This window comes from Balaenoptera acutorostrata, chromosome 7 (genome assembly GCF_949987535.1).
Source record: "Balaenoptera acutorostrata chromosome 7, mBalAcu1.1, whole genome shotgun sequence".
In the NCBI taxonomy this organism is placed as follows: domain Eukaryota; kingdom Metazoa; phylum Chordata; class Mammalia; order Artiodactyla; family Balaenopteridae; genus Balaenoptera; species Balaenoptera acutorostrata.
The window spans coordinates 18,686,128-18,754,912 of NC_080070.1; the positions used below are offsets into that span (position 1 = coordinate 18,686,128).

The window sequence follows — 68,785 nt, forward strand, 5'->3', positions numbered from 1 at the left end:
ACTGGGACCATATTATACATATTGTTCTGAAACTTGCCTTTTTTCTCAGAACAGTGTGCCTTGGTTTTCTTGCGGTGTTAATAAATCTTATTAATGAAAGCAGGCTTTTTGGGGAGTTAGAGCTCTCTGATAACACAACACCTGGTTGTGTGACTTCACACAAGTCACTTTGCCTCTTAGGACTACAGTTTCCCCCATTTGTAAAACGAGGGCAGGCAGATCACAGAGGATTCCGCGAGGTAATGCCAACGAGCAGGGCACCTCAGCCCCTCGCCCGCCTCGTGACTATCTGGGATAATCTCCAAGGTCCAGCCCTACTTGACTTGGACGGCAGCCGCCACTTTCAATAACTCAGATGACAAAGCCGCTGCCAGCGCTGCCAGAAAACCCGGGCGGGCAGTGCTTCTTTCATTCGCTCTTGGACCTGGGTGATGGTATCGCGGGGCGGGGCCGGGGCGGGGCCACAGACGCGCGGCGAGCGGTGCGTGCGGGCTGGTAGGCCGGCCGCGGCGTGACGTGATCGGCGACCTCGCCCGGCCCCGCCCCGCGCGGCCTCGGCCCCGCCCCTCCGTCCCTGGTCCGCCGCGGCCCCTCACGGCGCTGGCGCAGAGATGGCGGAGGCAGTGGAGCGCACAGACGAGCTGGTTCGCGAGTACCTGCTCTTCCGCGGCTTCACGCACACGCTGCGGCAGCTGGACGCCGAGATCAAGGCGGACAAGGAGAAGGGGTTCCGGGTGAGGGGCCGGCGGGCGCGGCGCGGGCAGAGGCGGCCCCGAGGGAGCCCGGAGCTGGCTCTCCCCCAGCACTGCCCTCCGGGGCGGGAGCGGCGCTGTCACCGCGCCAGGGGGACCGTCGACATCAGCGCGTCCGGCATTCGCTTGACAGATGCGGAACTGAGGCCCTGAGAGAGGACGTGACTTGCCTGAAGTTGCCCAGCGAGTTAGGAGCATCGCCGAGGCTGGAGCCCAGGTGCCCTGACTCCTGGTCCGGGGCTCCCTTCTCCACCCCAGCCTCTCAGCAGGTGCTGGCCAGTCATTGGTCAGGATGGCGATGAGGTTTTAGGAGCTAACGTGGGGTAGATGGTTGGGTTTTTGGCAGCAGAAGTATTCTGAAGTTGGCTTCCAATGGCCTTGGGAACAAAGGGGTCTGCAGCCCAACATGTTAGCTGGGTTCAAGTATCTGTTTGTTTGAAACGGCTTTATCAGTGACTCATTGGCAGTTTTGCTTCACAATTGAGGAAGACCTGGTTGTGCATTTGAAAACATACTTCCCCTGCTCAGACATGATTTTCTGTTGAGAAGTTCTTGGAATTTATATGTGTGTGATTTGTGTGTATGTTTGCTGGTTTCAGTTGGTGTTGGCAGGTGAATTGAGAGAGGCAGTGAGCTAGCAGCAAGAACACTGGAGGGGAGTTAGGAGACCTGGGTTCTTGTCTTGCCGAAGTTAGTGGCTACTTGGTGGTGGCAAAAGCAAATCATTTCAGCTGTCCGAGCCTCAGTGTTCCTGATCTATAAAATGGGTGTATTGGAATGGTATCAATATTCAAAAGCTTTTCCATCTTGTGTACTCACTCTGGTATGATTGCTCCTCACAAGGAGGTGACTCCTTTGGCTGACTCTCTGAGCAGCTGCCAGGACTTTGGGAGTGCTTTGAGGACTTGAAGGAGACAGTACATCTCACCATGAGCCTTGGAATCCTGGAATGGAGGAGTTAGGAGGAGGGGCATGGAGACTGTCTCACTCTTGTCTTTTTTGCTTTTTGAAATCTTAGGTAACTGAGACCAGAGAGTTGAAGTGACATTGCTAAGGTGGCTGAGTAAGTCAGAGGCAGATCCAGGCCCTGGACTTAGATCTCCTTCTTCCTGGGCCAGGGTGCTTTTACACCTGCAATTTCCATGCTTGGTAGAGGGTCAAAACACGTATCTAACATCAGGAAAAAAACCTAAAAGCTATTACGTTACTGTGTTTTGAAAGTTTTATAGATTGCTAACTTAAAGAAAAAAATTTTTTTAACATCCAGAAGCCACAGCAAGAGGAAAAAGCTGTATTAACTCTGTGGAATGATGAGAGAATTCCCTTCCGTCCTTCAATGCCTTCTCCATCGCATCCTTCTCTCACCAGGTGGACAAGATTGTGGACCAGCTGCAGCAGTTAATGCAGGTGTATGACTTGGCTGCCCTTCGGGATTATTGGAACTACCTGGAGCGTCGGCTCTTCAGCCGCTTGGAGGATATGTATAGACCCACCATCAACAAGCTGAAAACCAGCCTGTTCCGCTTTTATCTCGTCTACACAATCCAGGTGCTTTGGGTTTAGGGATTTCTTGGTGGAGAGAGTTCTTTGATCCAGAAATAGATTTTCTTTTAACGCCTAGGGACAGCTCTCTCTGTTACTCCTGGGAAAGGGTGAAACAGTCACAGTGCAAATTATTTTTGACTGTGTTCCTACTTTTTTTCTCCTTCTCATCTGTAGATGATTGGACTTGTCTTCCTCATTCCTATTTCCCCTCTTGTTTCAAACACGTAAGCCTGGGTGGTGTTTTGAAGAATATAAGTAGCTGGGTTAAAGTTTGAGTAATAAAGATTATGGCTCACCTGGGGGAGTAAATCACTTAGATTATTTGAAAATCAACTAGGAATTAATTTTTAGGATGGTATTTATCATCAGGACTTTATTTTATTTTACTTATTAATTTTTTGAAGATTTTTTTGATGTGGACCATTTTTAAAGTCTTTATTGAGTTTGTTACAATCTTGCTTCTGTTTTATGTTTTGGTTTTTTGGCCCCAAGGCATGTGGGATCTTTGCTCCCCGACCAGGGATGGAACCCACACCCCCTGCGTTCGAAGGTGAAGTCTTAACCACTGGACGGCCAGGGAGGTCCCTCAGGACTTTAGTTTAAACCAGCTTCTTTGAAGTTACAAGGAACTTGAGAAAAGTGTGATGATTTTTTTGATTTTATAGAGTTTATAGATCATGTTTGGCCATTTACCCAGCAGGCCGATATTCAGAGGCTCTCTGCTGTGCGGTGGTGAAGATTCTTACCTCTGGACTTCTGTCTCTTCCCCCTCCTTGCTACCTCCTCTGTGTCTTGGCAGACAAACAGAAATGACAAGGCTCAGGAGTTCTTTGCAAAGCAGGCTACGGAGCTCCAGAACCAGGCCGAGTGGAAGGATTGGTTTGTCCTGCCCTTCCTGCCATCCCCAGACACCAACCCCATCTTTGCTGCCTACTTTTCTCGCCAGTGGGCCGACACCTTCATCGTGTCCCTGCACAACTTCCTGAGCGTCCTGTTTCAGTGCATGCATATCCTCTCAGCTGCCCGGGGCTGGGGGCCCAGGCTGAGGCAGCCCGACAGCGTGATCAGTGGCCGCTGCTCTTAATGCAGTCATTTCTTCTACAAAATGCCCAAGGATCACTGTCATGTGTCACGTGAGGAGGCTGGACAGATTGTGGTTATTTTGATCGGTAGGCCGGAGATCATAGGCCGGGAATTGTAATCCTTAGTTCTGCCGCTCTGCTGCTGAATAGTGGACATGTGTGGGTGGGGACTGTACTAGCAGTGGGGGGATAGGAGCCCTCAAATAGGGACTCTCTCAGCAAACGCAGGGGTCAGTGCAGAGCTGCTTTGCAGCGAAACCGGCCAACCTCGAGAGCACCCTTTGTGCATGCCCTGTGCCCCCCAGGATTCACTTGCCTTTGTTGGGATTAGGTAGCAGGTGAGAACACTTCTAGGGCTGGAACTTCCTCCCTGTGTTAGTGCCTGGGTCACTGTCTTTATAATGACCTCAGGGTCCCTTGACTTGTCAGAGGACAGAGCAGCTTGAAGAATATAGGTGTGGATATTTAAGAGAGAGGATGTAAATAATTTACAGCCTACCGTGTTTACCATTTTGTCGTGGAAAGCCCAGGACACCCTCCTCGCTCACTCTTGCTCTCTAGCAGGAATCCCGCGGGAGGAGAAGGGAGTCTGGTTTGAATGGGGCTGTCTGGTGAGTTACTGATAAACTGGACGTGTGGAGGCCCATCCACCATCTCCTTTTGGCTCTGGGAGGAACGTCTTCTGGTGGGGGTAGGAAGGGAGTGTTTCCTTTTGTGCTGTGGTGAGTGTGAATTACGCCCGTGCCAGCTTGGCCTTTTCTCTGCTGCTGCTCTTCATCCCGAGGGCTTTCAGACAAACCTAACAGGGGGCCCAGCCCAGAGGCAGTTACGGCTTGACCCCGGGGGCCCTCTAGGGACGTTTGCTTCCCGGGTACTGAGGCCCTGCCTGCTTTGTGCTCCTCTGGACTGAAGCTGTTTGTGGTCTGGAAAGACTGACACCGTGACCTAGAATGTGGGTGCTCCTAGGGTGGCAATCTGCAGAAAGCTTGCTTCTCAGTCTGAACCTTTGCCAGGGAGAGGCTCAAGCTGCGGAGGGGAAAGGCGAGTGGCCAGCCCTTCTGCCCAGCTGGTGGAGCAGCTGGTGGTGTGCCCGCAGAGCCACTGGCCGCTGGGCTGGCTTTTTGCTCCATGTCACTAAAGCTTAGGCTGGCTGTGAAGCCCTCAGGATACTAGCCCTTTACTGCTGGCATTTGGGAGAAAGCGTCAGGTTTGGATTTATGTCCTCTCTGTGGGCTAGCCAGGCAGGTTGTCATGTGTCTGTGAGTCTCTCTGAAGGAAGTCAGGCCAGGCCCGGTGTCAAGGGAGAGACTATTCATAAAGCTGTGAGGAGCCCAGAGCACAGAGTCTTTACTCTGTGTCATGTTCAAGGGTGTTGGTGTGGTGTCAAGAGTTTGGGAAGGGCTTTTAATCGTTTTGCAGGCAGGCCTTATTCTTTCTTTTTTTTGTATTGAATTGTTTTATCTTATTGCAGAGTTTGTGACAGAATATATTTTTTGATTTGAATTTTATTTTTATTATTCTTATTTTTTGACTAATTTTATTTTAGAATATATATTTTGATTGGCTATTTTTCCCAGCTTTGTTGGAGTATAATTGACAATTAAGAATTGTATATATTTAAGGTATAAAACTTGATGATTCGGTGTACGTACACATCGTGACATAGTCACCACAGTCAAGTTGATTAAGAGGCAGGCTTATTCTTTAACTTGGTGCACCGGTTCCTGTGATCCTGAACTTCGATGCAGAGTGCCAGCGGACCAACCAGGTTCAGGAAGAAAATGAAGTTCTGCGCCAGAAGGTTTGTTGCGAACAGTGCTTGCTCCTTGGGAAGTACTTCTGCTTTTCATGTGTAAAATTAGGTAGTAGCCATGGAGGGCTGATTTCAGTAGAGGAAAGCACTGATCTCAGGTGAAAGTGAGTCACCAGAAAGGCAGTGTTGGGGATTTGGGGGCCACGTGACAAGTCTTTGAAAACCAGAGGTGAGGCTCATGTTGTAAGTCACGTAGCGCAAACAACACAGTAACAGGAGTAAACTTTTAAGAGGAAAAAGACTCTATGCATTGACGTCACCTTACATCTAACCTGCTTTCATACGTCTGCTTCCCACCCCTAGTGCGTTTCCACCTGTCCCCACATCTGTATTGTTTACAGCCCAGATATGATTTAATTGTTCTCAGCTAAGGGAAACTAGGTTTCTCTAGTTTGGTAAAATGATAGCTCCGGGGGACCCACATTTGCCTTTACAATTTGCCTGAGGAGCATTTCTCTAACCTTGAGATTGACACATCTTCAGAAAAGGGAGGATTTTTTAGAAAAAGGAAGGTTATAAGCTGTTTAGATTTGGGGGTTTAAGATTCTTGGGTTTGGGGGTGTGTGTATAATTTTCTTCAGGCAAAAGGTCAAAAATGCTGAGCTTCATTTAAAATTTTTTTTTTTCCATTTGAATTCCAAAGTCTGATTTTTGTAGATTCCAAAGAGCAAAGCAGGATTGGGTGGAACTGTTTTTCTCACTGAATTCAGGAAGAAGCGAGTCAAATGATGAAAAGAAAAAAAAAAAGTGGGTTTTGTATATCTAACGGTTTTTAATTTTCTCACCTCCCTGTAGTCAAGTAACAGCAGCCTCACCCATTTTTCCAGTCTGCAGAGAGTGAGACAGGCACTCCGAGGCTGAGGGCCAGTGGCCTTTGAGCCAGTGTGGCTGGGTTTCGGATGTGACGGGAGGTCTAACCTTCCCCAGGGGAGGGAAGGCCGGGTGAGATCCCCATCTTACTCACCCCCACCTCTACGCAGCTGTTTGCACTGCAAGCTGAAATCCACCGACTGAAGAAAGAGGAGCAACAGCCAGAAGAGGAAGAGGCCTTAGTCCAGCACAGATTGCCTTCTTATGTCTCCAACATGGACCGCCTGGGGGACTCGGAACTGTGAGTGTGTGCCGCGCCCCCTCCGCGCCTCTGTCCCCTGTGCTCTCCCCTCCTCCCGGCGACGACGTGCAATTGCCAGGAGCCTCCCGGGTGCTCACTGTTCTTGTCTGAGCTTTCTGAGTAAGGGCCCCTGGTCCTCTAGTTGTCCCCTACCTCCCAGCCTCTAGGCCTGCTCTTCCAGCGGCCTGCACATCCAGATGTGTGCAGCCTGGGTTAATAATCACAGCTGCTTTCGTGAAGCCCTGGGAAGTTTCTGTGCCCTGAAAGGAGCGCCTCTTGGATGACATGATAGCCAACCACAGGTTGGATGCATTTCTCCGTAGAAGCATGCTCTTGTCTCAGGGTTTGGAAAGGTAGGCAGGTTGGAAGAGAGGTATTTGTGCAACCTTAAAAAAACAGCTAGTTACAGCCGAAAACCCAGGCGATGAGAATCATAGCAGTTGAAGAGACGTAGGTGCCACAGGTCACAGAATTAGCGATTGGTGAGTCAGGATGCAAACCCAGGCAGTCAGATTCCAAACCTGCATGTGGCCAAGTACTGCAGCAGATGAAACTGCTCTAGTTTCTGAGCTAGCGCCCTCCGATGGAAATAAAGTGCAAGCCAAAAATCGAACTTAAAAATTTTTAGTAGCTATGTTAAAAAAAGGAAAAAAAAGCTAATTTTAATGATACATTTCATTTAGCCCAACTTTCCCAAAATGTCGTTTGAACATGTAATGAATATAAACAAAGTATTCATGAGATATTGAACACTCTTTTTCATGCTCAGTCTTGAATCCCAGTGTGGATTTTACGCCTCCAGCACATCTCCATTTGGACTAAAGACGTTTCAGGTGCTCAGTGCCACATGTGACCAGTGGCTATTAGACAGCGCTGCTCTGAGCATTACCACGGCCCTCAAAGAAGAGCCGCAGCCTTCAGCCTTCACCGCTGTGCCAGTTAGGCTGCTGGCTCCCTTCGTACAACAATAGCACCAAGCATCATGCCGCCTTAAGGCCCAGGCGTGCGAACCTGGCCAAGGCCCTGGTCACTGGCAGCATCCATAGCCTGGGAGGTCGGTGCCCCGGGTTCCGCCAGGTTCCCCCTCCAGCGCCGCGACCTTGTGCTGTGTCTGCTTCTCCAGAGCCATGGTGTGCAGCCAGAGGAACGCTTCCCTCTCCCAGTCGCCTCGCGTGGGCTTCCTGTCCTCGCTGCTGCCTCAGAGTAAGAAGAGCCCCTCAAGGTTGTTGCCTGCCCAGGCCCCGCCTCAGGCCCAGAGCTCGGCCAGGAAGGAGTCCTCTGGCGGCCAGGTTAGTGCAAGTCCTGCCTTTCTAACTCTCGCCAGGAGGCCTCCGACATCCCACTCGTCAGGTGGGGACTTGTCCACCCTCCCTTAGGACCTGCAGGTGGAGGGTGGATGGTGACAAGAGGAAGTATGCCCTGAAGGGCCCCTTCCCATTTCTCATAAATGTCCTCTAGCTCATGAGTGCTTATGACTGCGCTTTGCCTACTCAAGTGTGAATTCAAGCAATTCTGGGCTTTTAGATTTTTGGTGATATAAAGTAGCTTGTCGATGAAGACTAAATTAAAGTTACTTCTAAATCCAGTGTAGTATTTCTTTTACAAGTTCCTGATTCTGCAAAGGAGTTTTGCTATTTTTCACTTTTATAGAAGCTTGCAAGAGAATTTCTTTTATGCCAGCATATGTCCAAAATTGAGTAGTTTTCCGAGCAGAGATGGTCAGAATTCATTGCTTTCAGAAATGCTGGCCAGAGTGAAACTTTAACAGGCCCATAGTTATGCCTTATTGCTCGGGTAGGGACTGTTTCCCTTTTAATATATTTTTATTAGTCGCAGATACAGTAAGTTGTCATCACCTCTGCCTTCCTCTCCTGCCACCGTCGGCTTGAGGACAGTTGCAAGTGAGGCAGCAGCGTGGGGCTGCTTGGGGAGAAAGGGGTCCGCCCCAAGGCTGCCATTGGGACGTCGGGGCTTTTAGCACAGCACTTGGGTTCTGTACTGTTGTTGAAGTGCAGACATTGAGCAGGACATCAGGGAAGAAAGAGCGTGGGCTTTGGAGTCAGGCAACTGTACCTTGTTTATCATCCTTGCGCAGATTGCTTAAACTCATCCCACTTCACTTGGGATGATGAAAACAGCGTTCACTCCCTAGCGGCAGAGTTATTTGAGCTGATATGAGAGCCCTTGGTATATGCAGTGCCTGGCAGTTTATAAGCACGCAATACATTTTAGTTGTAGTTGTTGTAGCTGGGAAGTCAGTTCTGAGACCTAAAGTGGCAGCAATGCAAAATAACTGCAACCTTAGCCTCTAGTGGGTTCGGGGTCTCAAAAACCAGTCATGGTTATTCTACGACTGTTTTTTTTGAAGTTCAAAACCTTAGAATTAGAACTGCCGTTTTGTAGAATGTGGCTGAGTAAGTTTTACGGTTTGCTTTGCAAATCTCTTTCACTGTGCAAGATTTTATAAGTGTAGTAGATGACGTATGGAATGCTACGTCCCTTAAAATGTGCATGAAATGATGAAATTCAGTTTCATTAACTTAAAAGAAAATACGGAGACGGGGTCTTTGGGCTTACGCCTGTGGCTTTATGTTTACGTGTTCAGGCACTAAGGTGTCCTATGGTGAGGGTGAAATGGGATTGGAAATTTTTTGTTTGGTTCTTGTTCAGGAGACAAAGGCAAGAATGTGTAATTTGCAGAAAACATGCCTTCCTTTACCTCTGAAATATATTCAAACAAAGCTTGGGTCACCGTGTGGCAGGTTAACAGAGCAGAGGCAGGCTTCTTTCCATTTCCTGAATGGAGATGATAAATGTCTGCAATCTGAAAAATCCAGTGGTTGGGTCACTCGTTTTTTTTACTGATATATTTGACTCAGCAGTGATGTTTCAGTTCTAAAGATAACTAGTATACTTGAGGTTCAAGAAAAATCACAGAATTTTAGAGTTGGAGAAAGCTTAAAGGTCATGTGGCCCACGCTCCTATTGAGAGAGGGCACGTCCTGTGACTGATTGCCTCCTGTGCTGGGGAGGTCACTGCTTGTACGTGTGGGATGTTTGCCTGTTTGAAAGTTGTTAGTTGAAACCTCTATGATTTTTACTCACTGATCTTAGCTTTGCCTTCGAGCTATTAGAATAAGGCTTCTGGTTAGGACAACCCTTCCTGTCTTTTCCAGGCTAAGTACTATGTTCATTCCTTCCTTTCTGCCCAACTGTTTACTCATGTGGCATGATTTCTAGACCCCTCACCATTCTGGCTCTCTTCTTCTAGGGGGGACATTCTAATTTTTAAATTCCTCTATACAATCGATGGCCAAATTTGAGTTTACAGTTCAAGATGCTCTCTTACCAATAGCAAATGCAGTTAGCTGTATGATCACTTCCTGTGATTTTAATGCTATACTGCTTTTAACGCAATAGAAAATGACATTGGTTTTTTAATCAGCCACGTGGCTTCGTTAGTGCATATTAAGCTCGTAGTCTTTTCCTCACTACTACCATGCCAGAGCGCCTTCTTTCTTTTTTACTCTTAATAAGCAAACAAAACAACGTGAGTTGTGTTATTAAATTAGCAATACTGGGACTTCTCTGGTGGTGCAGTGGTTGAGAATCCGCCTGCCAATGCAGGGGACACGGGTTCGAGCCCTGGTCCGGGAAGATCCCACATGCCACGGAGCAGCTACACCCGTACACCACAACTACTGAGCCTGCGCTCTAGAGCCCGCGAGCCACAGCTACTGAGCCTGCATGCCACAACTGCTGAAGCCTGCACTCTGCAACAAGAGAAGCCACTGCAATGAGAAGCACATGCACCGTGACAAACAGTAGCCCCCGCCCGCCGCAGCTAGAGAAAGCCCGTGCGCAGCAACGAAGACCCAACACAGCCAAAAATAAATAAATAAAAAATAAATTTTTAAAAAAAATTAGCAATACATAAAATGATAGGCTTTCCTATTTTAAATATTATTTATACATAGCATTGTAAGTTTCAATCACATCAGCATTTTACCCACTTGTGATCGGTCACTGTAACTGTTGTTGTTATCACTGAAAAGTTCATAAAATTATAGATGTAGAGTCTATGGCGATACACTCTCTGTGCTTTCAATATGAATCCGGAGGCAAAATTTTAGAAACACATGGAAGTAGATGTAAAACCACAATTCCTAAGCTCTTCTGGGATCTCTGTGACAGAAGCCCCTGTGGGCACCTCTCAGCAGGCTCCCCCACTGCAGTTTTACCCCATCCTCCCCTCCAGTTATAATTCCACTCCTTCCATAACTACTCAGTCAGTTTGGGACTGTGAGGGGGAATTATGGTTATTATAGAGATAACGGCTGATTGGCTGTAATGCAAAGAAAGCAAAGCGACCACAGACTTCTGTGTTTGTAACTCTTATTAGTATCAAACTACCTTATAGCTCCCGTGACATCAGCAGTAAGAATGCTGCCCTTGGGGCTGTTTCCATGGATCTTAGCAGGATGGGGAAAAGGGAGCCCTCTTCCCCGTCTTTCATTCTGCAATTTCTGTGTTACTAGGGCTTGTCTTCTGGGTGTCTTTATTTTGCTTCAGGTGAGCCTAAATTACTGGAACTTGTTCTCTGTTCCATTTGGATGACTGCCTGGTAAGCTGTATTCAGGCCACCGAAAATGAATTTAGATCCTTCCCTAGAGTGAGAAGCAAGGAGGTCAAATGATAAAACATAGGTGAAGATACCTCTCCTGAACTGTAGGAGACAGGTAGATTACGGTAGAATATGACAATATAATTTGGACTGTTGGAATGTTATCTGAATCCAGTAGTTAAGATTTTTATGAGGTTTGCTCTTAAAATAAAACTTTCAATTACCGGTTGTATCACAGTGAACATTTACTTAAGTTATATGCATTTGTAGCTAGACACAAGTTTACCTTAACTTACTTATTTAGGTGTTCGGTGGATGGCTGCATTCATCAGCTTTTAGCATGCTAGTGTTTTTTTTTGATGTTTGCCCTTCTTTCGTAAATAACTTAGATATAGTTTAAGGAGAAGCTCTCTCTAGCAGGATCTGATAGGTCACACTTAGGTCTATAGCTCTTTTGGTGTAAACTACCCTATCATTATAAAGACAGTTCTTCTTAATTTATTGCAGTGCCTTATGTTAATGCCTGTGTGAATTTTCATTTCAGAGTACTGTCCAGCCCCCAACCTAATGATAAACTGGACAACTTCCTTGCCGTCTTGACTTGACAGGGAAACATTGCTTTTGTTCCTCTTAATGTTGTAATGTATTTGCTGGGGAAGGGTTACAAGTGGCTTTTGTGTCAGCTAGAGGAATTTGAAGTCTATCCTGAGCCTCTCTATTCCATCAGTTTGGGCCAATTGAATTGAGCACTTTTAAAACCACGTGTTGGAAAAGGAAAAAACACCACTTATCAGGTGTAGCAGGTGAGTAAGGAAAGACAGGTGTGCCACCAAGTGCCTGTCCCTGCTCTGCAGCCTTCCCAACCTTTGGTTCCAAGGTGGGATACCCCTGTGGTCTGTGTACTTTCTTTGGGAATGCATGCAGTATTAAATGGGTTCTTTTCCTTCTCAAATATCCAGTTTAAAGATCTCTTGGTCAGGCTGATAAATCTGTCAAACCTGAATCATAGTTGTGCCAGGCTGTTCGAGACTTCCTTGCTTGCCAGGATCCCACTATTTTGGAAAACAGCCATCAACCCTGGAAGCTGATCTTCCTCTTCCTCTCAGCACTATTTTTATAGCTGGCTGTGGAGTTCCCATAGCTGCCTTTGAAGTCCAGAAAACATGGCCTCTGCTGTCAGTTCTTCTTTTGTCTTGTCTATCGAAATGTTAGAGCTTTTGGAGACGTGTTTTGGAATTCTTCATTTCTAATTTTATTTGAGTCCTCTTTTTTTCTCAGTAAATCAAGCTAAAGTTTTGTCTATTTTGTTTAACTTTCAGAAAACCAGCCCTTAGTTTCATTGATCATTTCTATTGACTTTTTAGTCTATTTCATTGTTTTCCACTCTGATCTTTGTTATTTCCTTCCTTCTACTAACTTTGGGCTTCATGTATTCTTCTTTTTCTAGTTCCTTGAGATGTAAAGTTAGGGTGTTTACTTGAGGTCTTTCTTCTTAATGTAGGTGTTATTACAGACTTCCCTTTTAGAAGTGCTTTTGCATAAGTTTTGGTATATTGTGTTTACATTTTTACTTGTCTCAAGATATTTTTTGATTTCTCTTTTGATTTCTTCTTTGACCAATTGATTGTTCAGGAGCATGTTGTTCAGGCTCCACATATTTAAGAATTTTTTAGTTTTCTTCTTGTAATTGATTTCTAGTTTCATCCATTGTGATGCTTGCTATGATTTCAGTGCCCTTAAATTTATTAAGACTTGTTTTGTGGCCTAACATATGATCTATCCTGGAGAATGTTCCATGTGTGCTTGAGGATGGAATGTTCTGTAAATGTCTCTTAAGTCCATCTGGTCTAAAGTGCAGTTTTAAGTCCAGTGTGTCCCTAGTGATTTTCTGTCTGGATGATCTATCCACTGGTGAAAGTAGGGTATTGAAGTTCTCTACTACTATTTTCTACTGCCTATTTCTCCCTTCAGGTCAGTTAATATTTGCTTTATATATTGAGGTGCTCTGATGTCAGGTACATAAATATTTACAAATGTTATATCCTTTTGTTGGAGTGACCCCTTTATCATTATATAATGGCCTTCTTCGTCTCTTATTACAGTCTTTGGCTTAAAGTCTATTTGGTCTGATATAAGTATAGCCTCCCCCGTGGCATTCTTTAGTCTGAGCAGTTTGCCCTCTGGATCAGTAGATACAGGGAGGAATTAATAGATTTGTGTAATGAAGGTTGGCATCCTTGGATCTCCTCCTAGGGAGTGAACCACCCCCCACCCCACTGCCCACCCCGGGACTGTGTGAGGGACCATGGTTACCTCAGGACCACCTCTTACTTTTGGGAAGGTAACAGGAGTCATCTTCCACTTTCTAAAACTGTGGGACCTATTCAGTGTTCCATGGACCACGGGATACTTCTCAAGAACGGCTGGAACCACTGAGAGAAGGGCCTTATCTTGGTTGTTATTTTGCTCCAGGATTATGACATTTCTTCTTATCTTTTCTATTCAGTGTCACTTTCTTCCATGTGCTCCCATCATGGTTTTTCTTTCTTCAGGTTTCTCAGAGTTTGGGGCCGCTGTCAGATCTGGATGTAAATTCCGGTTCTGTCCAGTTCTCCCTGTGTAAAACGAGTAACTTAACCTCTCTAAACATCTGCTCCCCATGTTAAAATAATGCCTCATCTTTAAGGGAATGTTTGTAAGGTTCTTCGCATGGCACCTTACATATGGTAGATGCTCAATGAGTGATATGTATTGATGGTATTATTGTTGTTGGTTTTCTTCTTAGGTTATTTTTTAAAAATCTTAACTAAGAACTTTACTTTTCCCAAAATAAGTCAGAATTCAGAGAATGAAATACTCTTCCTAGAGAAAACATCTGTTACAAGCACAAGTAGATACCAATGGAGGTCGCCTCAGTCAGAAAACCAAAAATAACCAGTCCTGTGTAGGTCAGCCCCAGTTAGGCTCCAGGTAAACTAATAGCCTTTAAAATTTCCTTTCTTAACTGTTCACATGACTCCGGGGTCCCAAGGAACATATGTTAATCATTTTAAGTTGTTTAGTGTTAACATAAAAAAATAACCAGTAGAAGAACTAGAAGCCCACAAATAGGCTTTGGTTGAGTTTATTCTCTTTACTTAGGACTTGTGTACAAATGATTTGTGAGGAGGTTGGTCTCAAACCAGAGCAGCTGTTTGCATCCTATCCCTCTGCTAAGAGTGTAAAAAAAAAAAAAAAAAAGGTGTGTGTTGGGGGGGGGTAGGAGTGTGACCATCACAATTTGTGGGAATAAGGGTGGAAAAAATGAAACCAGACAGATAATTTGGAAAGGTGATGAGGTGGCAGCTCCTTTTTAAAAAGCTCTAGATTAGGAATCTTCAGTCTCTATAGGAGTGGGAATTACTGAGTTCATTTGCTGTAACCTTGGTTGACTTTATCTCTCTTGCTATGAAAAGGAGCCAGAAGATGCCAATTTCTCTCTTGTCCAATTTATCTTGCTCAAAAGGCCTTGAGTTTCCAACAATTTCTGTTAAGACTTTCTGGTTGCCTAGTAATCATTTCCAAATACCTCAATATTTGTTATCATTGGCTGGTTTAGTCATGCACTTGGCCCAAAACAAGAGGGTACTGTGTTCCTTTTTCCCTCCAGAGGGGTGATTTTATTTTGCATAATTTTTTTGCTGTATTGCCCAAACATATAATTGCTTGTAAATCTTCGTAACACCCAGCGTAGGGCCTGATCTGCCTCATAATTGTCACTTAGTAAGTGCTAAGCTAAATAAAGGTAACTGTTCCACTTAGATCAAGGAGATATATATGTATTACCTTCAGGTGATAGGTGTGGCAGGTGGAGGAGTGCTGGGGACCTGTCCTCTCAGGATGGGGGAGTGGGGAACAGAAAGGAGGAGGTCCGGCCTGCTTATGTTTTGCCCTTGACTTTGCTCATGGGCTGACATAGTAACATTTTAACTACCTCTCAGCATGGCCGGGGAGGAACCTTACCCAGGAGTAAGGGTAGAGTCCACTCCTTGGCTCCTGCTCCCCTCCTGGCCCAGGTGTCATGGCCTGGGCCCAGGTAGGAAGAGACTATTCACAGCCTGGTGTCTCGTCCTCCAGAGCACCAAGGGTAGGGAACCAGCATGCGCACCCAAGGATGGGAAGAGCCTCTTCAGCGGGCTGGCCACTGGGGAGTCCAGCTGGTCACAGCACCGCCAGCGGCGCCTGCAGGACCATGGCAAGGAACGGAAGGAGCTCTTCTCCATGACTTTGCAGGTATGGCTTGGCCTTGGCGTCTCACGAACGCCTGCAGGGACACCACGCAGCTACATGATGGAGAGCCATGGAAAATGGGGGGGCAGTGTAGGACCTGCTCTTAACTCTCTTGATTTCTTCTGCTGTGTAGAGTGTGGTTTTGCCTATCTGGGTTTAATTGCTCGCACTTTGGTTGTTTTGTTCCAAAACCACCTGGCTCTCCAGTGATCCCTCTTCCTGATGTAGTTTCCCTAAACAGGGGCCATAAAATGCAGGCCTCTGAAAATGTTCCCAGAAGATGAGCTCTGTGCACAATTGGTTTGGGACCCCTTGCATGCTCTGTCCTTCCCTTAGGTTAACTGTGCATGTTAGCATGTCACGGGCACTCAGAGTCGGTGGGAGAGAGACCTGTTTCCCTTGGTTTAACCCAGCATCTCCCAGACTTGCTCAATCACAGGATCACTTTCTCCTGCACTCCCTGCTGGAGCCGCTGCCCCGAGAGCCACGTGTCCACACAGCGTCGTGCTGCGGCCCAGGGCCCTTGCCATGTGAGCTCAGGGACTCCTCTCACTAGTGAATATGGGTTGGGGTCTGCTCTTCCTGGTGGTATAAGCTGCTTCTGTTTTGGTCAAATACTCTGGATTGAAGGCAAAAGGGATTTACTGCCTAAGTCACCTTGTTGACCATGTATCTCCTAACTGAGGCTACTTGCCTGTTTTAAAGGCATTTTTTGGCGTTAGCAGCCCTGTGCTGGTTCTGGTTCGATAGCGTAGACCCTTACGGCTCGGATCTCAAATCCTTCTGTGCTGTAGGATTAGAGGTGCACCTGAGCTCAGCCACTCCCGTAAGGTACCTCTCTGAGCTCGGAGGTCTCTGTTTCTCTGTTTATTCTCTTCTCTTCTTTTCTGTTCTATTCCATTCCATTCCATTCTATTTTTGCTGTAGAACTGCTCTTTCTGGGACCCCAAGGAGTGCTTAGAGGAGCCTCAGGAACCACGCGGGTGGTAGAGAGTGCCCTGGCTGGTGCCCCCTGGCCTGGGTTATGTCTGGGTGAGCAGATAGTAACCGTGATGGCCAACACTTGCAGCAGAGATGGGCGGCTGCCGCCCTCCCGGGTGGCAGGGTGTGTGGGGTGCCACGTGGTGCCCCGCCTTGCTCTGGCTCTGCTGCTGTGCTCGGGGCTGTCTCTGTGCCTGGCCCGTCGCCCCAGTCTCTCAGTACCCCTCTCCCAGGAGGAGGTGCTGGTCGGCACGGCAGCGCACTGGCGAGGGGCCACGCTTGCCTCTGACTGACCCAGCTCCACATCTGCATCCTACCCCGGGCCAGCTCTCGATCTTAGGCAAGTTATTTAACTTCTGCTTTCAGTCTTACTTTCCAGAGCTGTGAAGTGGGGTTAATAATAGGATCAGAAATGGTTGGGGGGGGGAGCATTAAATGAGACAATCAACCATATTCACGTAGTGCCTGGAATGCAGTAGGCAGTCACTCACTAACTGATTCTTGTTATCATTGGCCTGGTCTGTCAAGGTGGTGCGTGCCCCGAGTCTCGTCAGCTGTGGCCGGGAGCCTGTGGCCCACACTCCCTCCACAGGGCCTGTGAGAGCAGCAGGGCCTCTAGGAAGGGGCCGCCAGCAGAGCAGGCTCTTGTAGTTCAGAGCTCTTTCTTCTAGACCCCGAGACCACCAGGATCCTCCCCCGAGGGCTGTGGCCTGGCGTCCCAGACATCTCGCAGTGTGTCCCCAGACGTGGGGAATGGCTGGGCCCAGTGCAGACCCCTCACAGCTGACTTGTGCCCCCTTTGCTTGGTGCAGTGTGCAGAGAAGAAGCCTGAAGCTGGTGGCCCGGAGGCAGAGCCCTGCCCAGAGCTCCACGTGGAGGTGCTGGAGACACTGACACGGGCTCCCACTGCAGGCGCTGAGGGTGGGGGGGTCCGCCCCGAGCAGCCGTTCATCGTGCTGGGGCAGGAGGAGTACGGAGAGCACCACTCCTCCATCATGCACTGCAGGTGGGTGTCGGGCCAGCCGGCCGGGGCCAGGGCCCTCTGGAGGAAAGGCTGATGGCCCGGGGTTTGGGCTCCCCGGGAAGCCTCGGTTTTCAGCCTGTGCGTGTGAAGGTGTGGCAAGCAGGATGATGAGACGTAACAGAGACGCAGAGGGTGGGATGGCCCCGAGGGACCGTGGTCACCCCTGAACTGTCAGAGGAGGGCTGGACAGCTGCCGTTGGGGTCCTGCCGAGAGCTGCCGTTGGCCGGGTCAGCCTCTCCACTCCTGATCCTGGGGTGTAACGCCCAGAGGGTAGGTGATCCCTTGCTCTGATGGACGTGATGGGCTCCGGAGCCATGACGCAGGAGGCTCTCAGTCTCTAGAGACCAGGAGTGCCGAGGGCGGGGCTGTGTGCACCTTGCCCACAGGGCTCAGCACATAATATTGAATAAATGCTTTGTAAGTCGTTCTCAGACAGACGAATGAATGAATATTTCTAGAAGTAGCTCACGCCCGTCCTTGGAGTGTGGGCATTTGACTCTCAGCAGGAGAGTCAGGAAAGCAATCCTCTGGGTGCGCTGAAGAGGACGGCGGACCAAGGCAAGGATGCTAACATCATCCTTCTTTCTCTCATCTTAGAGTGGACTGCTCGGGGAGGAGGGTCGCCAGCTTAGACGTAGATGGGGTCATCAAAGTGTGGTCCTTCAACCCCATCATGCAGACCAAGGCATCCTCCATTTCCAAGTCGCCGCTGCTCTCTTTAGAGTGGGCCACCAAGCGGGACAGGCTGGTGAGTGGTCTTGCTTGTTGCTGGACCTGTGGTCTAAGGGAAGAACCCTCCAGGGCGCTCCCCAGGGGCTCCAGCACCGCAGGCCTGGTTGGGGCCTCCAAGACGAGCCCCTCCCTTCTCTCTCTCACTGGGAAGTCAGGGACCACACATCCAGGACTGTCCCAGCAGGCTCCTATCTGGAGGTTACTGGATTAACAGGAATTGGAATTAGGCTGCAGTGGGACCCTGTCCGATGGCAGAGGCCTTCTTCCTGTGTGCGGTGGTCTGGCTTGCTTTTCGTCTTCCAGCAGAGAGACCGGCTCACTCCCTGTTCTCCCCACCAGCTCCTGCCGTCCCTGCACATTTCTGACAACCCACCAGGAGCCTTCTCTGCTGCTCCTCCTCCTGCTGGGACCCCTCCCCGCGCCAGGCCGGAGGGGGTGTGTCCTATTCTGGGGTTCCCACAGTGGTGTTAGCACAGTGTGCTTTTTCCCTCTGGACTTTAATATTTGACATAGAATTTGTAGTTAAGGAGATAAAGTTGATTTATAGTGGTTTTTTTTTTTTTTTCACCGTATTCCATTTTGGAGGGGATCATACCCAGCAGCCCAAGGAGAAGACCTTGTTTTCTTTTTTTTTTTTTTTTAAATATGGATCAGTGTGTCTTTTTTTTTTTTTTTTTTTTTGGCTGTGTTGGGTCTTCGTTTCTGTGTGAGGGCTTTCCCCAGTTGCGGCGAGCGGGGGCCACTCTTCATCACGGTGCGCGGGCCTCTCACTATCGCGGCCTCTGCTGTTGCGGAGCACAGGCTCCAGACGCGCAGGCTCAGTAGCCATGGCTCAGGGGCCCAGTCGCTCCGCGGCATGTGGGATCTTCCCAGACCAGGGCTCGAACCCGCGTCCCCTGCATTGGCAGGCAGATTCTCAACCACTGCGCCACCAGGGAAGCCCCCAGACCTTGTTTTTTAATAATTTTTGACAACTGCAGGAATTATCCTTAGGGCACTAGGATCTCGGGGCTTACCCTGTACCAGTGTCAGTTTGCTAGGTGAATGCTGAGGCCATATTCTAGGGAATATTCCTGGGGGACACCCTCAGATCTGCTTCTGGTGCTTTCCTCTGGCGGTCCTCGTTATTGTCTTTGAAGTTTTCACCAAGTAAATCACAAGGATAGCCTCCTCTGTTTTTTCTGGAGGCCTTTATAGTCCCAGAGCCAGAGCTGTCCCCAGGACACACAAATGGGGCTGTCACCCAGCCCAGTGACCAGCTGGGGCCACTGCCCAGGGAGGTGGTGGTGGATCAGGGACCACAGGGCAGGACTGGGGCAGCTGGGATTTAAACTGGAAGACACGGAGGGTGGGCAGAGGGTCTCATTTCCAGCTCTACCTGAGGAGCAATAGAGCTTCTATTCCACAGATTCCTTTTGTGGTTTTGCTTCTGTTCAAGGTCACCTGTGACGTCTTTAAGTTTTAAATGAGGTCCTTTGTAGCCGGATTTCCCCTGAACTAGCTGGAGAAGTGGAGGCAGGCCTCACCCCGCAGCCTGGCCCACCGCACAGGGGTGGGCCTGGCCCCCCAGTGGGCCTCCCTGAGCGGGCCTGACCCAGAGCTGTCCTTCGCTTCTCCCGCCCCTTCTCCTTCCAGCTCCTGCTGGGCAGCGGTGTGGGGACGGTGCGCCTCTATGACACGGAAGCCAAGAAGAACCTCTGTGAAATCAGCATCAACGATGATATGCCCAGGTGCGCTGGAGGCCGCTCCCTCAGCTGCTGTGCTCGGCGGGCCTACCTTGGCCTTGGCCGAGCCTCCGAGCCCCGATCCCCCTCCCTCTGTGGACGGGCGGAGCCCTGACCCGGCCCCACGTGTGTTGCAGGATCCTGTCTCTCGCGTGTAGCCCCAGCGGGGCCTCTTTCATCTGTTCAGCTGCAGCTCCGAGCCTTGCTGCCCAGGTGGACCTGTCCGCACCAGACATCGGCAGCAAGGGCACGAACCAGGTTCCTGGCAAGCTGCTGCTGTGGGACACGAAAACCATGAAGCAGCAGGTGCGGGCCTGCCCCGTGGTCTCCCTGGGGCTGGTCACACTCTCGGGCAGGCACACAGCCTGTGCCGCCCCCTGTTTCTGAGGTCTCTTCACTCTTTGCTTTGGGCTCGTCAACATTTTGGTCTGTGAGGAGGTTTCAACATTTAAGTGTTGAAAAGTAGTAATACTCCAGTGGGGCAGATTGCCAGCAACCGAAGTCGTTCAGCATCATGCCGCAAATTGAGGGTTCACACACAGCCTCTGATCGGGCCCTTTTGGCTTATTTAAAATTTTTTAATTTAATTTTTTTTAATATTTAAAGTTTTTTTTCTTTTCTTTTATTGGAGCAGTTGTAGGCTCACAGTAGAATTGAGAGGAAGTTTCAGAGATTCCCCGTATACCCCCTGCCCACACACACAGCCTCTCCTGCTGTCAGCATCCCCCACCAGAGGGGCTCATTTGTTACAGCTGATGCGCCTACACTGACCATCATAATCTCCCAAAGTCCATGGTTATATCGGGGTTCAGTCTTAGTGTGGTGCGTTCTAAGGGTTGGGACAGATGTGTAGTGACACGTACAGTGCCATAGAGGGTATTTGCCCTAAAATTGCCCCGTGCTCCTTGTAGTCTTCTCCCCTGCCCCCAACCCCTGGCAACCGTGGATCTTTTTTTTTTTTTTAATATTTATTTAATTTAATTAATTAAGTTTTTTATGGCTGTGTTGGGTCTTCGTTTCTGTGTGAGGGCTTTCTCTCTAGTTGCGGCAAGCGGGGGCCACTCTTCATCGCGGTGCGCGGGCCTCTCACTGTCGCGGCCTCTCTTGTTGCGGAGCACAGGCTCCAGACGCACAGGCTCAGCAATTGTGGCTCACGGGCCTAGTTTCTCCGCGGCCTGTGGGATCTTCCCAGACCAGGGCTCGAACCCGTGTCTCCTGCATTGGCAGGCAGACTCTCAACCACTGCGCCACCAGGGAAGCCCGCAACCGTGGATCTTTACACCGTCTCCATAGTTTTGCTTTTTCCAGAATATCATATGGTTGGAATCAGACAGCATTTTCAGATTGGCCTCTTTCACTTAGTAGTATGCATTCAAGTGGTTTATTTTTCAGGAGGCAACTGGAGTCCCCTTCTGACTCCCTCTTAACTTACAATTGCATAACAATTGCAGCAGCAGCTAGAAGCAGTGGGGACACATGTGTATTCTTAAGAAATGACCGTCTTGAGAAAGCTTGCCCACAGGGCCTGTGGCTCACCTTCCCCAGGAGCGGAGGATGCCTTCCCAGGCAGAACAGTAGCAGATGCTCACAGCTATGACCCTGAATCCTGAGAGCTTCAGTGCTGTTTACACTCACCTGTTTAAAAGGCAGTGGTGTTTCTTGAGAGAATCAGTTTCGGTCAGGCCCTTACGTGCAGCAGCTTGTTTCCTGCTGGTACCGGACACTTGAAGTGTCCCTGTCTTGTTGGTGGCTGTGTCCCGAGTGTTCCGTTTGTGCCTTTCTGCGCCTTCCTGTTCCCAGTTGGAAGCCTCGCAGGTCTCTCCAGCCAGTCAGGGCCACCCTGCCACGTCAGTTCTTGCTCTCTAGCTCCCTCGTCCTGGCAAATGCGTCCCACTGAGAAACCAGGTGCCTTTCTGGAGCCAGCCTTCTCCCTCACCCTGAAGTCAGTCCAGGAGCAGACATTGTCAGTTCCACCTCCAAAACCTGTTTCCAGTCTGAACACTTCTGTCCATTTCCGGGGACATGCCCGCTAGCGCCCCTCAGCTGGACAGCTGCTGGACAGCTCCCACCACGGCGCCCGCCTGCCCGCCGGGCACACTGCGCCTGGGGGATGGGCAGACACGGGGCACGTCCTGCTCCTTCCCGCTCCTCCAGGTTTCCCATCCACACTCCCCGCAGCCCTGCCCGGCCTGGCCCTCCCTGCTGCTCCAGCCTCCTGGTGCCGCCTGTCCTCCTCGTCCTGCAGCCACGCGCCCTTCCTGCATGCTGTCCCCTCTTGAGAGCGCTCCTACCCCACTCCATCCGGCTGACATCTGTCCTCCAGCATCTCGTAGGTGCGCCCCTTTATACCCACCCAGTCTGATTAGGTTCTTTTTAATCTGGTTAGTTTGTGCTAAGAACTTGTCGTGATTTGTAATTTTATGTTCACTTGTTATTTTTCAATGTTTCGTTAAATATTGAATACATAGAAGAGAATATTGAAATCATAGGTGTACGGAATAATGAGAAGAACAGTAAAATGAACACTTACCTACCACCACGGTTTAAAAGTGGGACATTACCGACACTTTTTATGCCCTGGTGTGCCCTTCCTCAGTCTTGGTCTCCTTCCCCCTTTCAAACAGAAGCTGTTTAGAAATTTGGTTTATTACCGTCTTACATTTTAAAATTTAGTGTGTCCTTTTTCTAGCTCCAGTTCTCCCTGGATCCGGAGCCCATTGCCGTCAACTGCACAGCCTTCAATCACAACGGGAACCTGCTGGTCACGGGGGCAGCTGATGGTGTCCTCCGGCTGTTCGGTAGGCAGGCGTGCTCACGGCCATCCTGGTCCCCTCCTCAGATGCCCCGGGGAAGAGAGCTGGGTTTTTGCCAGCTGGACTAGAGGCTATTGCAAAACCCCAGTTCAGGATGCTTGTAATAGCACTTAACTCTGGCCAGAGTCTGCTGTTTTCAGGACCCCCTAATTACCTTGCACGTGGTCCGTGTCCGTGGACACGGGGCGGGTGAAGCTTAGCAGTCCTCCAGTCCTGAGCTGTTGGATCTGAGTCCTCATGGCCCGAGTGAGATCCAAGAGGATACGAGAGGGTCGTGCCGTCCTGTCCTCTTGGTGTGACCACTTCATTGTCCCCGTGAGAGCAGTAGAACGGTGTGCGTCAGAGTCATTGGCATGCTGTTTAAAGCTCTTCACGCCAGGCCTGTTCCAGGAGACCAGAGTCAGAGGGTCTGGGAAGGCCCTGGGGACTGTATCTTTAACCGATCTCCAGGGCTCCCTGGTGGGAAGTTACAGCACCCTCCCAGGAAGGACTTCTGTGTCCTCCTAGACTTACGGGCTCCCCAGATGAGCTCAGGCTCCACCCAGGGATTCCCGAACCTGACTTTTGACCCAGTGAAAGAAGCTTCCGTTTAAGATTGGTTAGCAGAAGACAAGGCGCAGTGGAGGAGAGAACTGGTAAAATGAAGCACTCAGTGCCCACTCTTCACCAGGGGTCAGCTCTGTGACTCCTGTCGGGTCTGGGAGGCCCTCTGCCACCCACGGGGCAGAGGGAGGGTGAGAGGTACCTCCTGCTGTGGGCAGATGTCTCCCCAGGGCCTGGGCGGGAATCCTAGTGGCGTCTCATTGCCTCAGACATGCAGCAGCACGAGTGCGCCATGAGCTGGAAGGCCCACTGCGGGGAGGTCTACTCTGTAGAGTTCAGCTACGATGAGAACACCGTGTACAGCATTGGCGAGGACGGGAAGGTAGGTGGGAACGGGATTTGGGTCAGGAAGCTCCCTTCCTCTGGCTTAGGCGTCTGAGATTCTAGAGAGCACCAGAATAGCATGACGGGCTGCGTTCCAGTCCTGAGCGTACTTTTTACTAGCTCTGTGACCTTGGGCCTCTGCCTCAGTTTTGTCATCTGTAGAACAAAGATGAAAATAGTAACCAGTCTCACAGGGTCTTTGTGAGGTTTAAATGAGTTCAGTGGGAGTTGACTGTTCTTATGAAAGGGGAAGACCTACATCCTTCCTCCTGGTTGTAGCAAAAAGGACTCATCTCACTGACCCACCTGACTCAGTGGGGTCCCAGGGGTGCCAGGATGTACTTCAGTGAGCTTGGTCATTGGGTGCTCACAGCATGGATATGTAGAGCTTGCTGGGGCTGGGGGCTGCAGACAGTTTCACCCAAACAGAGTCAAGAAATGTAAAAAGGAAGCTGGGGAAAAAAGTAAAAATAAGTGCGCCCTTTAGATTCTCTCTGGAAGGATTCATTAGGATCCTTGGAAAGGGAGCTGGGGCAGGCAGAGCTGGGAGAAAGACCAGCTTTTCATGTGTACCCTCCTGTACCTTTTGGATTGTATACTATCCACCTGTATTATCCAACGAAGGCAGTAATTACCAAATGACTTCTTCATTTGAAAACTATGAGAAGGGATTTTTAAATCAAAGCTCTACTTCCTATTTATTTGAGTAGGATTCTCAGTTAAGCGGTGGTCACACCCAGGTAGCCTGTCCCTGGGGTGGGCTAAAGGGCTGTTTGCGCTACAAAGCGTGAAGCTCAGCTTATACCTCATTGCTCGTGTTGCATTGATTGCACTGCTGAGAAACTGGAAGTGTATTCGGAACTTGTCCTATTTTTAAGAAAAATCTAGTTGGGTTCTAACCCTGACAGTAATATTAATAATGAAAACAACAACAACAGTAATAATAACAATCACTGGAGCATTGCCCTTGCTTGAGAGATGGGAATCCAGGCGAAGGCTGTTGCCTGCCTTTTCCCTTTCCTGGAGTCAGGCCAGAGAGAAAGTTCAGGCTTTGACGTGAAGTGGCTGACTCTTTCTAGATTTTCTTCCCTTAAGAAAATGCTTAAGTTGTGTTGGGAAGAGTCGGGACTGGGTGGTCATCTCACTACCTTTCCTGGGGCCTGTGGACCCACCTCATCTTTCCCGGGGCCTGTCCTCTCTCCTTTCCCCGGACCGAGGCTCTGTTGCCGGCCCGCTGAGAGTGCCGTGCTTGTGCTTTGCCGTTGCAGTTCATCCAGTGGAACATCCACAAGAGCGGCCTGAAGGTGTCCGAGTATGGCCTCCCCGCTGACGCCACGGGCCCCTTCGTGCTGTCGGGTTACAGCGGCTACAAGCAGGTCCAGGTCCCCCGGGGCCGGCTCTTTGCTTTTGACTCGGAGGGGAATTACATGCTGACGTGCTCTGCCACAGGGGGCGTCATCTACAAGGTACCTGGCGGCTGGTGGTAGGGAGGTTCCTCCTCGGAGGTCTGGGCCCAGTTGAGTTCGAGCCTCTGTCCCTGTCTCTGTCCCAATCTCTGTCCCTCCCCGATGGCCGTGGAGAAGCCTTTGACCCAGGATGGACAGCGCCTGGGCCTCCCGGCTGCAGGCCGGCTCGAGGGAGCAGGCGGGAGTGGGCACGAGTGTGGCGTGTCCGTCCTCTCTGCTCCCCCGTCACTGTCCTTGGACGAGACTCTGTCCCTTTTCTGCCTCCCTCCTTGGGAATAATACCAACTATAGAAAACCTCAAGAGCTAGGGAGAAGGGCTGTAGGTTGGTTGGGGGGGACATACCCCAAACAGGAGGGTGCCTAGGTGGTCTCTTCCAGGTACTCTAATCTGGTGTAGGTTTATTGTTTATGGGAGGTCCTGTGGGTCAAGGACGTTACAATCCATGGCTGGGACAGAAATCCAGGGGTGTGATTTGTCATGTGGGATGTAAGTTGTCCACTCAGTTTATCTGCTTATTTTAATTCTCATGTCACAGCCTCTCTGGTTCATGTACTTTTTTTTGGATATATGATTGAATGAAATTATAAATCTCTCCTATTTTACTAGTGCTACCAAATGGACTAGGGATGAGGATTTGTGTCGTGGCCTAAGCACATGGTCTGGTTCCGCGTTGCCACGTGGGTTCAGTCCTGAGCCTCAGTGTTAGCTCTCTGCCTGGCGGTGTTTCGTCTGCAGGTAGAGTGATGGAGTGGCATGCTCTTTCTCAGGGGCTCCCCGAGCTCGCCTCGCGTGGCTCACAGCCAGCGGGCAGCCGGTGCTCTGGACAGCAGCTGCCTGCGGGCGTGTCCTAGGCCCCGGGCAGTGTGCACAGGAGACGGAGAGTGTGGCCCCGCTCTCCTGGGGCTCACGCTCAAGTTAGAACGAGACGCGAGCCCCAACAGTGACGACAGTACAGAGCTGAGGGCCCCCTGGGGAGGAAGCCGGCTGGGGGCCGAGTCCTCGGGGAGGACTGGGCAGGGGGGCTGTCTGTGGATTTGAGGCCTTTGGAGGAGGAGGAGGAGGAGTTGGGAGGATGTGGAGGAAGGCGGGCTTTGGGGCTCCATGGGGCAGAGGGGAGCAAGGGCACACGGTGGGGTGAGGGGGAAGGGGGCTGCTGAAGTGGGAAGTAAGGAGGCTTCTGGACTGTTGACCTTGAATGTGGCACCGGGAAGCCTGGGTTTACTGTCACCCAGGCTCCCCTTTTCCGCAGATGGTGATGATTTGGGTGGCTCTTGCCCTCTCCTTAAAAATTAGTTCCACACTTTATTTTTACTTATTTATTTAAATATATACATTTAAAAATCTTTTAAAAGTTTTATTGAGGTACAGTTGACAAAAATTGTATATATTGAAGGTGTACGGTGTGACGGTTTCATATAGAGCTCCATAATTTCTTGTAATTGCTGTCGGGAGATATTGTAAAAAGTTTTCTGTTTACAAGCCTAATTTTATTTTATTATTTAGATTTAGTTGAGTTTCAGGTGGGCTCTCCTTTGCTCTCTGTATGATTGTGTGTTGTGTGTGTATGTGTGTATATTATTTTATTTTTGATCGTGCAGGCTTTATCATTTGTCCTGATCAGTTCATATGGTTTGCAGTCAGACTTTCTCTATAACCAATTAATGGGTGTAAAGATTTTCCTCTGTCATTTAAAAAATGTCAAAAACGGGGTCTAATTACTAAAGGAATATAATGACCTTCAGGTCCCATTTTTACAATCTATAAACAATTCATGATTTTTAAAGATGTTTTCTCCGTGAAGGCTGAATACTTCCTCTCTCTTGCTCATGGATGTTGCATGTAGCTGGATAGATAGTCTGCTCCTGGTTTCCCTTCCTTACTACCTTCTGACCCCTCACACCTGTGCACATGAGTCCCGCGCGGCAGGTGCTGGCGGCACAGAGGAGAGCCGTGTTTGTGCCCTGACCCAGGGCCTCCAGTGCCAGCACTGCTCTCTGGGTGTGTGCCGGCCGCACGGCAGGGAATCACCAAGACCCCGCCCTCCTGCCCTCCTGCCCTCCTGCCGCTGGTGTTCCCTGGGGGAAGCAAATGTAAAACAGAGAGGCAGAGACATGATATGAGGCTGGGAGCGGTAGATGGTGCTGGAAGAGAACACCGGGCATGAGCAGGAGACATGGCTCACAGCAGGTTAAAGGTGGCAGGGAACATTGTGTCTTTCAGGGCATATTAGGGACTTATTTTCCACTTCAACTGAAGGAGTAACTGTAGTTGGGAAAGTGAAGATATTTCCTGGTCCAAGCAACGAACCTGAGACTTTCTGGAAAGGGGGACCTGTGTGCCTGGGCATGTCCTCAGCTTGGGGTGGCAGCCCCCAGGCTCGAGGCGGCTTGGCCACCGAAAGTGGATAAAGTGGATGTGTTTGTGAGCAGTGCCTGATGATGCAACCTCGTCTCTCCTGTCCCCTTGCAGCTGGGCGGGGAGGAGAAGGTTCTGGAGAGCTGTCTGAGCCTGGGCGGCCACCGCGCCCCTGTGGTCACTGTGGACTGGAGCACAGCCGTGGACTGCGGGACCTGCCTCACTGCCTCCATGGACGGCAAGATCAAGCTGACCACCCTCCTGGCCCATAAAGTCTGATGGGGCCCGCCCCAAGGGCCACCCACGGAAGCAGTATTATCCTGGGAGGCAGGCAGAGACGGCTCAGGAAGACAGGACGCTCCCCTTCCGGCTCCCTGCCAGGGTGGGGAGTCTTCAGGGAGAGACTGCCCAGGGGGCTCGGGCACTGTCCAGCCGCCTAGAACCGTGGCACGTGTTCCCCAGACATCGGCACGCTGGCCTCTGCCAGGAGCAGGCTCCAGATGGTGGGAGGAAAGCTCAGGAAGCAGGAGAAACATTGTGATGGCTGCTCTGTTGGCCTAGAAGAGATTGAAAGTATTTTGTATATATTTGCTCAGTTTTCTTTTTTATAAAAAGAATGCTCTTGTGGTCACCTGGTGTCTCTTTCTGGAACGTATGCGTGCAGCAGAGCATCTCCCTTCACCCTTTGCCCTGGCGATGGTCATTGTGAGCTTCGGCCCCGCGCCCCAGCTCTTACCTCACCAGCCATGGGGCTGACCTTTATTGGAGGTTTGCTTGTTGCTCTGCCGCGGAAGTAGGACGTCCTGTCTCTACTGCTGCGTCGGCTAACCAAGGTTTGTGCCGTTCCCGTTTCTTTGGGCTCATGTCAAGGAGGCCATGGTGTCTTCTTTTCTCTGAGAGTTGGCAGCTTTTGTTAGGACAAGTGCAGGGTCTGAGGCATCTGCCCCTCTCCATCTGGGTGGCTGTGGTTTCCCAGGACCTGTCATTGTGGTTCCTCCCATTCTTTCAACTTCACTTCCCTAAGTTTGAACAAAGCCGGCCACCAGCGCCCTCTGCTGGTGAGTGGCCAGAGGACAGGAGCAAGTCGGCCAGGTGCCGGCCTGGAACCTAGGGTTCACGCCATCTGCGTCTGTCCACAGCCTGGCCCTTTGCTCCCTGGCTGGGGTGGGACCTTGAAGAGGCAGATGCCCTCACAGGGTGGAGAGGAACAAGAAAATGACTCCGTTCTCCCGCTTGCATTTCCACCTGAGGCGGTGGGATTTCAGGCCTGGACCTCGGGCTCTGACACTTGACAGGGGCAGTTTGTCACCAAGCTGCTCAGAATAGTTGTTGCAGAGGCTCCAGCCCAGATCCGGGGTGCAGGTCTGGTGTGGGAGTGCTCCCAGTTACCTACTTTTGGAAAATCATGAAGAGATTGGTACTAAAGCTTTGGCTCTGATCTGCTGGGAGTTGGGAGGAAAGCAGGGAGGTGTTTATTTGGCTCAATTATGAGATAACACCAGAGACTTAGTGATAAGTAGTTACTTACACACTGTTACCCATTTCCACCTGGTAATCCTCCTTCAAATGAACAAACTCAAGACTTTTCCATTTATAATTTTTCCCATCTTCTGCACTGAAGCAGCAACCTTATTAATCTCTCCCAGTGATTCTGTAGGACATTTAAAAAGTGGTCATGTGTTTCATTTGAGTGAGAGAATTCATTGTTTAGCTTTTCCTCTCTCCATCTCGAAGTTTCTGTCTTATTGCCCACCCTCTCCTCTCAATACGGTCTCCACAGTTTGCTGAAATGTCTTTAAGGTTTGTAGAAAACACTTGAAGAGCTGTCTCTTCTCTCATTTCCTTCATGCTCTGGGTTGGATACCTGTCTCCCTCTTGTTTTGAGCTTGGCTCATAGCTGATGTGACTGAGGCTCCACCGGGAGGGATTGAGGTCGGGCTTCCACATCACTTTGAAGCTGCCTAAAAACACAAAACCAAAACACCATTAACCTCTGACCTTCTGAAATTAGCAAGTAGGATACGTGCAGCAGGCCACCCTGTCCCCTCCTGGCCTCTCTCTCTCTGACCTCCACCCCATCCTGAGTGCTTGTCAGCATGCATTCATCCTGGTGTTCCTGTCCCACCTCCTCGCCCCTCCAAGATGAGCTCTCATCCTCCAAGAACGCACGTCAAAACTTAAATTCAGGGACTCCCCTGGTGGCACAGTGGTTAAGAATCTGCCTGCTAATGCCGGGGACACCGGTTCGAGCCCTTGTCTCAACCTCTAGGAAGATCCCACATGCCGCGGAGCAACTAAGCCCGTGTGCCACAACTACTGAGCCTGCAAGCCACAACTACCAAAGCCCGCGCACCTACAGCCAGTGCTCCGCAACAGGAGAAGCCACCGCAATGAGAAGCCTGCGCATTGCATCAAAGAGTAGCCCCGGCTTGCCGCAACTAGAGAAAGCCCGTGCACAACAATGAAGATCCAACACAGCCAAAAAAAAAAAAAAAAAAATTCACCTCTCCTTCACAATACCTGCTTGACATCTACCCGAGAATGCTAGCAAGACTCCTCCACTAGCTTGGGCAAGGGCAACTAGATGAAAACCATCAAGCCAGTCCAGCCTCAGGCCCCCAAGCCCGCACGCCTTGCGCAGGGGTAGCCCTGGCTCTGGGCTGGGCTGCACGAGAACAGTGAGGTGCATTTCCCTCGTCCTTGGGACCTGTCTGCGCTTGCCTGCTTCTGCTCCAAGACCTCAGACTCGCTGAACTCAGCATTCAAAATGCTTCAGGAGCTGATTCCCACCCATTCAAATCCCACAGCTGGGGTTTCTCATCCCTATTTGGCCTTTCACACAGCAAGTTTTTTATGCAGATGGGTTTCCTGCTCCTCAGACCCCATTTTTCGGCTGGCTATAGGAGAAGGTTTTTGAGAAAAAGGTGGAGGGAGTGGTTCTCATAATGGCAAGTGTTCTCTGTTCCTTTATTAAAACAAAATGATGCTTCTCCACCCATTAGACTTGGGTTTGTCCTGGCTCACAGACTGTGGGAGCAGAGGACCCTAGAGGTCAGTGATTTTGGAACCTTTAGGGAATCAGAGGAGAAGCAAGTCCTGCCTGGAAGGGTTGGCCTCCTGAAGAGGCTGGCGGCAGAGCCCAGGTTCAACCCGCAGCTAAATTACCCCAATGCACAGCAGGTTGGTTTTGTGACTTGAAATCATTGATTTACTCCTTGAGCCTTGATTGATTGAAACTTTCCTGGACCAGCCTACTTTCCTAGGATTGAGGATTAGTATGGGGTGAAAGTGCTTCAGAGAAACCAAAGGCACACACAGTTGGAAGTGAGAACTCCTGGCTCTGGATTCTCCAAACTCTGGATCACACTCCCCTATCCTGCACCTGTAGCGTATGGAGAGTAATTATTCTATTATTAGCTGATTTGTTGTAAGTCACATTTCAAATGGCTGTCTTGATAATTTTGCATTTTGGGGGGTAGATGGTTGGTTCTGATCATCCTTTTGCCTCAAAATGTGGTAGAAGTTTCACCTTCTGCACTTGTGCTTGTGTTTTTAGTGATGTGTGCCACCTGGGTTGTTTTTTGGTGTTTTTTTTTTTTTTGTCTGTCTTTTAAGCTACTTCAAGTTGTGTGATTTTAAGTTAAACTAAATGCGAACTCCACATGTAAACTGCAGTGCTCAGCATCAGGCTGAAAGCAAAGCAGTGAGGACATCTGGGCAGCCTTGTGGAGCAGCCCTGTTTACAGAGGGAACACTTCTGGCCAATTTGAAATGTAAACAGAATCTTTAATTTCCCTTCCTGCACCCCGGGGGGCTCACCTTGCACCCCCCTTGCCTGGGAGTGCATGCCTCCAGCAGGGAGCACTCCGCCTCTGCCCTTCCCCAGCAGAGCTTTCAAAAATGCAGATCCCCCTCCTCCCCTCCCCCTAATTTCTGGTGGCGGGGGAGGGCTGGGAATTGACACTTTAACAGAGTCCAACCAGCAAGCCTCAAATGGAGCCACGTTTGGGGACTGTTAAAGAAAAATATTGTTAAAAATTATTTATGACACTTGTTAAAGACAAGTAAGGCAAACTTTATTCGAGGGGGCTACTCAGTAGGGTTTTGCAGTGGGGGCGAAGTTGGGCTCAACTCCCAATACAAGGAAAAGTGGCAGGGTGGGGGGGTCGGTGGATGGATGATTATTAACAGGAAACATCAGGGGTAAGAGGGGATTCTGGCTAAATTGACCTAACAGGATTCTTGCTGAGGGCGGCTGGGTGATTAGACACCACCTGGAAGATGGTGGCGGGTGAGGATCAGAGGCGGGGGATGGGTGGACTTTGGTTAAATCAACTTAGCAGTATCCTTGCTAAAAATGGACAATTTGGAGATGCACACGGAAGTCCAAAAGGCAGGGCCTAGCTGAGAGGAGTTCAGAGGAACCCGACCTGGATGTGGTCGAGGAGAGACTGTCAGGACCCGGGACAGCGGGGCCGGCGTCTCCCATCAGCTGGGGAGTCAGGGCTCCACCGCCGAGGGCGCAGACAACGCGATCTGCCGGCAGGGGGCGCGCCTGGGCCTCCGCGCCCGCGGGCGGCCGGAAGCCGGAAGTGCGGGGACGCGGCCGAGCCGGGGGTGGGCCACGGTGCGCGCGGGGTCGGGGCCCGGCCGGCCGGGCTCCGAGATCCCTACAACCGCCCAGAATCAGACTCCCGGACCCGCCCCGGAAGCCAAGAAGGGGGCGCGGGCCCGGAGGCAGGAAGCCCTGCTGGAGGAGCGCCGGGGACGCGGGCGGCGCTGTTGCCGGTGAGGCCCCGCGTGGTTGTCGCGCGTGCCCCCTCGCCCTCCTCCTGCATGTCGGCACCGGTCTGGTCGCGCCAGGACGGCGCGGGGACCCCGAGGGCTGCGGCGGCTGAGAATCGGGAGCTCTGGGCTGGGCACGCGCCCGCGGGGCCGCGCCGGGGCGTCCCAGGCCCTCACCCACCCCCAGCCGGCGGAGTCTGGAGGACCCGCGTGCGTGTCCCGGCCGGCCATTTCAAACTTTTTTGTGACTTTGTGCATACTGCTCAGTCTCAGTTCCTCATCTGTAAAATAGGCTTCAGAATATCTACCTCATGGTCAAATCAATGTATGCACCGACCGCCGCGCTGTGTTTGTGCCGGGCGGTTAGCGGTGCTCGTTAGGTGTGGGAATGAGTATTAGCTCCGCTTGAATTTAGGCAGAAGGCGCCCGCAGCTGCCTTCAGGGTTAACTGCTAAGTGGAGGGTGGAGCCCTGCACCCTTTGAGTCACAGGGTCGGGGCTGAGCTTTAGGAGGAGGGGCTGAGGTGGAATCCAGTGCGGGTGGGGAGAGGCCCAGTAAGATGAGACACTCCCCCCAGCCCGGCGCCCCAGCTTCTGGATTCCTGACCCTACTGCTGGCTGAAATCTGACGGGTCAGAAGTATCTTTGGTGTAAGGGAGTGGGTGTTGGCCAGTGAAACCTCACTGTGAATCAAAATGGCCTTGGAGTTTCTTATAACCGCTCCCAGAAGAGGGAGTGAGAAGTCTGTGGTTGGGAGAAACAGGGGAGAGATCTTTGAGAGGTGTCCTAAGGGTAGGATAGTCAGGGCACCCCGGGGACCGTGAGCATCTGGGGTGGAGAGGAGCAGGGGCACCTCCCTCCCTCTTTCCTCCTGGGAGGGTGTTCATCCCACTCCTCCCGGGTTGAACGGCTCAGTGCAGAGGCTCCTGGAGGCGTTGGGCCTGGCTGCCGGTGGGGACCCCGGGCCCTGCGTGGAGGGCTGCTTCTCCCTGAGCCCCTCGCCTGCCCCTTCGTGCCCCGTGAACGGCACATCTGCGTCTCCTGGGCCCTGCCCTGACCAGTAATTTCAGCGGATGCCTGGGAGTATTCTCGCTTATTAGAATTCACTGGTCTTTATTCTTCTTTGTAGGAATTAAAGCTGGACTCCCATTCAGGACAGACAGACCTGTAATTCCTGGTGTGATGAGAGAGTGGGATTTGCCGTCCTGAAGTCATTAAGCTTGGGCCCTGGTTCCTCTTTATGAGAGACTAGGGAGATGGAAGACTTAAAATCTGAGCATAAAAAAAGGGTGCTTCCCGCATGGATGACAGCCCAGGTGGCTGAAAAGAGGACGGTGCAGGTGAGGACCCCCAGCAAGAGGAGAACAGCCACGGCGCCAGTGGCTGCAGCAAGGTGGGCAGCTTCTGGTCCTCCTGGGGGATTAGGACACGGGGAGGGATTTGGGGCATCACAGTTGGGGGTCCAGTCTTCCCGTGTTGGCAGAACAGTGAGGTGGGGTGTTTCAGTCCACAGACCTCTCATCAGCTCTCGGGGGGTGCACAGGAAGTGAGCTGTGCCCTCCCAGACTGGCACCGGCTTCTGCCTCTGTTGGTGCATCTCCACCGCCAGACCCTCACTTGTCAGCTCCCGGATAGCGGCTCCCCGTCTCGGGTCACACACACCAGCCAAGCTCTCAGACGCCAGTTGTCCAAATCGCCAGTCTCTTCTCTTGCCACAGAAATTGTGATCATCCACTGGGCAAGATGAGTGACGAGGTGGTCCGGTCTCCCTGCGGGTAGATCTTCAGGGACAGACGGACAAGCTGCAGGTTGCTGTGCCGGCCTGAGATCAGAGGCCGTGGGGTGGGTTAGGTGAATGGTGGTAGTGGAGGGGGTTTCTGGGCCGCCAGGGAGGGGCTGCCCCTGCCCTCTCCCCTCGTGGTCCCAGGCGCTCACTGTCTCTCTCTGCTCTTCCCTTTCTAAGTTTTCTTCGTTGACCAGCCTTGATTTCTGGTCTTTGCAGCCCTCCTTTACTGTGTTCGTGCACTGCGGTAGGCGGGGGGTGGGTTGAGTCTTGGCTTGTTCGATCTGCTCGCATCCACCGTGTGTGTGAGTTTGACTCTCAGAAGCCGGCCGTCGTGCCCTATTTCCAGATCCTCAGGGGAGCTGGTGGAGGGTGGGAAGCCCCACACTGTTGCCCCCAGAACCCCCTGTGCCAGTCACTGGTTACAAGGCTGCAGAAGCCATGTTGGTGCCCTGGGGAAGCTGCTGCTCTCACCCCTGCTGGGCAGGCCCTGAGACGCAGCTCTTGCTCTCATTCTCTCCTCCTGGTGATTTCGTGCCGTCTCTAGCTTTGTGCTTTTCTTTCAGACTTCCTGCCATGAGGACTGTGTACTGCATGAATGAAGCTGAAATCGTAGATGTTGCTCTGGGGATCCTGATTGAGGTAAAGTCAGCTGTGTCTTTTCTTATGACCAGAAACTCTTGGTGGGCAGAAACTAGACCAGGGCCTGGTTCGTGCTAATAAAAGAGGCGCCCTGCCTGCTGGGGTGGCCAGGAGCCCGCTCAGCCGCAGCCCGCTCCCTGGTAGGTGGGCACCCGCTGGGGGCTGGAGACCTGGGAGGGCGCAGCTGTGCAAGGGAGGGCAGCCCGCTCTGTTTGGGTGCCTCTGTGCTGGTGGCGTGTGGAGGGGACAGAAGTCGTTAACTGCTCACGTTCTCTGGAGGGTCTCAGTCGGGCGAGGTGACTTCTGAGCACCGTATGGAGCACCACGCCGCCGAGTGTCTTGGCTTCCGGAAGCGAGTAATAACTGTCCCACTTTAGAGCTGTGTAGTACTTGGTAGTTGCTCAGGGACTTTTGTATATTCCTATCGCGCTTATTCCTTGCAATAACCTGCTGATAGATACTATTATTAGTTACAATAAGTGATTTGGTGCCAATAAGGGAGAGGCTAAGGCCCACACTCGGGGTTCGTATCCTGTGCTCCTTCCGTTCTGTCACCCTGCCTTTCCACGTACATTTATCCTAGTTTTCTTTCCTGTGGCGCTGTTCCTCAGGCCCCTGCCGCCGCTCTCCCAAGCTGGTCTCTACTTCTGCACCATCTGAGAAGGGGTGGCGGGGAGGTGGGGAGTCGGGTGAAGGGAGGGAGGGGCCACCTGTGATTTGCGGGCAGGGCCTGACTCGTCACGTGCTGGCTTCACAGTTGCTTCTGGGCCTGTTCTGCGTCACTGACGGATAAACCAGCGAAGTAAAACCCCGTCTGTTTTGCCTGCCATTGCTTCTACTCAGCAGGGCCAAAAACAGGAAAAGCCGTCGGAACAGCTGCCTGTGGCAGGCGCTGATAAGCCAGAGCACTCCCCAGCCGGCTCAGCGCCGCCGTCCCCGAGTCCCCCCGGGAGCAGCAGTGAGGACGAGGCCTGTGGGGCAGACGGCCCTCCTGCGGGGCCTGCGGGTTCTGACTCGGCCTGCAGCCAAGGCCGCGAGGAAGACCAGGATGCCCTAAAATACGTCAGAGAGATATTTTTCAGCTAAGGGACAAACTTCCAGGACTTTCTGCCCAGAGTGGCTGGAGGAAGCTGGGTTTCCCTCTTGGCCTGGGCGCTGCCCTCAGACTGTCACGGCTTCTGCTCCCAGCTTCACGCCGCTCTGGGCTGCGCAGATTCACCTTGGGAGGTGAGGAATCAGGATGAGCTCCCGTTAGAAATCCTCCCTGCACTGTGCTCTCTCCTTGCTCGGAGGGCCTGGGATCCCCACCGTCTGTTGTGTTCAGTTACCTGGTTCCAGGGAGGTGAGGTTGTGGTGGTCAACTTACTGGAACCAAAGAGTCAACTTAATAATTTTTAAAGAAAAACAAGTTTGGCTGCTAAGTACACTGGAATTCCTACTGTTTGGCCTCCCTAAGGAGGAAGCCTATTTTAAAAATAGCTTCCATCGCGAGGCAGTCAGTCAGTCTGTGAGCCCTTGCTCGTCCAGCCCTGAACCAGACACCCTGCCACAGTGCTGGGCTCTGTCTAGGAGCCGGAGGCTCAGCGTACAGATTGGGAAGCCTCCTGACCAATCAGGCCTCCTCCCCGCGAGCTGCCACCTTTCTTCCACTTGGTGGCCTCGGCCTTGGTCCCTGGACAGTCGGAAAGCAAGAGTGGGACAGGAACCCAAAGGAGACACCAAGGACAAGACATCACACTAGAGTCCGTGTTTCTGCTTCTGTATTCAGTGTGGCTTTTGACAGGCATAGGATGAGGCAATCACGTGCTGTACAGGTTTTCAATATACAGGTGCTGAAAAATACACACGGTTCCCCAGTGCGTGAGTTGTGCTTGTATCCTTTCTGGGCCCGGGGTGAGAGGTGAGGGGATGCGGCATTCATGTGGATGTGGAACCGGTCAGTCCTGTGCACCTTCCTCTCCTGACCAGGGACCCAGCGTCTTCGGCTCCTGGACTCCCAGGTCACGTGCTGGGAGTGATCTGCCCGCTGACCCCCTGCTTTGTCGGGCTTCAGGTCCGGGAGCCTTTTCAGGGGAACCTTCAAAGCCACCAGGGCTGCTCTTCATGCCCATGTGTTCTGTCTTCGGTGAATCCCTCAGGTTATTCCTGGGCCTTTGGGAGCATTGTCAGAGGTGAGGGGCTCGTCGCATTCTCCCCGCCTTGGGTGGAGGTGGGGAGCTGGCCAGGCAGGGCCCCCAGGGCCCCTGAGGTGTTTCTTCATAGACCCTCACTGGGTTCCAGTCTGGCATTTGGCAACTTGTCCTGGAAATCTGGCCCCATGACAGGAAGCCTTATTTCCCCATTGTTCTGAGGATAAAGTAAGAATGGCTTGCTCAGATCAGTTAATTAAAGCAGGAATTCTTGTGACAATGAGCTGTGTGGTTTTAGGGTGTCTTTGGGAACCTTACAAGTCCCAAAGGACACACAACCCTACACTAAGAAGCTGAGGGAGCCCTGGCCGCCCTTGCTGCCTCTTGTCCTTGACGTCGGGTGCCCTACCCCCTCCGCGGTGGGTCCTGTCTGCTAGAGCTTGAGATCAGCATTAGCTATGAAACAGGATGGCTGAGAAGACACAGCAGCCCGTGAATTCTCTGGCACCTTCTCTGAGCATAGTTCAAACAGAACCCTTGCAGTCACGTAAGCCTTTAGACAGAGCTAGCAGCTCTCAAGTTCTTGTCCTTTGCCCTCTGAGGGAACACGACTGTGGCCATAAGCAAGAGGATGAGTAAGGCCTGGGCAGCACCCAGAGCTAGAAACCCAGGCCCCAGGAGGGAGGGCCGGAGCCACTTCCATGTGTAGGTGAGGAAGAGGCCCAGGCCGCTGGCCAGCAGCATGGAGGACGTGGCCAGGAAGCCCACGGCCAGCTGCCACTCTCCCTCGTTACTGTTGCACCAGGCCAGGAGGAGAGGCAGGGGGACGAAGAGGGTGAGGACCAGGGCCCCGTACACGCCAAGCCTGGCCAGGGCCAGGCCAACTCGAGGCACCCCCAGGGCCTCCAGCTCAGGGAACTGGTGACACTGTAGGGCCCCAGTGCCCTCGTTCCAGAGACAGAAGTTGTAGAAGCCAATTCTGAGGTTGGGCAAGTCGATGAGGTTGCCGGCCTTCCAGAGGAGAGCAAAGAACAGCAGGAAGATCGCTGTGACTGTGAGCGTCATGATTCCCAGGAACCGCAGCTGGTTCCTCCGCCTTGACCTTAGGACGGGCATCTTCTCCTGCGCTTTGCAGGGCGCCTCCCTGGGTACCTGCAGGAAGTCACGCCGTGAGTGTCCAGTTCTCCCTGTCTCCCTCCCAGGTTCTTCTCAAGCTCATGCTCTCCCTTCTGGAATTACATAAAAACCTGTGGCAAACTCCCTTCAAGACAGCCAAACCAGAACGAAGAGATCTGGGGTAACCTCCAGGCAGGGTCCACGGGCTCAGTCCTCAGCTGCCTCTCTGGGCTGAGATCAGGAGGAAGGGCCCTCCTGGCAGCTTTGAGGGCGGGAAAGATCGTAACTGAATGCCCTTTGGCCTGAGACTTTGCCGAATCTGATTTTTCCTTAGGATTAATATCTAAAACTGCAATCACTGGGTCAAGGGTAGCAATATTTTTTAGTGATTTTACTGCATTTTGCCAAATTGATCTACAGGAAACTTGCCTTCTCTAGTCCCTCCATAGTATATAGTATCGATATATATAGGATGTACCTTCCTCATCTTTTTGGAAAAATCTTTTCACTAAGTTTTTAATCAGAAGGACTTCTCCAAATTGGCCTCTCAAACAGTAGTCTGCATACTGTGCCTTTATATTTGTAAATTTGCCAATATGGAACAAAAGAGCCATTTGCATCCTGAAGTGCCTAGGAGCACAGGGCCAGAGCGCAGAGTGGTGTCCTGCAGTGCACCCGGCCAGGGCTGCCCGTGGTGTGGGCAGTGCAGGGAGTGGTGGCCAGTGGCGGCCTTGGAGAGGGGCCCAGAGGCAGCCCTGGAGATCAGTTTCTGGAGGGACCCCTTGAGAGGCGCAGCCCCTCACCTTTCCCAGAGCTGGCTGGAGGGTCTGCCTGACCACTCCCACACTTGTCCTGCGCGTGGAAAAACAAAGCGTGGTGGGAGGGGGCAGGATGTGGAACAGACTGAGGGGGAGGGCGGCGTCAGTCCCTGCAGGCTGCCACAGCAAGTTACTTTGGGCTGGGTGCCTTATCAACAACAGAGGTCTCTTCCTCTCAGTTCTGGCGGCCGGCAAGTCCAAAATCAAGGCACCGGCTCATTCGGGGTGTGGTAAGGGCTCAGCGTTTTGCTGTGTCCTCACATGGTGGAAGGGACCAGGAACCCTCTGGGGCCTCTTTTTTAAGGGCACTGATCCCATTCTAATCACCTCCCAAAGGCCCCACTTACAAATACTGTCTCGTTGGGGGTTAGGTTTCAACATACGAATTTTGGGGAGACACAGACGTTCAGTCTGCAGTAGGTGGCTAATGAGAATAAAGCTTTATCAGTGACTCCTTTGGCAGAGACAGAAAGATTTATCAGGTATAAAAAGGTTGTGTTTAGTCCACGGTGTTAGATTGGTACGGTAAGAAGTTTTAACCAGTCCAGCCCAGGGGATGGGAAAAATTCCCAACAGGAACATAGCTTGCACGGTTTTACATATTAACAAGTGTTTGTAAAAGCCTGTATCTCCATTTTTAATGGATTTAGGTATTTCGGGGTGTAGGATGGATTTCCAGGGCTGGAATCTGGATTTACACCATTGTGCAGTGGGAAATAATATTTGACTTGCCTCCATGGTCCAGGTTGGGAATTGGGGTGCCTTTGTGTAAATGCTTCCTCTTACTTCTCCTATTTCAAGCCTGTTACACTTGGGCTAAAAAAAAAAAACACCATTATTATTAAGCTTTGAATGCAAAAAGATTCCTGGGGCTTCTCAGAGGAGACTGCATGAGCCACCTCACGCAGCAGCTCCCCAGGCACCCAGGGCCTTTGTTTCTGACTTCCTCTTCTCTCTCGAGGTTTTCAATAGAGAGTGAAACAAAATAAATTGGAGCTAGGAAGCCCATGAGCAGGCGTGTGGAGAAGGTGGTAGTCCCTGATTTACTTCCTCTCACCCCTTTATGCACATAGAATTCAGTCCCAACTCCTGTGCCTGGTACGTGAGGCTCACCACGATCTGGTACGACTTAGAACTTGAACTTGGGTTCTCTAGTGAGGCCCTGCCCCCTTTGGTCTCCCCCGCTTGCTTTGCTGAGTCCAGCACCTGCCCACTGTCCCCGTTCCCGACTGCCCACCCGCTCAGCCACTCCACCTCCTCAAGTCCTACCCTGTTCTCTGCCTCTCTGAGTCCTACTGATTTTTCACCAGCTTTCTCAGACTACTTCAGTACTCACTCTGATATAGCTGAAGGCCAAGCTTATGCTTCCACTAGCTGTTTTATCCCAGAATGGTGCCTGATACACAGTAGGAACTCTTTTTTTGTTGTTGTTGAATGAATGAAAATGACTTGTAGCGTCCTTTAGGTACTGCATGTACTTATCTAACAAGACGGCAAAGCTTCTTGAGGTGAGGGGCCGTGTTTTACGTCTCATATATACTCAGTGCTGGGATGGCTCCTCCGTGCTTCCTGTTGGGATGTGGACAGAGAGGTTGGGGGCTAGTCCTAGCTTCTTTTTTCTAAGCACTTCCCAGTAAAACGATATGGTTATTTGGTTGGAAAACCCTAGGGTACTCTTCTCTGCCTTCCTAAGAGCTTACCCTGTTCTGTTCTGTTTTGGCTTTTAACAATCCTAGTATTCATGTTCTCACCACAGTGAGCTTTTAAATTCCCTTTAGATGATAAGCCTGTGCTTCCTTCAGAGGGCAGAAGGGGACACTGCTGAGTCACTGTTGCTATTTTTAGGTGAAGTTTTTCCTGTTTATAATAAAGTAATGCATGTTGGTTGTAGAAAACTAGAAAAATGCACGAAAGTATGGAGACAAGACTAAAAATCGTCTATAACTTCGAGGTTGTAGAAGTAAGCACTCAACGACACATTTCCTTCTATAATGTTGTTTTACATAGTTGGGACCACATAAATATATGTGCTTGTATCCCGCTTTGTAAACATCATTATAGCATTAATATTTCCCTTTGTCATTAGAAGTGTTTCCTAAACAATATTTTTAATGGCTGCATTAGCTGTTCTGTTGTGTATGGTTTATATATTCTGTCTTACGATGTTGTTTTATAATATTAAAAATAATGCCACGGTGACTATGTTTGTGAATCAGTTTATCCTTCCACCAGCAGTTTAAGAGAGTACTTATCTCATCTCATCCTCCCATATTGAATTTTCTTGTCTTTTCATCTTTGATAATGAAAAATGACACAGCATTGCTATACTGTTTCTTTTTAATGAGCAAGGTTTAATGTTTTTTAAGTGTTTGTTGACTGTCTCTGTTTTTTTCTCTTGGGAGTGCTGTCATTTCCTTTTTTTTTTTTTTTTTTATCATTTTCAGTTTTGGTTTCTGTTTGTCAGTGTATATGAGCTCTCTATAAATAAACGCTGCTAGCCTTTTGCCGTCACAACGGTCATCGTAAAGCGTAACCCTTTTGGGGCAGTGGGGCCCCTGGACCAAGACACAGATCTGGACTCTGAGTGAGTGTGTGGAGTGTCACCAGAGAGCCCAGGGCAGCAGAGTCCCAGTTAGAGAAGCAGGAGGAGAACACTCCCAGACTGTGCATTTGAGGCAGTTTTTTTGTTTGCTTCTGTTTTTTAGTTTAAGCACCTCTGAAGTTTTCACATTGATGGGATGATGGCTGAAAGAGGCACAGACATAGTATCCTGATCTTCTAAATTATGTTCTTGCCACCTTCATGTTAAAAGAGTGAAACTTTCATGAGGTCGTGTCTGAGGGAGGATTGGAGTTCTGGCAGATTGTCACACTGAAAATCCCTCCGGCCACCCATGCCCCGAATATAGGACACCTGGCAGGCAGAGAACGGGTGACCAGAGAGCTTTTCCCAGCATAGGTTTCACCCCTGGCCTGTCCCTTGACTGTAAGGAACACTTGAGAAGGGCGATGGAGCGGGGAGGCCGGCTCTTGCCACCGACACCGGCTTGTTTACTTCAGATGGCTGAAGGCTCTACCACGTGCTCTCTTGAGTTGCAGAGTCAAAATGGACTTTGTAAACTGCGGCCCCGTCGACCTTTGTTTCTGTTTTAGAGAAGGTCTGTAGCTCTAATCTCCGGCTCCCAAACACTTCTTTCTTTTATGCTAAAATATTTATCAGCTTAATCATTATGCGGCTGCTGTATACAAATGTTGATCATATACTTATTTATAACTTACGATTTGTCACTGCTCTAATCATGACTTCACATATTACATTTTCATCTTATCCCAACATACGAGATGCCCCACAAAACTCCTTTCTCTACATTGACTTAGCAAAAATACCCACTCCCAAATCACCCACCTCATTCTGTTTTTTCAGTTCATTCTTCCTGCCTGAACGTCTAATGATATTCAGTAACAAGACTTTATATACAGCTGGGGCTTATTTAGTTTCTCGCCATTTTGCCCGAGTTCACCACCCGCGCGCCTCTGTCCCGAGTGACGCCCCCGAGGGTAGCCTCCTGGGGCACCCGGCACTGTCGCTCGTATCAGGGCACCGCTCGTCCACCACCGGGAGATTCTGCTTCGTTCATCAAGTGTTTAATGAGCCCTTAGAGGTGCCCGTCGGAGAGGAAGGCAAGTTCCTGCAAGGGTCCCCTTCAGTCCGAGCTCCCCCTCCAGAGGGCGGGGACGAGACTCTGGAACGTTTGAATTCCTCGGCCAGGGAATGGTACAGTGTGCTGTGCCCGCAGGTGTGTAAACGTCCTGGAGCTTGTTAACAAGGATGACTCTTGACGCCAAGGGCGCCCACTTTCCAGGGACAACATTAACAGTAACTTGGCCTTCTCCTGCTTCTTTGGGACCAGGACTCCCCAGTGCTGCTAGTGCCCGTGTCGCCTCCTGGACGTCTTCTCCCGTTACTCCTGCTCTCCACTCCCTCCCCCGGCTTCGGCCACGTTGGCTCCTTTCGCATTTTCCAGAAACTTGAGGCAGGCTCGGGACTTTGCACTTGCATTCCTCGCCTGGAGTGCTCTTCAGTTATCCCTTGGGTCTCTGCTCAAAGGTCCCTTTCTCGGTGGCGCCGTCCCTGGTCGGCATTTTGAAGCCGTAGCAGCCCCTCCGCGGCCCCCGGCCCCGCTCTCCCCGCGCTCCTTCCCTGCTCTTCCTCCTTGCCGTTTTCCACCATCTAACGTGCTAAATGTTTTCTTTTGTCTTCCACCTACAACCCTCAGTAGAATGTAAACTTCATGTGGGCAAGGAATTTTATCTGTTAGGCAAATCAGACAAAAATCTATGGCTGCCCGTCTCTCTCAAAATCTGTCTTTAACTGTTACATCCCCACACCCGGGACTCCCTGGCTCATTACGGGCACGCAGTAAGTACCCACTGAGTGACCTCCGAATGGCTTCGTGAACGTCAGCCATGGCACGTAGAGCTTCGTAAATGCCTCCTATTTTTTTGACCTGAATCTCTGGCCTAGTTCTCCTCCTTCTGGTCCTTCTCTGTTTTTCATTCTTCCCATTTCCTAAAGGTAAGTTTCCTCAAGCTTGTCCCCTCTTTCTCAGACACGTATGTGAGCCTGTAGCTCCAGGCGTTGGACGCTGTGAGGCCCCGTGCAAGGACGGACTCAGGTGTGGCGAGTCCGTGCCCCGCCCCGCCCTGGCACCAGCAGGAGCAGTTGCTGCCATGACCTGGCAAACTTGAATGTTATAATTTTGCTGCTGTCAGACACTACACAGTTTGCAAGTTTTGTGGAACAGAAGCTTGAAAGAAAAACGGATGGGTTTTTAGTTTATCGGCTACAAATTCATCTCCCGGCCTTCCTTCTCATTAATGACTTAAGAAAGCTATAGCGGACCTTAGAGGGCAGAACTTGCTTTGAGAAGTCTTTGTGATCACTGGAGGTGTCTAAGAAGGAATCTAGTTTGATTGAGGGCTTATTAATGATTAAACACTGACCTCAAAATCTTTTTGAGCATTTACTCTGTGCCAGGCCCTGTACTAAGCACTTAGCAGGTATTCTTAAGTTTTCACTGTGAGAGCATATTTAATGTTATTATCTTCACTTTCCAGAGGAGAAAACTGAGGCTTACTGAGGCTCAGTAAGTTCCCCAAGTGAGCCTGGTGAGGCCTGTCGGGCAGAATTGTGAAATCACTGTAAGAACCTGAGCTTTGTCTCCCGAGGTCTGGCCCTCACGTGCTGCGTCATCCCCTTTAATCTTCACGGCCACAGTGTGTGGACATCACATTATTCTCCTCTTGTATGGGGGTGACACTGTGGAATAGTGCGTCTGAGCTTAGACTTTGAAGCTGTGTGTCCTGGGTTCAAATCCCCGCTCTACCATTTACTAGCTATGTGAATGTCTCTGCCTAGTCTTCTCATCTGCAAAATGGGTACAATAATAGAACTTGTTTTGTAAATGTTATGGAAATTAAGTGAGGTGATTTATGTGCAGCATGTGGAACATTACCTAGTATTACTTAAATTATTATTATCATAGAGAGGAAACTGAGGCTCAGAGAAGTGACATTCTTGAGGAGACACTAGTGCTGGAGTTCAGAACAGAGCTTCCCTGGAGGACCTGGACTCCAGGAAGCTGGCCTCACTGGTGGCTGGCGCTGACGACTCCGGGATGGTGTGAGGGACGTGGTGGTGAAGAGCGTGGACCTTAGTGCCAGACCACCGGGGTTCAGGCTGCTGTCCTGTTGCTCATAGCGCGTGACCTTGGGCATGTCCTGAGCTTGCCAGCGTCTACATCCCCGCCCTTAACGCGCCTGCGGGCCTGTCCCTGGGGGCTGTTGTGAGACTGAAGTGAGTTAATTTGATCTGCACAGGTGGACTGGTGCCTGCTCTGGTGCTGCGGTGGAGGCTGTGGTCCAGGGGAGAAAGGGAACACGAGGGAAGAGCAGGGCAGGGGCGGAGGGTGGGGCTGCGACGTGAATGGGGGGGGAGCAAAGCCCGGGGAAGAAAATACGAGCAGAAGAAAGTCAGAAAAACAGAATCTGACAGAGGAGAGAGCCAGCTTGTCAGAGGGGGCCTCCAGCCCTGGCGAAACTCTGTCTTCGCTGAACTCACTGAGTGTCAGTGTGCTCGTGGTTTGGGTGTGGCTCCTGACGAAAATAAAAAGGGAAGAAGAAAGGGAAATGTGTCATCTTTGCTTTGGCAGAAACGTGAGCTCAGGTTCTCACTTTTGAAAACGAGGCCACAGCGCTGTTTTCCAAATGTTGTAAGATGGAAGCAGCAGCCTGGGTTTCACATGCCGCTTGCACGGCCGGGCCAGCAGTGGCTTTTTATGGAACACTGTGACGTCTGGATTTACTTAATTTTTCCATGTAAATAAAAACAGCTTTGCCAGCAGAAACATGACTACCCCGTGAGACTGCAGCGCGGAGCTGGAGCCCTCGCCGCCCCCTCCACCTCCAGCTACCGGAATAGACTGTCTCGGCGGCTCCATTAATATTAACTTGCTGTTTGTCCAGTTGTTTTGTTGCTCATTAGCCCTGCTAGTAAGCAGACGATCCAGCCGGGAACAAAGGTCAAAAAAAAATCCTTAAAAATGAGAAAACGCCTGTACCTTGGGACCCATCCTCGTTTGGTTTTTACTGGGGACACTTCACAGTGCAGTTTATGGGGGGCCAAGATTCACAGGCCCCAAGGCAGAGTTTGAAGACAAATAACAGTACCAGCAAAGAGTGACGGCCTTTGCTGTCACTCTCGATTGTGCAGCTCCTGCCCTCTCTCCTGCACTCACATGGGGAGTCACTGCCCCCCTTCTACTGCTGAGGCCAGGGTTTCCTCTTGTGACTCCAGCCATGATACATGTTGGACGATTCCCTGAGTCACAGGCCCCGGGGAATCAGTAACCTGCGGGGCAAAGCAGGGGCTTGCCTTCCTTGAGCTTGCACTCTGGTTGGGGAGACAAACACCAAACATGTATTTTTAAAAAGTTAATTATAATTTTTGAAGAGATTTGGGAAGCAAATAAACAGGGTGACGTGAAGGAGAGAACCTGGTAGAAGGAAGTGATGGTTCTCCATTGGAGGGTCAGGGAAGGCCTGTCTGTGAAGGAGACATTTGATTTGAGGCCTGAGGGGTGTGAAAGAGCCAGGGGAAGAGCCTTCTAGAAACAGAGTGCAGTGGTTATAAATACCGGGTTGGGAGAGGAACAGACCAGGGGCTGGTGACAGCCCAGTGACTGAGGGGACAGGACGAGGCTGGACAGGGGAGCGGACCCAGGTCCCTGAGGACTTTGGAGGCCAGGGTGAGAGGTTTGGATTATATCCTCACTAGGTGCTTCATTAACTCAAGCCCCTGCTCCCCCAAACCTAAGGCGCGAAGCCCCAGGTGGCGGGGCTGAAGGTGTGGAGAGTTCCTGAACTGGGGTGGGAGCAGTGCCGGGCGTTGTCTCTGGCGGTTCTGCCCACTAGCCCTGCTGTAAAACTAGTGAACGTAGTTTGCCCCCAGCAGTCAAAAGTAAAGAAGAGGAGGTAAAGAATGATAGACGGTCACTTAGACTTAGACCTTCAGTTTTGCAAAAGTTATTTTGAGAGTTGGCCGGAAAGGAGGCTAAGTCTTCTAGGACTTCACCTCCATCCCCACACAGGAGGATGCGGTTCTTACCTGGAGAGCTTGTAACGCATATGAAATGGCTTTGTAACTCACCAAAATAACTCAAAGAAAGCAAATCACAGGCCAACTGAGTAGCAGGTGCTATGGGGCCTCTCCCTCCGTCCCTGAGAAAGCAGATCTTTCCCTGGTCACTCTTAGGGGGGTGCTGACCGAGGCCTGATGCTTCCTGGTGGGCAGGATGCTGCCAGAAGGGGCCGAGGTTGCTGCTCCTTTGTGTTCTCTGCTCTGCCAGGGTCTCTGCTGTTAGTACCTCCACCTCCCTGCTGCTGCTGAGTGGGCAAAAGATCTGTGTCCTCACAGAAAAGCTGGGGATCGGGGGCGTCCCCTCCCAAAGTCTATTCAAGTCTAGATTTTTGGCTGATAAAGTTAAGTTGTATATTGGGACTCAGAAAATGAGGCGGCCCCAGTGGCCCAGCCCAGGTCACAAATCTAAACCCAAGTCAGCCTGCATGGGAAACACCTGTCAAGGAAACCTAACATACACCAATCACAGTCTTCCAGCAGCTTGAGCCAGCTCACCTTCCCCAGGAAATAGGACCTGCTGGCTACGAGGTCGAGGTTTCATTCTAAGCTATGTTACCTCTTCTAATGCTCTGTCCCACGTCCCTAGAAAGAGTGCTCCACTGCTTGCGAGGTACTGTGCTCCCTGGATCTGTGGATTGTTTTCCCTTGAACGAAGGAATGAGTAAACTCATTGCTAAATTATTTCAGTTCTGTCATTTTGACAGGGCTGAGACAGCTGAGGTGGTGTGAGCCCAGGGGTATAGAATAAAGCCCTGCAAAGTCTCAGTTTCTATGACAACACACTGTGCATGCATTTGAAGATTAAACTTCCAAAGATATTTATTATATTAATTAATTCACCTTAAGCTGTAATTCACTTGAAGAGGCCTAAGGCAGGCTAGAGTCACTGAGGTCATTGCAGTGTCCAGCTCCCAGGTAGAAATAACTGAGGGGAAAGTGGGCCCAATAGAACAGAATGGCAGGGGTACTGGATGGACAGCTCAGAGAGCAGAATGTCTCAGAAAAGCCATGTATATGAAGTTAATACACCATAAAATTGGTGTTATAATTCGGTGGAAGAAAGGGTTTTCCATTGACTAATGCTGAAGCAATTGATTAGTTAAAACAAAAGAAAACGATTTTAGGGCCTCACCTCACTCCACATACCAAAATAAATTTCACATGGATCCAGTAGTGAAATGTAAGGAACAAACAGACAAAAGAAAAAAAAGATCTAGAAAAAAGTAAATATTTGATTTATGAATGAGAAAGAATGCTCTGAGCTTAAAAGCAAATTGAAACTACAAAGAAAAAAGCAGTACAGATTTAACTATTAAAATATACATTTCTGTACAACAAAATGTAAAATTAAAAGTCAGTGAGCATGGAGGGCTTCCCTAGTGGCACAGTGGTTAGGAATCTGCCTGCCAATGCAGGGGACACGGGTTCGAGCCCTGGTCCGGGAAGATCCCACATGTCACAGAGCAACTAAGCCCGTGCGCCACAGCTGCTGAGTCTGCACTCTAGAGCCCACGAGCCACAACTACTGAGCCCTCGCACCACAACTACAGAAGCCCACACGCCTAGAGCCTGTGCTCTGCCACAAGAGAAGCCACCACACCGCAATGAAGAGTAGCCCCCGCTCGTCACAACTAGAGAAAGCCGGAGCACAGCAAAGAAGACCCAATGCAGCCCCCCCCAAAAAAAAAAAAAAAGTCAGTGAGTATGGAAAAATATCTGCAACAAACATGAAATGGTTAATATACCTAATATAACAAATGTTCATGCAAACAGATAAGAAAAACATTAATCTCCATAAAAATGGACAAGGCATATGAAGAGATATTTCACATAAGAAGGAATGCAAAATAGTTAACTGTAAAAAATTCTTTTTTGTTTATTTGTACCCTCCACCAAATGTGTGAGGGTTTTTCCTCACCAGGGAATTCTCTGTGACACCTGGATGTCCTATAATTTCACTTAATTCTGACACTATCTACCTGGAGATAGCATCAGATCCCACAGGTTAAGGGGTCAGTGCCGCAAGCCGAGCGCTGCCCCCCCCCCCAGTGCAAGTCTAGGATAACTTCGAGTTTCCTATGACCCCCTCCTTGGGTTTGATTAATTTGCTAGAGTGGCTCACACAGAACTCAGGAAAACAGCCTACTTACTAGAATACTCATTCATCATAGAAGGATACAACTCAGGAACAGCCACCCAGAAGATGCAGAGGGCAAAGGGTAGGGGGAAGGGTCGTGGAGCTTCCATGCCCTCTCTAGGCCTGTCACCCTCCTGGCACCTCCGTGTGTCCACCAGCCCAGAAGCTCTTGAACCCTGTACTTCAGGGATTTTTATGGAGGTTTCATCACGTAGGTATGGTTGATTGAATCATTGGCCACTGGTGACTGAACTCTGTCTCCAGCCACTCTCACCTCCCTAGAGGTTGGGGGCTGGGGTGGTGGTTTTCCCTGGCAGCCGGCCCCATCCTTAGCGACTTGCCAAAAGTCGAGTCATTAACAACTCAGAGGTGGTTGAAAAGAGTTTGTAATGAATAAAAAAGAGACACCTTTACCTCTATTATCACTTAGGAAATTCCAAGGGTTTTAGGAGCTCTGTGCCAGAAATGGGGACAGAGACCAAACACATATTTCTTATTATAAAACACTCTTATCACATTAACTAACATGAAAAAAAAGTCTATACCTCATGTAATGTAATCAAAGATATGCCAAGTAGAATAATCTATAAGTTTCCCTATTAAAACTGCAGCTAAAAACACTTGATATCAAGAGTGCAGTAAAACTGGCATTTTCATATAATGATGGTGGATGTGAAAATTCTTAGAAACATTCTGGGAGGCAATATGGCAAAAGGCACTAAAAACCCTAAAAATCATCATACCTTTTGGCCAAGTAATTCCACTTATGAGTCTACCCTAAGGCAGCAATCAGAAATGCAATCAATGATTTATATACAGGAATGTTCATCACAGTATTACTTTGGCAAAAAATGAGAAGCAACTTGAATGCCCAACATTAGAATCAAATTATGACATATCAAGATACTAAAACTCTATGCAGCCTTTAGAAGAACCAGGTCTGAAATCACACTTTATAGTATGACTGCAAGAAAGAGACTAAGGAATTGTTCTAAAATGTTAATGTTTGCCCTGATATCTCTGGGCATTATGGGTAAGAGTTCCTTTCTTTTTGCATTAAAAATATTTCCAGAATCATGTGTTATATTTATGTAAAAGTGAAATTTAGAAAACGAACAATCTTAGTGATTAGATAAAGCAGGGGGTTAGCTGGAAAGAGTGTTGAGAAAGGGGAATATACAAAATCAAAAGGAGAACGTCATATGCACGGATTCGGGACTTTGGGAGAGATGAGGTTTAGGAAGAAGATACTGAAAAATGCATTTCAGCTGTCATGAGGGAGGAAGGAAGGACGAATTACATACATACATGTATTTATCTCTTCCCAAAGAGCCTTTGATCTTACAGGTGAAGAAGCATACTGGAAATTATTAGGGAAATAGCCCACATTAAAAAAAAAAATCTTTTAAGATCTGCACCAACTGAACTAAAATCCCACCATGAATTTCCATCAAGGTGTGAAAAGCAATGTAGTCTGATAACATAGGGTCTGAAAATCTCTTAGACCCTCTTGTCTTCTTTCTGAGTCAAGAACACAGGTCTTTCTGACAATCTTAGTCCACAGTGCGTATTTTAAGAACTCATGATGTTTCCTGTAACTACCAGTTTAGCTACTGCGAGTCAGTGATCTGCTTTTGTTTGGTGGCCTATTTCTGATGAAGAATCCACTTCATGCGTCACTAACCATTATTTGTACAGACTCGGTGCAAGACCCTGCTGCCCACAGTTCTCCCCTGCATTTCTAACCAGTTATACTGGCATTACCTGCACCACTTCTGAGGCCAGAGTCGCACAGGGTGATGCTGAAGGGAGTAGGGAGAAGGAGGGAAGAAGAGCAGAGCTTACGAAGGTGGGTCTGTATAGGGGGGAAGGTCCCCAGACCCTGACTACCAGTCGTTTCCCCGGGCCCATGGCTAGAATGCAGGGTCTGAGAGGAAAGCTGACTTGTCTTGCAGAGAGGCAGGCGTCTGGGCGAGCTGTGGGGCATGTAGGGTAGGTACTTACCAAAAAGAAGATGCAGAACCCACAAAACACTCATAAAGAGGAGGAGCAGGAAATCAGGTTAGCTTGATTCTTCTCTCTCGCTGCCTCCTAATGTCAGGTTCCAGAAACGAGGCCGGTGGAGACGGGGACGATGCAGCCCCGAGCATAAGCCCCGAGCTTGTGACCGGCTGGAAGGCGCAGTTGTGCCTAAGTAAACAGCTTTCTGAACTTTGTCACATTTGTGCTGACTGATGACACTATCCCCTGATTTCACTTTCATTTCTTGCCGGTTGCTCCTGACTTTTCAGAAAGAAAGAATGTAAACAACATTGTTGTTCCCCAAACCGGCCACTTTACCCACACCTGAACCAACCAACCAATAGACTTAAAGAGGCAGGTAAGTGTCTTGATTATATCACACCACAATTCCAGAAAGGAAACTGGCCAAGACACTCTCAAAACTCCTAATGTTTTAAACCAAGATAAATACAACCTAGAATCTTACTCAGAAGGGACCCTCAAGATCATCTGGTCTGAGATCCCAGACCCAGGTCACCACTGGGGAAGCAGTTATGCATCTGTCCCCTCCTTTTCAGAAATCAGCTTTGTAGGATGACTGGGCATCCCTGGACACAAAACCTTGTCGTCTTAGTGTCCTCACCAGGGTGTTTAGGCCCATGCTGGAACAGCTGGAATATCTCTTATTTCAAAATAAGAGCAGAACAGAGCTTTTATTTTTGTAATCATAGGGGCTCCTAGCCAGAGTTTAAAAATTGCTTTCTATGCTCACATGACCAGCTGGAAATTCCAGTTTGGGGTTAAGCTCGGTTAAGTCAGTACACAGCTACCTAGTAATATTGCTGAATCCTTCAGGGTTCCTCTTCCCCTCGCTGGCCTTCCCTCAAAGGAGTTCTTTGAACTGCTACATTTTTTCCCCTTTGTAGTTCTTTTAAACTCAAACCCTAGAAAGAGGTGATGTAGGTGATGTGATCTAATAGAAAGGAAGAACAGAAACTCTGGGATCAGGGAGCTCTGCTACAGATTAGTAAATTGTTTAACCTCTCTGAGCATCAGGGTCTCATGTGTAAAATGGAAACAATACCTGCTTTGCATGGCTGTTGTGGAAATTGGAGATAATGCATGAAGGTTCTTAGTACAGTACTGGGCACACAGTAATGGTAGCTGTTAATTATTAAAAGCAGAATTTCTGAATATCTTGTCTAGCCTTCATAATAATGCCTTCAAGGCAGAGATAAAATTAATTTTTTGGTACTGGTATAGACTAGTCACGCTGAAACCTGAACACTGGTGAATGAAGTGACACAATATAGAAGAGATAGAAGTATACATTTAAGAATTTTATTTGAATTTAGAATGCACATAGTTTTTAAAGAGTCAAGAATTTGTCAAAGTTTGTTATAGAAAACGGTAGTCCCACACTAGCACCTTCTTCTTCTCCAGGGTAAGCTCCTCATCTGCTTTACCTGATTCTTTAGGTATTTACCTCTGCTCTGTAAGTAACATGCTGATAATGGTACTTCTTGATTTTTCAGTTTCCAGCATAATCTTTTGACTCTCAACTATAGAAGATGAAGATGTAGCTTTCTTCTTCCTGACCCATGTTCCACAAGTCCTAATTCCCTCTTCCAAATTGGTTATTATTTTGTTTAAATTGGTACTCAGTGTCTACAATATTATAACTATGTAAATACCATATATAGTAGCTGAGCCACACAGAAAATGATGATTTTTTCCCCTTTCCTGCATAATTTTTTGTCTTTTTCTGGAGATGATACTCGCCTTAACTTTTTGTTTGCTTGGTTTTCTGTGTACTTAACACTAACCCAACCCTTAAATCTTCATAATATCTTTTTTCAAGGAATTTTTAGGCATGATACTTGATCTCTTCCCAAGATAGTCTCCCCCGGAGCCTTCCCAACAAGTCTGGGCTGATACACAGCTGTCATCCTGGCATTTCATTTCACTACCACCATCCTGGGGTTCTCATTGCCTCTGTCCAATGTTGGATCTCATATTTCCTGTGTCAAATGCTTTTCTTGATCTATTCTTTATTCTATTCTTAAATTTGATCAAAGCTAGAAGAGTATAGACTTTTAGGTTAAAAATAATTTGCCTTTATAATTTTGAAAGTTTTGTTGCAGTCCATCTGGCTTTCACTAGAAGTTGAGAAGTTTAAAGCCATTCTGCTTTCTAGCTTCCAAAATGGCCTCCTCTCCTAGTCTCATCCTTGTAGCTTTGTCTTAAAAGATAAAATTGTTATTTTAGTAGGTTTTTGAGAAGGAGCATGTGTGTCCTTCTCAAAAGGATAACTATGTTTCTAAATATGTGTCCAGTTTGCCATTTTTTACTGAAAGTCTAATTTTTTTTTTTTTTTAAACCCTTGGAGGGCTCTTTTTAGCTGTCTCTTTCACTGGTTCCCTCTGACAACATAGTGGTCCTCTAGTAGAGTTTGTCGCTCTTATCAAGCTACTAGCCTCCTCTTAATTGCTAACCACCCAAATCTCTGTTGTTTTTGACAGCACCCTTGGGCTTGAACTTCTCCACATTCTGTTCCAAACAAATCAGTATAGGTAGGGAGAACTTCAGAGCTCTTAGTTCTTATGGAATGCCTCTCCTCCTGGTCTGAGCCACAGCTGTGGAGCTGGGGGTGGAGACAGCGATCCACTTCTTCTAGAGTGACACCTCTGCTTTTTGAGTGTGGTGCTGGGTGGGGCGGTAGCTGCTGGTCTTTTTACCCTGCGTGAAACCTCCACCCTATGAACAAGCTTGGGCAAAGGTGACTGGGACTCCAGCTTCTTGACCTGCTGAATCTGGGGAAGAGCCTTTGTCTTGTCCTCCACCCAGCCCTCTGGTTGGCTGGAGGACAGGAGGCTCTGACCTCTTGGTTGTACTTGCCTGGAATTTAGCCTCTGAAATAAAGGTAGGGGCATGAGAAATGCTAGCAGCCTGCCTTGCCTGGGGAGATACCATAGCCCTTGACTGGGAGCTGTGGGAGTGCTATTCCTGTGTCCTTGGTCACACTCTTGGGAGAGTGGAGTTTCCCTCATGCTGAACTGGGGTGAAGGGAGAAATGGGTTGTGGCTTAAGTGCCACAAACTCTCACTGCTCTTACTGAGATTTGGTAGATTTTCTTGAATAAATGTTTCTTCACTTGTTGTGTGCCCTTAAGACAATTTCTAAAGACTTAATTTTTTTTTAAAAACCAGTTTTGGTATTCTCACTGGGGAGTGGATGGAGGATTTTCTCAGGTTGCAGTTCTAGAACTGGATTTGTGCCCCTTTATTGTTTTTTAAAGGGAAAAGTTTTAACTGCATATAATCTAAAGACATTTAGATAGCAAAGAGTATCATGAACAAATCCAAAATGACAAATTTCAGAAAATTACAAAATAAGAAACAAATGTTTATAAATTTCAAGCCCCTTAAATTAATCTGTGAACTTAGAATGTAACTAACAAAAATACTGATAGGTTTAACAGGGAATATCTTTGTTGTTGTTTAGGTTTTTGTTTTCTTGAAGCTAAGAAAATGAATAAAAATTTATTGAGGTAAATATTAAGCTACTTTTACAGACTTTTTTTCAGACTTTTTTTTTTTTGCCTGAGCCGCACAGCATGTGGGATCTTAGTTCCCCGACCAGGGATCAAACCCACGCCCCCTGCAGTGGAAGCATGGATTCTTAACCACTGGACCACTCGGGAAGTCCTATAGACTTCTAATAGATATATTGTAGTAGTCTTTTTTTTCCCTTTGTTTCAAATATCTCCACCTAGTTTTGTAAAACATTGATGATGGTTTAAATAATAGTAAAAATACAGTACTATATCTTCTAATTCTAGGGTGCCTAATGAAATGGAAATAATGTATCACAATTAAATTAAAACCATATATATTTAAAAACACTCTTAGGAATCATAGTTCTATCAAACAATAAGAAAAAAAAACAAAGAACCAATTACATAACAGCAGTTAAACTAAATAGAGGTAAATCGAAATTACTTTTAAAGAGAGAAAAACAAAACAAAACACCAGATGTCCTGCAGTGCATGTGGATGTCCTGGAGTTGGCTGCTTTGAAATCTGAATTGAACCTGCATGGGACCCTGGATCCCTTATGGTGACCTCATGGCTTAACTCTCCTCCTTCCTTTGAAAAGGGAGAAGTTGTCATCATCTGTATGACCTTCTCTAAAGAGAGCAGGTAAACTTATCACCTGCAGCACAGTTTCAGTAAGAGAGTTTAAGGGATCCCTTTATCATTTACAGCCTGTTTTATTCCTGTGTAATACTTTTCAAGCATTTTTCTTTTTCTGGTTCTTCAGTTCCCACACTCTTTCTGTCCCTCATCTTCTGGGGAAGGCAGGGTTAGGTTTTCCTGCAGATGAGTGTTTTCATCCAGACCATCCATTATTTCCCTTTGAAGTTGTTCTACGTTTTTTCTGAGATGCCTTTGGCATTAATTGGTTGGGACTGGAAGGATTTCGATTCCGTTTTGACTGGTCGTGTATGTTCTTGAAGATGAGCCATTAGCACACCATGATGTGAGAGTTAAGGAACTTCGCTTTTTGATTGGTTTTGAGAGGTCTCCTGTGTCCTCAAGTGAAGAGGTGGACCCTTCCACATTTCTATTAAGTGTTGCCTAACCCAGACTTTGTACCCTTAGAGGACTGGCCTCTCTGAAAGGCAGTTTGAGGGCTTCGTAGTTTCGTGTGAACTCTTTAATCTTTTCACTGACATAACAGTATTCTTTACCCAGGGCAGAAAAACTTTTGACTAGCTCTTTACTCCTCCTTACAGTATGTTGGCTTCTTACTAAAAAAATAAATCATAGCAGCACATACTGAAGGAAAACCCAAAGGGCTTTGCCTCAAGTAGTCAAATAACACTATCAGAGCACTGCCCCAGGAGCCGCTGGACAGCTAGTTCTGTGGCAGTCTGAAGGTCCTCCATGGCTCCAAAGACACTGACGCTGGGTCTCTGGCTGTTAGTATGCCATGGACCACAACTGCCTGCTTCTACCCTTGTGGAGCGTTGTACTTCCAAAACAAACAAGTACCTGGCAACCAGGCCAGAGCATTGGTGGGGCAGGGCAAGTGAGGCCTGGTTGAATGAAACGTTACACTCTTTGTTCTGTTCACTGCCGCACACATAGAAAGTGAGGTTTGTACTGTGCATTGGGGAAAATGTAAAAGGCTGACCATAGCCAGAGGAGACTAACCCATGAGCTCTGGCCACTCTGGGCCCCACCTGATGTTGCATAAAACTCGGGGATTAGAGTGGTGTCATGCTATAACCCATTCTCTGAACACAAGCACGTCAGGGCATGATGGTGAGACATGCTGAAGCAGAGGACTCACGTGCCCACGTTCCTGGGTGAGTCTCCTTCTCCTGCTTTGGAGTTTCTTTCTGTAGCCTTGAAGCCTGATCCTGCCTGCAGAGGTTCCAGGGACCTCTCTTCTCTGTAGGCTCGCTTGAGCCCCGTGTTGGTCAGTGCAGACAAGCTGGGTCAGAGAAATGAAGAGCCTCCCCAAAGGTATTTCCTCACTGATCTGGAGTTCAAGTACAAGAACTCAGGAGACATCAAGAAGAACTGTCGGTGTCTTCACATCTCATGTATTTTCAGTGGAGCCTTGTCGTAGTTCATTCCAGGTGTTCTCAGGTGGGGTGACGCTTCTACCCAGGTGCCTTCCCTCATGTGGCCCTGCCATCTCGGCGCAAGTCATCTTCAGAACTGTGGTTACCTCTGTAGAGGGAGTACTTCATTCTGTCAGCTGACTTTGCTATCTTTTATTTCTTTAAACAATAACTCACTCTCCTAGTATCTCTCTAGTAGATTCAGGCCCAGAGCCTCTTTTGTCCATCACGCAGGACTCGGACATGAACAGTTCTTTCCACACCAACTTTTCCCAAAGAAGAAAGGATAGAACAATCTGCAGAGACTGGTCTGGGAATCCTGGAGGGTGCCAGGGTTTGGGCCAGTGGTCTACCTAGGAATGTGGAGAATAGAGGCTCTTACCAGGCTTGGAGGTGAGGGGTGAAGATGGCCAAATGCTTGATGAAATACTTGTTTCTTTGTTTATAGTTTATTTATTTGAAAGAGAAATTGCCAATTAGGAGTTTATAACATGTTTCTGAAAGTAGAGAATTCAGCTATGATAGTATAGAAGGAGATCTTTGTATGGAAAAAATGACTTAAGTAAACCCCTTTTATATGCAGAAAGGATGCTCACCCTTCCGGGATAAAAACAAAATATAACTTTTTTTGGTGATGGTGGGCAGATCGTCCTTATCTTAAAGCCTAATTATAAAAGAACAATTTAACGATGTCAGGATGAACGCTCCAGAGTTAGTGTATGTCTGTTTTTCCTATTATAAAGCCCTTCTGCCTGGGTCAGTAGCATCAGTGCCGACTCAGGAACCCAGGCTCCATGAGGCATCACTGCTGTCATGTGTGGAGAACCAAAGGTGACACAGAATCTGGGTCCTGTCTGCAAAGAGGATGGGGTCACAGCACATACTCAGCCCTCCTATCACATTGGTCTCCGATTTTAAAGGATTTTTTTTTTTTTTTTTTTTTGGCTGGACATGGAATTCAGGTTTGTCAACACCACACTGTCTTGATTAATGTAGCTTTATAGGTAAGTCTTTTAAGTCTTGTAGTCAGATAATATCAATCCTCTGACTTCTTCTTCCCTTTCAGTATTGTGTTGGTTATTCTGAATCTTTATCATCTTTCTTTTTTTAAAAAAAAAATTTTATTTATTTATTTATTTTTGTCTGGGTTGGGTCTTCATTGCTGCGTGCAGGCTTTCTCTAGTTGCAGTGTGCGGTGGCTACTCTTCATTGTGGTGCGTGGGCTTCTCATTGTGGTGGCTTCTCTTGGAGAGCACGGGCTCTAGGCGCACGGGCTTCAGTAGTTGTGGCACGTGGGCTCAGCAGTTGTGGCATGCGGGCTTCAGTAGTTGTGGCGCACAGGCTTAGTTGCTCCGCAGCATGTGGGATCTTCCCAGACCAGGGATCAAACCCATGTCCTCTGCATTGGCAGGCGGATTCCCAACCACTGCGCCACTGGGGAAGTCCTAATCCTTCTATATAAACTTCAGAATCAAGTTTGTTGACAATTTGCTAGAATTTTGATTGGGATTTCATTGACTCTATAGATCAAGTTGGGAAGAACCAACATCTCGACAGTAGTGAGTCTTCTTATCCATGTACATGGACTGTCTCTCCATTTATTTAGATCTTTGATTTCTTTCATCAGAGTTTTGCAGTATTCCTCATATAGATCTCGAACATATTTGATTTATACCTAAGTATTTGAATTTTTGGTGCCAGTGTAAATGGTATTGTGTTTTTAATTTCAAATTACAGGATTCATTGCTGGTATATAAGATAGCAATTTACTTTGGTATATTAACTTTGTATCTTGCAACCTTGCTATAATTGCTTATTACTTCCAGCAGGTTTTTTTTTTTTGTTGATTCTTTGGGATTCTCTACATAGATAATCATGTATTCTGTGAACAAATACAGTTTTATTTCTTCCTTTTATTTACTTGTCTTAATGAATTACCTAGGGCTTCCAGTACGATGTTGAATAGGAATGGGAGAGCAGATACCTTTGCCTTGTTCCTGATCTTAACAGGGCAGTATCTTGTTTCATCATTAAGTGTGATCATGAGTTGAAGATTTTTTGGTAGATATTCTTTATCAAATTGAGGAAGTTTCCCTCCATTCTTAATTTGCTGAGAGTTTTTAATCATGAATGGGTGTGGGATTTTGTCAAACTCTTTTTCTGTATCTATTGATGTTATCATATAATTTTTCCTTATTCTGTTGATGTGATGGATTATATTGATATCTGAATGTTAAACCAGATGTGAAATACCTAGAATAAAGCTGACTTGACTGTGGTGTATAATTATTTTTATACATTATTGACTTCTGTTTCTAATATTTTGTTAAGTATTTTTGCATCTATGATCACAAGAGATATTGGTAATTTTCCTTTCTTATAATATTTTGTCTGGTTTTAGCATTTGGGTAATGCTGGCCCCATAGAATATGTTAGGAAGTAGTCCTTCTGCTTCTGTCTTCTGGAAGAGATTGTAGACAATTGGTATAATTTCTTTCTTAAATTCTTGGTAGAATTCATCAGTGAACTCATCTGGGCCTGGTGATTTCTCTTTTGGCAGGTTATTATTATTATTTTAGAATATTTGTTTATTTGGGGGCACCAGCTCTTAGTTGCAGCACGTGGGGTCTCCACTGCCTGATCCTCATTAGCCTCATCCTGTAATGGGTGCCACTGTTGACCTGCAGCTACAGGCTGATTGACTGTTTTCTCACCGCATCCATCTCGACTTATTTGCCTGACATACCTGTTTCTCTGCAGTGTCCTTTAGGAATCTCACTGTCTTATGAGTGACAAACTGTGAGGTGCTCCACTTGCTTTCACATTGAATAAATGGCTGGAGCTCTAACAGAAACTGCACGTCTAATCTTTTACACTTTTGCTAAATTTTGAGAAGTAAAATGACTATTTAAACAGTAATCTGTGCATTTTTGTGCCATTTTGTGTCAAACTTTTCCTCTGTGCAATTAGCATCTTTTAATATGTAGTATTTTCTCTAATTATTGGAGATACACAACTTAGTACTTTACTATGCACTGTCTTATTCTGCAATTATTTTAGTCATGTATGTTTTATATGTACAATTATACAGTAGTAAAAATACAGGAATGTCTTTTATTTTTTATTTATTTATTTATTTTTGAATTAATTAATTAATTTATTTATTTTTGGCTGTGTTGGGTCTTCGTTTCTGTGGGAGGGCTTTCTCTAGTCGCGGTGAGTGGGGACCACTCTTCATCGCGGTGCGCAGGCCTCTGACTGTCGCGGCCTCTCTTGTTGCGGAGCACAGGCTCCAGACGCGCAGGCTCAGTAGTTGTGGCTCACGGGCCTAGTTGCTCCGCAGCATGTGGGATCTTCCCAGACCAGGGCTCAAACCCGTGTCCCCTGCATTGGCAGGCAGATTCTCAACCACTGTGCCACCAGGGAAGCCCAGGAATGTCTTTTATATCACTAGTGGTTTCTAACACACTGCAGACACGATGTTTGTTGACTGATTCATTAAAGTGCCTAGTAGGGACATTAATGTCAGTGATAGTACATGTCATTCCTTCTCTGAGGTCTTAGTCTTTTGGTGTTGTATGAATAAGTCATTTCAGAAGAAATCAAAAGTTCAGAGATTTTTTTTTCATCTTGAGAAAAATTAAATATAAATATCGAAGTGATTTTTAATTTTCTGGATTTCCTCTGGATTTCCTTTTAGCTCTCTGAAAGATGTTCCAACTAAAGAAGATGGGATATCTAAAATCTGTAGTTTAGTACATGCACATGAACATGTAGGGGGTGAGATAGGGATAGAAGGACCGGGAGGGCTTTTCTTTTTCTTTCTTTTCTTTTTCATTTTACTGTGTAAGCGTATGTTATCTTTCATCCACAGTTTTCAAAAAGCAGCGTAAAGCTAGATTATTTGTCCCTTTGCAATTTCAAACGAAAGGTGGGTTGTCCATCCTTCTTTTTTGGTTGCTCTCCCTTATTTTTAGTTGGATGGGGGGCTGTTTGCATAGAGTCTTGCTGGTTGGATTCTTCAGTTTGCAGACTCTTGTCTGCATCCTTCTCAGAACTTGAGGGAGTAGTCTCCCATTTGCTGCTGATAGGTTTCATGTATTTAGTCTTTGTGGCCTTGACTCGAGAATGTTTTTTCCTCTTCTTGGGCCCTTTGAGAGGTGACAAACTTTCAAATGACTTCTGGGACACAGACTGGAGCCATTCTGAGGAGCTTACCATAAGAGTCCTTTGGCTTATCAAAGGGGCATTTCTGGGTGGTGTCCAAGATGTGCTGTATTTCTTTATGTAAGTAGATGGGTTTAGTCTAGGAAAGAAATGAAATATGTGAGTTTTTGCCCAATATGTACCATAAATATTTGTAGTCCTTAGGTATTGTCATAGTATAAATCATTTTTTTTTTTCCTTTTGGTGAAAAAAGGAAAAAATCAATATTGCTGATTTTTTCCTTCCATTCTCCCTTAAGACTCTTACCTTTATTTCTGTGGGAATGATCTAACTTCACTTCTGGTTATGAATTTTCAGCACTACTCCAATCTTGTATTTGTAAATGCCTAGAGGATATGTTTATTTGGATACCTGCCCTGACCCCAGGCTTCCTAATATAACGGCCATCCTGGGCCTTAGCTCCTTACTTATGCATCTAGTTGAAGGAAATGTTCTCTAAAATTCTACTTTGCTCTAAAAATCTACTTTGTTTATTCCGTTAGAATCAACTCAACATACATGCTCTAAGTTTTTTCCCCCCTGTAGTCAGTAAAGGGATCGATATGAGTCCAAGAGAGGGAAGTTTTCCTCGAGTGGGAGGTTTTATAAATTACTAATTGTCGCTACCTAAAATCTCTCAGTTTTTCTTTAGAATTCCATTTTTTAACCACAGAATATCAACAGTATTTTTAATTAAACTCTTAAGTTTGAGATAATTGTAGACTCACCTACAGTTGTAAGAAATAATATAGAGAGATGTAATGTACCCTCCACCCAGTTTCCCCTAAATGTAATATCTTGCAAAACTGTAAACAGTAACACAATCAGGATATTGCCGTAGATATAGTCAAGATACAGAACAGTCCCCTTATGCTTCCCTTTTACTGTCATACCTACTTTCCTCCTTCCTCATCCCCTCCTTAACTCCTGCCAGTCAGTCTGTTGTCCAAATTACATACTTTTGTTATTTCGAGAACGTGGTTACCATATGTAACCTTTTGCGATTGGCTTTCTTCACCCAGAATAACTCTCTGGAGACTCTTCCAGGTTGTTTTGTGTATCAGTGGTTCATTCGTCATTATTGCTGAGTAGTGGTTCATGGCATGGATGTACCAGTTTGTTTAATGATTCATCCATTGAAGGATATGCGGATTGTTGCCAGTTTATGGCTGTTACAAATAGAGCTGCTATAAACGTTTGTGTACAGGTTTGTGAACATAAGTCTTCATTCCTCTGGGATTAATGCTCAGGAGAGCAATTGCTGGGTCATATGGTTGTTATATATTTGGTTTTAAAGAAACTGCCAAGCTATTTTCCGGAGTGACTGTACCATTTTAGATTCCTACCAGCAGTATGTGAGTAACCCAGTTTCTTTGCATCCTCATCAGCATTTGGTGTTCTCACTATTTTTTATTATAGCCATTCTGATAGGTGTGTGGTGATATCTCATTGTGGTTTTAATTGCATTTCCCTAATGGCTAATGATGTGGAACATCTTTTCATGGCTTATGTGCCATCTGTATATTCTGTATGGTGAAATATCAATTCATGTCTTTTGCCCATTTTCTAAATGAACTATTTGTTTTCTTACTGTTGAGTTTTTTTTTCCTACTTGTGTGTTTTATGTTATTTTTATTATTATTATTTTATTTTTATTTTTTAAATTGAAGTATAGTTGATTTACAGTGTGTTAGTTTCTGGTGTACGGAAAGTGATTCAGTTATACATATATATATTGTTTTCATATTCTATTATGGCTTATTACAGAATATTGAATATAGTTCCTTGTGCTATACAGTAGGACCTTATTGTTTATTTATTTTATATATAGTAGTTTGTATCTGCTAATCCCAAACTCCTAATTTATCTCTCCCCAACTCCCTTTCCACTTTGGCAACCATAAGTTTGTTTTCTGTGTCTGTGAGTCTAGTTCTCTTTCATAAATAAGTTCATTTGTATCATTTTAGATTCCACATATAAGTGATATCATATGGTATTTGTCTTACTCTTCCTGACTTCACTTAGTATGATAATCTCTAGATCCATCCATGTTGATGCAAATGGCATTATTTCATTATTTTTATGGCTGAGTAATATTCCATTGTATATATGTACCACATCTCCTTTATCCATTCATCTGTTGATGGACATTTGGTTGCTTCCATGTCTTGGCTATTTTAAATAGTGTTGCTCTGAATATTGGGGTGCATGTATCTTTTCAAATTAGAGTTTTTTCTGGATATATGCCCAGGAGTGGGATTGCTGGATCATATGGCAACTCTATTTTTAGTTTTTTAAGGAACCTCCATACTGTTTTCCATTGTGGCTGCACCAATTTACATTCCCACCAACAGTGTAGGAGGGTTCCTCTTTTCTCCACACCTTCTCCAGCCTTTATTATTTGTAGGCTTTTTTGATTAGTATGTGTCTCGGTGTGTTCCTCCTTGGGTTTATATTGTATGGGACTCTCTGCACTTCCTGGACTTGGGTGACTATTTCCTTTCCCATGTTAGGGAGGTTTTTGACTATAATCTCTTCAAATATTTTCTCAGGCCCTTTCTCTTTTTCTTCTTCTTCTGGGACCCCTGTAATTCAAATGTTGGTGCATTTAATGTTGTCCCAGAGGTCTTTGAGACTGTCCTCATTTCTTTTTGTTCTTTTTTCTTTATTCTGTTCCATGGAGAATTATACTAATTCTCTCAATCCTGGAGAATGTTCCATGTGCACTTGAAAAGAACGTGTATTCTGTGTGTGTGTGTGTGTGTGTGTGTTTTTGGATGTAATGTCCTGAAAATATCAATTAAGTCTAACTGTTCTATTGTATCATTTAGGATCTCTGTTGCCTTATTGGTTTGACATTTGGAAGACATGTCCATTGATGTCAGTGGGGTATTAAAGTATCCTACTATTATTATATCCCCGTCAATTTCTTACTTTATGTCTGCTGCTATTTGTTTTATGTATTTAGGTTCTCCTGTGTTGGGTGCATGTATGTTAATGAGTGCAATATCCTCTTCTTGTATTGATCCCTTTATCATTATATAATGTCCTTTATTGCCTTTCTTATGGCCTTTGTTTTAAAGTCTATTTTGTCTGATATGAGTATTGCTACCCTTGTTTTCTTGTCATTTACATTTACATGAAATTTCCTTTTCCATCACCTCACTTTAATCTGTGTGTGTCTTTCACCCTAAAGTGAGTCTTTTTAGGCAGCATATTATAGGTTATGTTTTATTATTCAGTCTGCCACTCTGTGTCTTTGGATTGGAGCATTTAGTCTATTGACATTTAAGCTAACTTTTTTAAAGGATTTTCTATTATTTGTTTATTTATTTATTTTTGGCTGCATCGGGTCTTAGTTGTGGTATGGGATCTTCATTGAGGCACGTGGGATCTTTCGTTGTGGCACGCAGGCTTCTCTCTAGTTGTGGCGTGCAGGTTTTCTCTCTCTAGTTATGGTGTGCAGGCTCCAGGGTGCGTGGGCTCTGTAGTTGTGGCGCATGGGTTCCAGAGTGTGTGGGCTCTGTAGTTTGCGGCACGCAGGCTCTCTAGTTGAGGCCCAGGAGCTCAGTAGTTGTGGTGCGTGGGCTTAGTTGCCCTGCAGCATGTGGGATCTTAGTTCTCTGACTAAGGATCAAACCCACGTCCGCTGCATTGGAAGGTGGATTCTTTACCCCTGGACCACCAGGGAAGTCCCTAAGGTAATTATTGATAGTTATGAATTTACTGCCATTTTAAACCTTGTTTTCCAGTTGATTTTGTATTTCTTCTTTATTCCTTTCTTTTTCTTTTTGTTTTTCCTTTTGTGGTTTGATGGTTTTCTTTTATATTATGCTTTTGCTTTATTCTTTTTGGTTTTTGTGAATCTATTTTAAGTTTTTGATTTGTGGTTACCCTGATTTTCAAGAATGATAACCCATTACTATATCTACTTGCTTTAGACTGTTAGTCATATAGGCTCAAATACAATCTCAAAAAAAATCTACATTTTCTTACTTCCCTCCCGCACATTCTATGGTTTTGATGTCCTCTTTTACATCTTCATATTGATCCTTTTGCTATTCATTGTAGTTATAATCACTTTCACATATACAAATTAAAAAAATTTTTTTTTCTATCTGATCTGTATACTGGCTTATTTAAGTGATTTACTTTCCAATTGTGTTTATCTCTTTCCTATAGATTCTTCTTTTCTATTTAGAGAAGACCTTTCAATATTTCTTTTAGCATAGGTTTAGTATTCTAATTTTTGCTTGTCTGAGAAATTTTTTTTTCCCTTTGGATTTTTAATTTTTATTTATTTATTTATTTATTTTAACACCTTTATTGGTATAATTGCTTTAAAATGTTGTGTTACTTTCTGCTGTATAACAAAGTGAATCAGCTATATGTATACGTATATACCCATATAACCATATCCCCTCCCTCTTGCATCTCCCTCCCACCCTCCCTATCCCACCCCTCTAGGTGGTCACAAAGCATGGAGCTGATCTCCCTGTGCTATGCAGCTGCTTCCCACTAGCTATCTATTTTACATTTGGTATTTATATATGTCAGTGCCAGTCTCTCATTTCGTCCCAGCTTACCCTTCCCCCTTCCCATGTCAAGTCCATTCTCTACGTCTGTGTCTTTATTCCTGTCCTGCCCCTAGGTTCTTCAGAACCTTTTTTTTTTTTTTAGATTCCATATATATGTGTTAGCATATGGTATTTGTTTTTCTGACTTACTTCACTCTGTATGACCAACTCTAGGTCCATCCACCTCACTACAAATAACTCAATTTTGTTTCTTTTTATGGCTGAGTAATATTCCATTGTATATATGTGCCACATCTTCTTTATCCATTCATCTGTCGATGGGCATTTAGGTTGCTTCCATGACCTGGCTATTGTAAATAGAGCTGCAATGAATATTGTGGTACGTGACTCTTTGAATTATGGTTTTCTCAGGGTATATGCTCAGTAGTGGGATTGCTGGGTTGTATGGTAGTTCTAGTTTTAGTTTTATAAGGAACCTCCATACTGTTCTCCATAGTGGCTGTATCAATTTACATTCCCACCAACAGTGCAAGAGGGTTCCCTTTTCTCCACACCCTCTCCAGCATTTATTGTTTGTAGATTTTTTGATGATGGCCATTCTGACCGCTGTGAGGTGATACCTCATTGTAGTTTCGATTTGCATTTCTCTAATGATTAGTGATGTTGAGCATTCTTTCATGTATTTGTTGGCCATCTGTATATCTTCTTTGGAGAAATGTCTGTTTAGGTCTTCTGCCCATTTTTGGATTGGGTTGTTTGTTTTTTTGATATTGAGCTGCATGAGCTGCTTGTAGATTTTGGAGATTAATCCTTTGTCAGTTGCTTCATTTGCAAATATTTTCTCCCATTCTGAGGGTTGTCTTTTCGTCTTGTTTATGGTTTCCTTTGCTATGCAAAAGCTGTTAAGTTTCATTAGGTCCCATTTGTTTATTTTTGTTTTTATTTCCATTTCTCTAGGAGGTGGGTCAAAAAGGATCTTGCTGTGATTTATGTCATAGAGTGTTCTGCCTATGTTTTCCTCTCAGAGTTTTATATTGTCTGGCCTTACATTTAGGTCTTTAATCCATTTTGAGTTTATTTTTGTGTATGGTGTTAGAGTGTGTTCTAATTTCGTTCTTTTACATATAGCTGTCTAGTTTTCCTAGCACCACTTATAGAAGAGGCTGTCTTTTCTCCATTGTATACTCTTGCCTCCTTTATCAAAGATAAGGTGACCGTATGTGTGTGGGTTTATCTCTGGGCTTTCTCTCCTGTTCCATTGATCTATATTTCTGTTTTTGTGCCAGTACCATACTGTCTTGATTACTGTAGCTTTGTAGTATAGTCTGAAGTCAGTGAGCCTGATTCCTCCAGCTCCATTTTTCTTCCTCAAGATTGCTTTGGTTATTCGGGGTCTTTTGTGTTTCCATACAGATTGTGAAATTTTTTGTTCTAGTTCTGTGAAAAATGCCATTGGTAGTTTGATAGGGATTGCATTGAATGTGTAGATTGCTTTGGGTAGTAGAGTCATTTTCACAGTGTTGATTCTTCCAATCCAAGAACATGGTATATCTCTCCATCTGTTTGTATCATCTTTAATTTCTTTCATCAGTGTCTTATAGTTTTCTGCATACAGTTCTTTTGTCTCCTTAGGTAGGTTTATTCCTAGGTATTTTATTCTTTTTGTTGCAGTGGTAAATGGGAGGGTTTCCCTAATTTCTCTTTCAGATATCTCGTCAATACTGTATAGGAATGCCAGAGATTTCTGTGCATTAATTTTGTATCCTTCTACTTTACCAAATTCATTGATTAGCTCTAGTAGTTTTCTGGTAGCATCTTTAGGATTCTCTATGTATAGTATCATGTCATCTGCAAACAGTGACAGTTTTACTTCTTTTCTGATTTGGATTCCTTTTATTTCTTTTTCTTCTCTGATGGCTGTGGCTAAAACTTCCAAAACTATGTTGAATAATAATGGTGAGAGTGGGCAACCTTGTCTTGTTCCTGATCTTAGTGGAAATGGTTTCAGTTTTTCACCATTGAGAACGATGTTGGCTGTGGGTTTGTCATATATGGTCTTTATTATATTGAAGTAAGTTCCCTCTATGCCTACTTTCTGGAGGGTTTTTATCATAAATCGTTGTTAAATTTTGTCAAAAGCTTTTTCTGCATCTATTGATATTATCATATGGTTTTTATCCTTCAATTTGTTGATATGGTGTATCACATTGATTGATTTGCATATATTGAAGAATCCTTGCATTCCTGGGATAAACCCCACTTGATCACGGTGTATGATCCTTTTAATGTGCTCTTGGATTCTGTTTGCTAGTATTTTGTGGAGGATTTTTGCCCCTATGTTCATCAGTGATATTGGCCTGTACTTTTCTTTCTTTGTGACATCTTTGTCTGGTTTTCATATCAGGGTGATGATGGCTTCCTAGAATGAGTTTGGGAGTGTTCCTCCCTCTTCTATATTTCGGAAGAGTTTGAGAAGGATAGGTGTTAGCTCTTCTCTAAATGTTTAATAGGATTTGCCTGTGAAGCCATCTGGTCTTGGGCTTTTGTTTGTTGGAAGATTTTTAATCACAGTTTCAATTTCAGTGCTTGTGATTGTTCTGTTTATATTTTCTATTTCTTCCTGGTTCAGTCTTGGAAGGTAGTGCTTTTCTAAGAATTTGTCCATTTCTTCCAGGTTGTCCATTTTATTGGAATATAGTTGGTTGTAGGAATCTCTCATGATCCTTTGTATTTCTGCCGTGTCAGTGGTTACTTCTCCTTTTTCATTTCTAATTCTATTGATTTGAGTCTTCTCCCTTTTTTTCTTGATGAGTCTGGCTAATGGTTTATCAATTTTGTTTATCTTCTCAAAGAACCAGCTTTTAGTTTTATTGATCTTTGTATCGTTTCCTTCATTTCTTTTTCATTTATTTCTGATCTGATCTTTATGATTTCTTTCCTTCTGCTAACTTTGGGGTTGTTTTTGTTCTTCTTTCTCTAATTGCTTTAGCTGTATGTTTGGTTGTTTTTTTGAGATTTTTCTTTTTTTTGAGGTAGGATTGTATTGCTGTAAAGTTCCCTCTTAGAACTGCTTTTGCTGCATCCCATACGTTTTGGGTCGTCGTGTTTTCATTGTCATTTGTTTCTAGGTATTTTTTTATTTCCTCTTTGATTTCTTCAGTGATATCTTGGTTAGTTAGTAGCGTATTGTTTAGCCTCCATGTGTTTGTACTTTTTACAGGTTTTTTCCTATAATTGATATCTAGTCTCATAGCGTTGTGATCAGAAAGGATACTTGATACGATTTCAATTTTCTTAAATTTACCAAGGCTTGATTTGTGACCCAAGATATGATCTATCCTGGAGAATGTTCCATGAGCTCTTGAGAAGAAGGTGTATTCTGTTGTTTTTGGATGGAATGTCCTATAAATATCAATTAAGTCCATCTTGTTTAATATGTCATTTAAAGCTTGTGTTTTCTTATTTATTTTCATTTTGGATGCTCTGTCCATTGGTGAAAGTGGGGTGTTAAAGTCCTCTACTATGATTGTGTTACTGTCGATTTCCCCTTTTATGGTTGTTAGCCTTTGCCTTATGTACTGAGGTGCTCCTATGTTGGGTGCATAAATATTTACAATTGTTATATCTTCTTGTTGGATTGATCCCTTGATCATTATGTAGTGTCCTTCTTTGTCTCTTGTAATAGTCTGTTGTAAAGTCTATTTTGTCTATGAGAATTGCTACTCCAGCTTTCTTTTGATTTCCATTTGCATGGAATATCTTTTTCCGTCCCCTCACTTTCAGTCTGCACGTTTCCCTAGGTCTGAAGTGGGTCTCTTGTAGACAGCATATATACGGGTCTTATTTTTGTATCCATTCAGCCAGTCTGTGTCTTTTGGTTGCAGCATTTAATCCATTTGTATTTAAGGTAATTATTGATATGTATGTTCCTATTACCATTTTCTTAATTGTTTTGGGTTTGTTTTTGTAGGTCTTTTCCTTCTCTTGTGTTTCCTGCCTAGAGAAGTTCCTTTAGCATTTGTTGTAAAGCTGATTTGGTGGTGCTATATTCTCTTAGCTTTTGCTTGTCTGTAAAGGTT

The 68,785-nt window shown here is 47.1% G+C and overlaps 4 protein-coding genes across 19 annotated transcripts in view; 2 read left to right on the top strand and 2 right to left on the bottom strand.

Annotated features, from left to right (window-relative positions):
- Positions 1-571: 571 nt before the first annotated feature.
- On the top strand, positions 572-27,851 carry WDR91 (WD repeat domain 91). 5 transcript variants are annotated; one of them, XM_057550094.1, is made up of 16 exons: positions 594-734; positions 886-969; positions 2,121-2,300; positions 3,097-3,303; positions 5,097-5,180; positions 6,173-6,303; positions 7,427-7,592; positions 15,044-15,199; positions 16,990-17,183; positions 17,800-17,950; positions 19,570-19,664; positions 19,796-19,964; positions 22,348-22,456; positions 23,284-23,396; positions 24,667-24,864; positions 27,335-27,851. In XM_057550094.1, the coding sequence occupies exons 3-16, from the start codon at positions 2,154-2,156 to the stop codon at positions 27,497-27,499; spliced, it is 2,085 nt and encodes a 694-aa protein (XP_057406077.1). In that variant the 5' UTR covers positions 594-734; positions 886-969; positions 2,121-2,153; the 3' UTR covers positions 27,500-27,851. The 5 variants fall into 5 exon arrangements, 4 of the variants coding, with proteins under 4 accessions (XP_057406075.1, XP_057406078.1, XP_057406077.1 ...); XM_057550093.1 differs by having other exon boundaries at positions 600-734; positions 886-1,021; XR_009008857.1 differs by lacking the exons at positions 886-969; positions 27,335-27,851 and adding an exon at positions 21,837-21,991 and having other exon boundaries at positions 572-734; positions 24,667-24,806.
- A 103-nt stretch (positions 27,852-27,954) lies between these two features.
- Positions 27,955-50,983, bottom strand: TMEM140 (transmembrane protein 140). 9 transcript variants are annotated; one of them, XM_007177130.2, is made up of 4 exons: positions 50,816-50,980; positions 50,332-50,610; positions 39,225-39,308; positions 36,173-37,710 (listed from the first exon to the last, which is right to left on the bottom strand). In XM_007177130.2, exons 3-4 carry the CDS (start codon positions 39,228-39,230, stop codon positions 37,114-37,116), a joined length of 603 nt encoding a protein of 200 aa, XP_007177192.1. In that variant the 5' UTR covers positions 39,231-39,308; positions 50,332-50,610; positions 50,816-50,980; the 3' UTR covers positions 36,173-37,113. The 9 variants fall into 9 exon arrangements, 6 of the variants coding, with proteins under 6 accessions (XP_007177192.1, XP_007177193.1, XP_007177191.1 ...); XM_007177131.2 differs by having other exon boundaries at positions 50,804-50,980; XM_007177129.2 differs by having other exon boundaries at positions 50,332-50,980.
- CYREN (cell cycle regulator of NHEJ) lies at positions 31,870-37,711 on the top strand. Of its 4 annotated transcripts, none has more exons than XM_057550109.1 (4): positions 31,870-32,008; positions 33,134-33,397; positions 34,354-34,429; positions 35,273-37,711. In XM_057550109.1, exons 2-4 carry the CDS (start codon positions 33,261-33,263, stop codon positions 35,513-35,515), a joined length of 456 nt encoding a protein of 151 aa, XP_057406092.1. In that variant the 5' UTR covers positions 31,870-32,008; positions 33,134-33,260; the 3' UTR covers positions 35,516-37,711. The 4 variants fall into 4 exon arrangements, with proteins under 4 accessions (XP_057406092.1, XP_057406094.1, XP_007177195.1 ...); XM_057550111.1 differs by having other exon boundaries at positions 35,276-37,711; XM_007177133.2 differs by lacking the exon at positions 31,870-32,008 and adding an exon at positions 32,232-32,636.
- Positions 50,984-58,789: 7,806 nt separating the features above from the next.
- AGBL3 (AGBL carboxypeptidase 3) overlaps positions 58,790-68,785 on the bottom strand; it is a 133,076-nt gene continuing 123,080 nt past the window's right edge. Inside the window, 1 exon segment of the mRNA XM_057550113.1 lies at positions 58,790-60,268. Coding sequence (XP_057406096.1) covers positions 59,863-60,268 — 406 coding nt within the window. The 3' untranslated portion in view covers positions 58,790-59,862.

Bases quoted from the DNA above. Each gene is read 5' to 3' on its own strand.
- TMEM140 (XM_007177127.2), bottom strand. The intron at 37,711-39,224 runs GCAAGTCAAATA...GACTTCCTGCAG, and splicing joins TCCCAACCTGGACCATGGAG to GTACCCAGGGAGGCGCCCTG.
- WDR91 (XM_057550092.1), top strand. From the start codon at position 612: ATGGCGGAGGCAGTGGAGCGCACAGACGAGCTGGTTCGCGAGTACCTG. The intron at 5,181-6,172 runs GTTTGTTGCGAA...ACCTCTACGCAG, and splicing joins ATGAAGTTCTGCGCCAGAAG to CTGTTTGCACTGCAAGCTGA. The intron at 15,200-16,989 runs GTATGGCTTGGC...TGCTTGGTGCAG, and splicing joins TCTTCTCCATGACTTTGCAG to TGTGCAGAGAAGAAGCCTGA.
- CYREN (XM_057550109.1), top strand. From the start codon at position 33,261: ATGGAAGACTTAAAATCTGAGCATAAAAAAAGGGTGCTTCCCGCATGG. The intron at 33,398-34,353 runs GTGGGCAGCTTC...CTTTTCTTTCAG, and splicing joins GCGCCAGTGGCTGCAGCAAG to ACTTCCTGCCATGAGGACTG. The intron at 34,430-35,272 runs GTAAAGTCAGCT...GCTTCTACTCAG, and splicing joins CTCTGGGGATCCTGATTGAG to CAGGGCCAAAAACAGGAAAA.